At 38.5% G+C, this 72089-nt stretch overlaps 1 protein-coding gene across 1 annotated transcript; it reads left to right on the top strand.

Moving 5' to 3' along the window:
* Window positions 1-33941: 33941 nt before the first annotated feature.
* Window positions 33942-54016, top strand: PROK2 (prokineticin 2). The gene is made up of 3 exons (XM_045832467.1): window positions 33942-34146; window positions 37524-37649; window positions 53456-54016. Exons 1-3 carry the CDS (start codon window positions 34051-34053, stop codon window positions 53558-53560), a joined length of 327 nt encoding a protein of 108 aa, XP_045688423.1. The 5' UTR covers window positions 33942-34050; the 3' UTR covers window positions 53561-54016.
* Window positions 54017-72089: the final 18073 nt, after the last annotated feature.

The raw sequence follows: 72089 nt of genomic DNA, 5'->3' as shown, positions 1-72089 counted from the left end.
CCCTGCCTGGTCTCAGGAAGCTGTAACCCCCTGTGACTTAGGCTGAGTGAAAAACCTCTGGACCAGGAGCCACTAAGGAGACAAAACTTATTTCCCTAGCTTGAACGGCAGTCAATGACCGGTAACAATTCTCTTGGATAGAGAAAGAACCTAAGACAGATGCATTCACGAAAGAAAACAGGCTCATGGAGCTGTGGAAATGAAGGGGTGATAGACATCAACCCCTGCCCCCTTTGGCTTTGTCAAAGCCTGAGTCTTTGTTCTTGGATGTGAAAAATCCAAGTCTCCTGTCTGCCTTTGTCTTCTGAGACCTGCAGGAGCGAAACAGCCTAGGCCAGCGGACCCCCGGGGTAATCAGGCCTGGCACATAGAATATGCAAGATCCTGTGAGATCTGTTTGCTGAAGGATGTTATCTTGGAATTTAAAAACATGGGCAGGAAACTTTTGGAACCTGTATCTCTTTCATGTGTTAAAAACCCCTGACCTTCCCTGGATTCTCAGCAGGAGTGCTGCCCCCACCTTTGTAAGTTGTTTACATCTTTTGATCTTTTCTGCCAGACTGTGAATCCACAAACTAAGTCTGTTTTCTCAATAAAAAGCTGCTTGGGTATGGACACCAGGCTCTCCCCACATGAGGAGTGGCCATGGCGCCACCCTCCAGGAGACAGGGTGGCCTAGGTGTTCCCCACATGAGAAATGGCCATTCTGTCCCGATTCTCCCACAGAACCTGGTTGTCTCTGTGTATGTTTTTAGCATGTTTCAATGAGTATCTGCAGCCAAGATGGATACTGCAGGACGGTATCCTCCACACATTACAAAGGTGCAAAGTTTAAAGAAATGCTACTAAATTTGTTTATAATTAGAAGTAATGACTTTTAAAAAGACCTCATAATTTTAGAGACAGCCATTATTTATTATTGCATTTATATGGCTTTGGGTAATAAATGTTTAATCTTTTCTCACTGACTTTTGTTATTTATAGTTTGGATTTTGTAATAGAGCCACACAAAAAAAAATCTCCTGTAAAGAAACAAACTTTTCCCCCTACACACAGCAATGACATTCAGAAAAGAAATGGCAAAGCTTTCTTCCTGACCTATGTTAGGTTTTCAGTAAGGAAGTGGGATTGCAGGGCTTTCCCCTGGGCTCCATTTGGCAATATCTGGAGACATTTTTGGTTTTCACAATCGGGGGAGGCTCTGCTGGCATCTGGTAGGTAGACAGAGACCACGAATGCTGCTCAACATCCTGCCATACGCAGGGTGCCCTCACAACAAAATATCAACCAGCCCCAAATGTCAATGGCACCAAGAATGAGAACCCCTGACCTATGTGAATGTGTCTCATTCAAAGAATGGTCCACTTAATTCAAGGAATGTTTTAATAAATGAGATCACTATCCTGTCATGTAGATTTGGGGCAAAACCAATTAAAAGCATGAATCCACCCTGGCTGGTGTAGCTTGGTGGATTGAGTGTGGGCTGTGAACCAAAGCATCGCAGGTTCGATTCCCAGTCAGGGCACATGCCTAAGTTGCAGGCCACGGCCCCCAGCAACCTCACATTATGTTTCTCTCTCTCTCTTTCTCCTTCCCTTCCCTCTCTAAAAATAAATAAATAAAATCTTTAAAAAAAGATTTAAAAAAAATTAAAAAGCATGAATCCAGCTCAGATAATTTTTTCTCTAAATAGTTCAAGCAACAATGACATTGACATCTGTAATAAAGATAAGTGAATGCTAAAATGGAACCCTTAAATATGGATTAGAAAAATGACTTTAATTTGTCCAAACATTTATATTATTTTCAAGGAGATATCTTTCCCATTTTAAACCAAAGCATCTGATTATCTAATAAGTTTCAAGATGTTAGCATTTTGGTTCAAAGTGTTTGAAAGAAATCGGTTTAGGATTCTGATTTAGGTGAGAAGGGTCTATGCAGAGTCAAGAATGATGGCAAACAATGGGAACATCGAAAGGTCTGATTCACTGTACTTGTATTTGCCTAAAATATTATTTACAGTCAGCTTCAAGGTAGAAATTCCACAGTGTTGATAGAGATAGGTTTGATTTCAATATTGCTGAATTCCTTTTACTATTCTAGACTTGGCTCTTGCTTTAATCTGCCTCTCATATTTATGCATGAAGAATCTGGTTAATTCGGTTTAATTAGCTTGGTACTTTTATAGGTCTTACTTATTTAAAGGAAAATTTAATCATTATAAAGTGGCCCAATGAAGAAAAATAAAAGAATCTAAAATTTTTTCATCCAAAAGAAAATAACAATAAAATATCACAAAGCAAAAATATTATTATCCCAATTTATTAAACTTGAGAATTAGAGTGCTCTGAAGGAAAGCTGGTAAATATCTGACATATGTTAGTATATTCTTTGGTCTCATTAAGTAGAATGAATATAATTGAAGTATTCATAATTTACCAGTATTTCTTATAGTGAGGAAAATGGTTTATGCTAATGTGCTTATTATCATGTATTGTTTTGGAAAATAAATGTTACTAATATTCCACTATTACTGCTCTCAAAAACAATGAGGTGAGTCTTGGTGTTAGATTTAATTCAATTTGAAGACAAATATTAAGTAAATAATAGCACAGGTGACACTCAGATGTGGCAAACATTGTGACTGGTACCTAAATTAATGAAATCCTGGGGCAGTACCTCAAAGTAATCATCCTGAATTATTTCATTGTGTAGTATTTTGAGTGAAAAAAGTATAGGGATAGAGGCATACTGGCCTCAGCATATGTCATTACATTGGTTTTTATAATTAATAGTAATTGACATTTATTGGGCCCTTGTGATGATGCCCCCAAACACTTAAATAGTGCTTATTACATGCCAGGAAGTTGTAAGAATATTACTTGTTTGTTGATTTTAATTTATTTAATCCACATAACAACCCCATCCAATCAATCACAGCTAGTACATGGTGAAGCTGGGATTTGTACCAAAACATTTGCCTCTGCAGTCTGTATTCTTAACAACTGTTCAATACTGTGTCTCTTTTGATTAAAAAAAAAAAACAAAAAACAAAAAAACCTTTCATGTATCATCTCATTATACCTCCCAGTGGTCTTTCGCAGTGGTCTTCAGCTGATACTCATTATCGCACTGGTTGTGAGGTTCATTTCTCACTAAATTGTAGAGGAATAAATTTCCAACTACTCAAGATTCAGAGGAGCTGAAAACTGAAGTGGGAAGGACACAGCAAGAGCCACTGAGCTGTAAGAAGGAAAAGAAAGGGAGATTTTCAACTAACATTTATTTCTTATCTCATCCTTTTTAAAGTTCATGCTTTGTGTGTGGTTATAATGTACTTATACATCAATGCAATAGTGTGTGATATAATTTATAATTAAATACACATATATTGAGAGTACTTGAGCAAACAGTGTTGATGGATATATATTTTACAGTAATTCCATAGTTTTTTTCCTCCCTGGGCCATTCCTTTGGCATACACTGGTCAACTTGAAAATTTATATTGCCTCCTTAAAGTCTGTATATATGTAAGACTTCATTTACTACACACATCTAAATTCATTCATTCGGCATATTGTCACTAATTGCTGGGGAGTATCTCAGATATGAAAAGAATATGTTTTTCTGAGGTTTCATCCATGAGATAAAACCCAAAACAAAACAGCTAATCAATTGAGAGAAAATACCCCATTGCCTAAGGAACTGAAGAGGTTAGATGATTGGCCACTGAAGTAACCATTTAATAAAAATTCACACAGCCTTGTACCTGACTAAGTAGGAACCACACTCTTGTCGCTCTGTCCTTATGTTGCTGACAGTCTGCCCAGTGGTTAAGAGCACAAATCCCTGGATGTGTGAGTTTGGGTAGGTTATTTAGCCTCTCTGTGCTCAAGGTTTCTCATTCATATAGACATAATAACAGTACCTACTTCAAAGGGTTGTGGTGAAAGAGAAGATAAATTAATATATGTAAAGTTCTTAGCACAGTGACACCCACAAAGCACTATATTCTCATTACTGATACTTGTTTAAACATTCTACAGTTTCAGGGAAGCTATTTGTTAGGTGAGGTTAACATTTATACCAACAGACCTTGAGTAAAGCAGATTATTCATAATGTGTATGGGTCTCATCCAATAAATTGAAAGCCCTAAAGGAAAGGACTGAGCTTTCACAAAGAGCAGGGGATTTTGTCAGTAGACTCTGTTTGGACTTGAAACTCTTCCCTGGATCTCCAATCTGATTCCTTGCCCTGCAGATTTGGGGTTTGCCAGTTTTCACAATCATATAAGCTAATTCCTTAAAATAAATGTATTTATCTATCTATCTATCTATCATCTATCATTTTTGTCTCTATCTCTCTATCTATTTACATCACACACACACACACACACACTGTTGGCTATTTCTCTGGAAAGCCCTGACTAATAAACTGTGGGATAATGGTAGCTAGCATTTATTAGCCTTTCTCTTAGACACTATTTAACACTTCAGATATGATCTCACTTGCTCTTCATTAAAAGCCCTATTACCCCCAATTTACAAACCAAGCCTAAGAGAGGCAAGTGACTTGCCTCAAGGTCATTCACAAGTATGTGACAGAGGCAGGAGCCAATGCTCTACCAAGTAAATGCTGTCATTGTTTAATGTAGGGTTAAAAGTGTGGACTGCTGGTTCTGGGTAGAGTGCTTTGTCTTCTTCAGCATACCCACACTGCTGGGTGCCATAGAAATATTCATGTGGCTGTTCTAAAACCTTTCCCAAGCTGGTGAGAGATACTAAAAATGAAATGCTTTTTGCCTACCTCTAGTTGTATAATTTTTGCCTGGGATGAAATGCAGAACTACTTCAGTGAAGCTGTGCACAACATCATAGACAGAAGCCAGCTAGGTAGCAGAGAAGGTGCCAGTAACCGATCCCCTTATTATAAGGGCAATCTGGCAGAGGGCAGCAAGTTTAACATCCTATGTGAAATCAGCCAAAGTTTTGAGAAGACTACTGTGGTATTTTGAGGGAAACAAATGTCTTTTGAGTTAGGTGAGAGGATCAGGTGTTTGAGAATGAACTTTCAACAGTTCTCCATATCATCATAACATTTCACAGAATTAGCAAATCTAGTCTGTTCTCTTCCAGTGAATAACTGGTCTCACCAAAAGCATTTAAATAAGTCCTAGATCCACTGGGCAAAGACAAATTAGCTAGCATTCACAATTTCATTTTATGTGTAAATCTGTGTCTAAGAGAAAATATAAGAGTTCAAAAGAGCTGTAGGAGAATATTCTTACAGTCTGTTCCACTGGTAACAGATTGAATATAGCCTCAGCTGGGGATTTTTATATCCTTAATTATTAGCAAAAACAACACTTAATTGATTTGATGTTTTTAACTTTGTAAAAGATAGTCAAGTTCATTTATCAACTTATTTTATTTTTTTGTACTGTGCTATAATTTTTAACTGATAGTCCAAGACAGCAGGTTATCACATTATGAAGGATGTACTAAGAAGGATTGTTGATCTCTCTCTTTTTTTTTCTAAGCAGAATTTAGGTGATGATCACATTTTCTAAAGAAAATTTTGGTATCTGATATATCTTATTTAGTTCTTAGAGACATAAATATCTACATGAGGGTAAATGGATAGAGAACACTTGATAATGGACACAAAAACTTTTTTTAAATTTCACATGCACATTCTAAGTATAAAAAGGAAAACCAAAGCCAACCATAAATAATTGGGGAACTTTCTTTGTTGGCATTTCTCTCTACAAGTCTGGGTAGTTAAAAGTTTACTATATTCTGCTGTTCAGAAAAAATTACTGGAACATGATTCAGAGCAAAGGGCTTAGAAATGGCTTTTGAAATATACATGATGTACTTGTCTATAGAAGTGTCTTCTCTGGTTTATAAAAAAATTCATATACTCACCATAGTAAAAAAATGATAGTTAAGTTGGTGAACCTTCAACTGTAAGATTTGGTAAATGGTCTTTAAAAAAGTAGGAGAGCCTGACCTGTACATTTTGTATTACTGTTTTGAATTGTATGAGATAAGATTATATAGCTTGTTTTTAAATTATGTGATAAAGGAAGGCAAAACCCCTTAAAATATGAAGCTCTTAACTTATATTTAGATATTTTACTACACAAGGAGACAAGTTTGCAAAAATGAAATTAATAGAGACATTCTTATGCAATTTTGGAAGGTAAATCAAGAACTAAGGTTATATGCTGTGGAATTTCCATCCTGGGATGAAAATAAATTAGTCAATAAAAGTTAAATGTATACATAAAATAGGTACTGAGTAATATATTTTCATGCTCAAAGAGAGAAAGGAATCAACAGATAACTATAAGTGGTATGTTGCTACATCAGAATAAACTCCTAAGATACCTACTCCTTATAATAGTATTTTATGTTTATTTTATTATTTATTTTAAAATATTTGCTTCTCCTTCCTGTGAGTGGATTATAGTTTCCTGCCCCACTGATATCAGGCTTGGTCATGTGATATGCCTTAGCCAATGAAATGGTGGTGAAAATGATGGCTGTCACTTCTGAGCAGAACTCTAAGAGTCATCACCCATTTCTCCATTGTTCCTTGATGTGGACCCTGGCTCGTGGGGTCCACCACATTGTGGATGAGACACAATACATTCACACAGACTACCAAGTCCTGTGGAAGAAAAGGGACAACATGGCTTTTCTCTCAAGGGGAGCAAAAGCCACGGCCTCCACCATGACAGGCCTTTATTTCTTTTTTTCCACACATTACATGATGGTCCTCATTTACTATGCATAGGTTCACTTTAGGTGGTTACCTTTTACTGAAAACAAAGGAGCTGATGTGGCTAACCACACCACAGAAGAAGGATATTTGCAAATGAAAAGGGAAAAGTAGTTGAACCTGGTTACACTAGTCCTTGGAAGGTTTAGCATGGATTTTAGGAAGTTACAGTAAGCACTTGCTGTCTCAATTCAGGGTGAGGGAGTTTTAGCAAAAGCAAGTCTCAAAGTGGCCTAGGTACTTTGCAGGCCTGATTCCCCACAGGAGAACCTATCTGTGGGCTTGGGTCCTGTGCATCTCCAAGTGGGAGCTGGGCCCACGCCACACAGAACAGTCTCCTACAGTTCCTCTCCTTCTGCCATGACAAAAGCAATGTCTTAGGAAGTTTTTTCTGTAGCTTAGATCACACAGTGATGAGCTAGAATCATTGCTGTCTTTTGATGAGAGAGTTTATCCTCATATTCATTATAATTATCTATAGCCATTACAGGTATAGTTAATATTTATTATAATTATCAATATGATTTCATTTAGGTTACATCAAGAGCACAGTGCTTTTCTGCTGTTGAGCTTTCTCTTATTTCATTTTTTTTTCTGTTTTCCCCTCTGCCTTTCCCTCCCCTGTTTCCCCTTTCCTGCCTTCTTTCTGTTTAAGTTATAGAAAGTTTGACTGTTATATTCTTACAAAGAATGTGAATAGATTTGTTTTAGCAGACAACAAACTTAGACATACTCACAGAGTGAACTGCACTGTTCAGGAACCAGAAACCTAGGCAAAGTTTATGCACAGAATTGGAAACTTTTCTGCTCTGGCTCTATCTTTTCTTGGATTCCCTCCTCACTTTCCAGGAGCAGTGGCTGCCCCAGTGCCTTTGGTTATTCAGGTCAGAAAGACAGCAGACTTTCCTGGTGGAACTTTAACTCATCCATGCTCTTACTGCTACCTGGTCATGGACTGAAACCATAAAAATGGGAAATTCATGGCCCTGACTGGTGTGGCTCAGTTGATTGGGTATCATCCCACGGGGCGAAAGGTCTCTGGTTAGATTCTGGGTCAGGGCACATCCCTGGGTTATACATTCAGTACCCAGTTGGGGTGCATGTGGAAGGCAACCAATTGATGTTTCTCTCACATCAGTGTTTCTCCCCCTCTCTCCCTCCTTTCCTCACTCCTAAAAATAAAAAAATAATAAAATAAAATAAATTTTAAAATTTTAAAAAATTAAAAATGAGAAATGCATACTTGGATGATCCCTCTTCTATTTTGACTCCCTTCCAAAACCTGTTTGTTTTTCCTCATTCTTCAGAGCCTTTGGTTTTTTAAATGTATTTTGTTCAGGGTTCGGAGTTGCAATTTGTAGGAAAAGCAGTCAATTAGGAACCTTCTCTGCTATACCAGAGGCAGAACTTTCTACAGCCAGTTCTGAGATATGTGTAAAATGAGAATTAGAAATAAGCTTTTCTTATAGAAAGTCATGGAGATTTGAGGGTATATTCATTTCTGTAGCCTCACTTATCCCAAACAGACTAATTAGCCAGCTAGGACCAACTCAAATATTAACCATTTCACACCCATACTTGTAAAATCTATTCAAGGAAAAATGAATTTCTCAATATAATTCTTATTTTATGAGTTTTCCTCTCTGCATACACTGTTAAGATACTTGAAGTAGTACTCTTCCTTCTTAATTTCCACTGCATACATGAAGAATAATGTTGCTTAAATTTGAAAGACATTCTTTACTTCACATCTCCACATGTAACCCATCCAACTGAAATCACAATGTTTGGAGACCAGGATTTGTAGAGCTGAATTGAAGGCACATCCTTCATACTGAGTTACTGACAGAATTGTGACTGGCAAAATTATGGAACATTTTTAAAAAAAACATATAGTTAATGGATTTCTGCTAAAACATGCTGACATAAAGAAGCTACATACAGTAGAGATAAAAGCAGATCAGGAAAATGAGTATTTTTCTTGGGATTTCAGTGTTGTCTTCCCTAAAAATCAGTCAGTAAAAAATGTCTCTTTTCCTATGATATAGCCAAAAAGATCTTTGACATAGTGTTGTATGTTATGTATGACATTGTCTTTAATGAAAATGTAAGATTCTAAATATGCAAGCTTCAGTATTAGAGTGCATACTCTCTCTTAGTGGATTCAAATCATGATTTAAATCAGGAAATATATACACACACACATAGCTACACACACACACACACATACGTGGTGGGGGCTCTGCCCACAGGCCCCCCCCCCTCCCAACCACCACTGATGAGAATAAGTCTACCAAGTCACAATCTGCTTGGGGAGGAAAGGTGGCCAATCTCTCAAAGGAGAGGGGCCAGGAGTCTTTTCCTCAATGGGCTTTTATTGGGCTTATTTGCATAGGAATACAGGGCATATACATAAAGCTCATCAATCATTGTCAGGCAGTAATGGTCAAACAACAGATAACATTCAAAGAGGGCTTATTTTGAGTCAGGGTCAGATAGTTAAAGGTCCATAAAACTTTGGGGAAATAAACTCACTTCCTCCTTGGACCCTTATCATTTAAATTGAGGGTATTAGAAAAATAGGTTCCACAGGATTTTATGCATTCTTTCTTAGACCTCATTGCCCTGGGGAACCTGCCCTTTCCAGCTCAGGGCCACACCCACCTCCGGCATTGTTTCAGGCTTAAGTCAGGCAGGGGAAGTTAGGCAGCCAAGAGATTAGGAGACTTCTTGCAGACAGAATGGGGACTCAGGCTATGTCAAAGCCGAGGGGTGAGGCCCCTTTCTTCATAGCCTCCCAGTTCTTCCCTGAGGGCCCCTTCTCGACCATGCCTGTCTTAAGTTGTCCCTCACTTGAGGAATCTTACCCATCATTGGCTAACCAATCAGGCACTGGGGCCCAGGTAGGGTGAAGTAAAGTGAACGGAGGTGGTGCTCCTGCCAGAAGATAAGCTTTGTCTCCTTAGTGGCTTAGTCTCTTTAGTGGCTCCGAGGTCTCTCACTCGGCCTTAGCCATGAGGGGTTACGGTTTTGGAAACCAGGCAGGGCAGTCCCCAACACACATGAACACACATATATTTATATTTTTCCCCTAAGCTGATTCCTTTGTAGTTTAGGATCTAACTGGTAACAAAATTTCTTCATTAAAATCTATAGGAGAGTTGTGATTTAGAAAAGTCTTTTAAAAATGCATCACAGTCTTTAAGTATTGCTGATTTCCACTTAAATGACAAATAAGGTTTGGGAGGCTAACCACAAGAGATGTCTTATAGTCATTCTCACAACTTGCTCTTTCTTATTTGAACACTCATCTATAATTATTTTGTAAATATCCGGTACATATGTTTATATAGTTCACTTATTGTTTCTATTTTATTTTTTCTTTTCTTTACATATTTTATTAGATTTTTCCAATCCTTTATTCAACAAATGTTTATTGAATGACACCTTTGTGCCGAGCACTGAGGATGAAGGAGTGAACAAGGCAAAATTACAGCCTTCGTGGTGCTTAAATGCTAGAGGGGATACAGACAACACACAGCACATAAATCACATCATTTAAAGTTGTAGAAGATGCCAGAAGAAATACAAAGCAGCATAAGAGGCCAAAACCTACTGGAACTCTCTTTTGCTGTATAATTTCTCTACCTTTGTGTGATCAATAGTTATAGAGACTATAATGAAATGTAAATGCTGCACAAGAAATCAATGGTTTATCTATAATTTGTTTCTACACACCTGATAACATAAAAATAAAAGGCCAAAATGAGAGGCGACAAATATTTATTTGAGATTAAAAAAAAGAATAGCTACTTGGGAAGCACTGATTGAGGCAGAAATCCAAATAATGCTCCCATTAAGAGACAAAGGCAAGAGGGATTTTTGAGAAAGGGAAGGGAGTAATTACATCATTATTTGCTTTCTTGTTTTCCTTGCAAACAGTTCTTTGAGACTCAATGTTGCTTTAGACTCAGTCCAGTGGTTATTTAGCCCTGTTTTAATATTTCAAAGGTTTGAGGCACAAGACATGCAGGACAGTTCTTCTGGGTGGTGTTTATATTATTTTTTACACACCCCAAATCCAACCCATTCCACTGATGCTGCTTTCAATGAGGAAACCAACAACATTGATTTTAAATCCATTGCACATTTCTTACTCTTTTTCTGAGTTGACTCCTCTGTATCATCTAAAACTGCTCCTTTTGTTTCCTTGGAAAGTTCTCCTGTGCTGGGATACATCTCTACTCATGCTTTCTCAGCTTTCTCTGGAGCTCCTCTTCACTTGGCTGTCCAGTTGCCATGTCCAGTCATTAGATATTTGCCCTGTGGGCCTGCAAGGGCTGGGTCCTCAACTTTCTTTTATTCTTCTCTTCCATGTTCTCCTGGATCTATCTCTTGCACCCCACAACTGTTTCATTGTCCACATACTCACCAATGGCTCAAAAATCTGTGTCTCCAGCTGAGATACTGCTCCTAAACTCCAGGCTAGTGTCGCCAACTGCCTTAGAACATTTCTACACATGTCAGGCTTCTAAAATTCAATATTTTCAAAACTGAATTCACCATCTCTGCTCCCTCCCCACCCAAATCTACCTCCAACCTGCTCCTACCTATCTATTTCCCATCTCAGGAAATGATATCACCATCCTATCCTCAGCTGCCCAAACCAGAAAGGTGGGTTCCATCTTCTTTCTCACTTGACTCTTCACATCTACTTAATTACAAAGTACCATCAAATTGACTGCTTAGTATTACTCAAACTCATGCACCTGGCTTCCTGCTCACTCCCACCTACCAGGCTGCAGTGTGGTCTACACATTCTCAGACTTACCCTTTCCAGACCACTTGTCACTTTGCACTTGGATGGACTTTCTAAACTCTAATCTGATTGTGCCTGTCCTAGGCTTGAAGTTCTTTGTACCTTCTCTCAGGAGAAAACTGTATTAGACACAAACCTATGCAACTTCATGGAGCTGAGTTTGTTACCAGACTGAAGGGGTTCACTTGCTCTCATGCATCAAAACCCAATAAAACACAAATAGGGTTCACAGCTAAGAATGTAAGGATTTATTAAGGTGATGGCACCATGTCCAGAGTCACAGCTAACTCATGCTCAAAGACCTCCCTCTCCAATGGCTTCCAGGGGATGAATATATGGGGGAAAATTATTAATTACAGTGACTAATAGAGTTAGGGCTGTGGTCTTTGATAATTGGTTGAGTAGTTGATCATTGCATCTGGTCTTAATGTCAACTATGGAGTTGTTCTGTCCATTCTCACAAGAATTTGTTCTGTGGGATCACTCTGCTTTCTTCAGTCTGCAGCTAAAACACAACTGAGACAAAGATTTTTAAAGATTAGTTTTATTGAAAACTCTGGTTTCTATAGTCAACAGACTCAGGCCCTTGTTCCTAAAACTACGGAATACTGACCAGAATCTCATTGTCCTGAGTGCTTAATGATTAAGCAAGGGAGATGGAGGTGCATGAGTCAAGGTGCTAGGTGTGGCTAGGTTGAATCAAGGGGAAAAAATCAAAACAAAAGGCCAGATTAAAGAAATTAAAATTCCTATGCAATTACCAGTTCTGCTGTCTAGGGGCCAGGTTGAAGTGTTGGGACTACATGGCCTTCAAGTCTCACAATCAACCTCTGTTTTGAGCCATTTTTTACTTCCAGAATTGCATTAAATGACACGTGATGGGCATGAGGTCCAGCTTCCTGGAGACCATGAGGGCCAGGTGGTGCAACCAGGAATGTGGAGAAGTTAACTCCCAAGGGATGTTCTTCAAATAATGAGAAACAGGAGATGGAAGGGAGCTGCACAGCTCAATTTCCCCTTCTTTATATCTTTGTGGACAACTGAAAGAGGGGGTTTCTAACTATAGCCTTTCTGTATAAGTCCCTGTCCCAAGCAGTTTTGTCAGCTGATGTCGCGACCACCGACTGGCAATGACTGTGGAACACTGCGGATGGCTTGTCAAAACACAAGAAAAACATACACAGACACAACCAAGTCCTGTGGGGAAGTAGGAACAGAATGGCCACTCTCTCTAGTGGGGAGCACCATGGCCACCCTCCCTAGGGGAAAGCGCCCCTAAGGGAGAGAGCCTTGCTCTCCCACCTGAGCAGGCTTTTATTGGGTTCGTTTACATAAGAATTCAGGTAAAGCTCATTACTCATTGCCAGGAAGTAAGGATCAAACAATAGATAACAAGGAAGTCTGAGGGCCTATTTTGAATCAGGGTCAAAGAGCTATAAAACTTTAAGGAACAAACTTATTTCTTTCATGGACCCTTATCATTCAACTGAGAGCATTCTAAACAAAGCAGGTTTCACAGGATTTTATATATTCTTTCTTAGGCCTGATCACCCGAGGAACCCGCCCTTTCTAGCACAGGGCGGCACCACCCTGTCATTGTTTCAGGCTTAGGTGGAGCAAGGGAAGTAAGGCAGCCAAGAGATAAGGAGATTTTCTCCCAGACAATGAGGACTCAGGCTATGTCAAAGCTGAGGGGCGAGGGTCCATCACCCCCTTTTGCTGTAGCCCCCAAAGTCCTTCCTTGGGGGCTTCCCATGTGATCGTGCCTGTCTTAGATCGTTCTCCCCTTGGGAAATCTTAACCGTCATTGGCTAACTGACCAAGCATTGGGGGCCAGTTATGGATGAAGTAGCAGAAGCAGCACTCCTGCCAGAGAGATAAGCTTGTCTCCTTGGTGGTTTATGGTTCCAAGGTCATTCCCTCAGCCTTAGCCTCAGCAGGGGTTACAGCTTCTGATACCAGGCAGGGCGATTCCCAACAAGCTAAATTACTCAAGGTATCTCTTTCTAGCTTATTGTAACATGGGGGTCACCAAGGCGATGTGCTATGGTTTCCTCACATTACTTTCTCTCTTTATTTGCTTCACTTCCCTTTTGAACTCTCCCACACTACTCTGGAATTGCATCTCCCAAACTAAGTGTCAACACTTCAGAACTTGCCTGAGGCAACCTGGGCTTAAACAGAGACCAAACTTTCTGGCCATGGCCTCCCTCCAGAACTTCATCTTGTTCCTCATCTATCTGAACATTTTCTAGGTATCACACACTTTGCAGTTCCATGAACATGCATGTTCTCTCTCTGGCTGCTAGCCTTTGTAGGCCCTCTCATCTCCCTGAGAAGGCTTAGGTCCCATCTTGGAAGCATTTTTTTGTCACCACACTTGTACCAAACTACTTTATGTCCCAGATTTAGAGGTTTCCATGGCACAAGCACCGTTTTGCCCTATGAATGGGCTCCTCACTTGGCATGGGGATTGCCATTTGCTTGTCTGTCTTTACCACCAGATGGGAAGTTACTCACTATTTTACCTCTAGCACCTGACACAATGGCTGATGTAAAGCTCCAATCTCTTGAATGATTTAATAAATGAATACATTTTTTCCAAAGGAGACAAATTCCATGAAAAAGAGTATACCAGCAATAAAATTGTGCTAGTGTTGGTATAACAGTAGAAAAAATAGTAAAATCAACCACCAATACTTCTCACCCAGCTAACAGTGATCAATCATGGCTAATTTTGTCTCACCCATATTCTTATTTACTTCTTTTTCATATTTTGAAGAAAATTTTATAAATCATATCACTTTATCTGTAAATATTTCAGTGTGAATTATTTCCTTAAAAAGATTTAGTATACTCAAAAATTTCTGGGTTTTTTTTTCCCATTGTGGAACTTCATAGCAGTAAATATCATATAGTTTAATAGTTAGGTTTTATGGCTAGGTGTTAATTGTGGCTCCAGAGCCAGACTGCCTGTGTTTAAATCCCAGCTTTTCCACTGACATGTTTTTGGGTGTGTGAGTGTATACACACACCCCAAGCCCTGGCATACACCTGGACATAAATTTCCTCATCTGAAAAAATGAGTTTAATAATAGTTTCTACCTTATCGGATTGTTTAGAAAAGTAAATGTAAAAAGTAGCTACATTTCACATTTGACGCCTAGTGATGATTAAGTGTTAGATATATTTACTATTATTATTTGAAGAAGGCACTTTTAGAATTACATCCTAAATAATTTTTAAGCCTGTTAGGTTGGATATTTCTGTCTGAAAGGTACTAAAAATTCCGTCTTATGTGACTTAAAAGGAAATGGATTATCTGACATCACTGGAGGAAATGGGTCCATCAATAGCTCAAAGATGCCATCAAACACCTGTTTCCATCCATCTTTTGGCTGCATCTTTCTCATAATGTTTTAAGATATTCTGGAGAATCTCATGATTGCAAGAGGGGCTTCAATTACAGCTATATGCTTCACTGTTTTCAACTACCTGTAGAGAGAGGGGAAAACCACACCCTCAAGCAAGGAATGTAAATCTTTCCTTCATTCTCTTTAGACCATTTTTGTGAGCAATTGAAACCTTGGGGTGGAGCGAAGAGGAGGAATGGCATGTGATTGGCTCAGACTACTCAGGTCCACTCCTAACACCTAGCGTTGGGTTACATGCCCCTGAATTGTGGGCTATGTGAAACAGTGATGACTTCAACAGAATTTGGGTTGTGTTAGGAAAAAAACAGGAATGAATGGAGGCTTACTAGGCAAGCCGCAGTGTTCATCACATGTACTGTTATTGTCAGAAAATGTGGAGATGTCTCTATTCATAAAAAGGAGGAATTCTAACATGTTCCATTATGTTAAACTATGTTACCAGAAGTAAAATATAAAATGAAATTTTATATGTATATGATTACTTTATGTTTTTATAGCTAATATTCACTTAGAGATTGCTTTGTGCCAGACACTATGTTAAGTACTCTACATTCACCATTTCCTTCAACCTTCATAACCACCCTCATTCACCTGATCAGCAAATACTTACTGAGCAGCTACCATATTTCAGACACTATTTCCTCCCTAGGAATACAGTAATAGCTGAAAAAATACCAAAACCTTGCATTTTCATGGGTCTTATATGTTATAAATAGGATGCTGAGGCCAAGATCGATTAAATGGCCTGAGGTCACAGAACTTCAATGTCACAGAGTTGGGAGTTAAACTCAGGGAGTTCATCTCCAAGAGTAGGATGTGACAGGAAATGTTTATTTGGCTCTAAAGGAAATAATGTAGGTGTGAGGTAAGACATTAATTGAAATTCAGTCACAGTACTCAGCTAATTTCAAGTTCCCTTCTTACAAGCTTCTATTTTTTCCAGGTAAGGCTCTTTGTGGCTTTGAGGATGTACTGATACAGGAGTCCAGAGCCATCACCTGCAGTGGAGAGCTACTTGGGAGCACTCAGGAAGATGAAAGGCAGACAGCAGGCCAGGAGTGTCTTCTTGAACCAGGGGTGTCATAAGAAGACTCTATGAGCCCTGAGGTCCCAGAAGAACCCTGCATAAGGCACAGAGGCTCCTGGTAGGAATGCATCCTCCTTGTGTACCTCCAGCTCTCATTTGTAGTAATTTCAGGTAACACTACTCGTATCATTGCTTCTAAGACACCAGTGTAGTCACCTACTTGCAAAAAGAGGATTGTATAGTGTTTAGTGGGGAGACTCCCAGACTTCTGAGTGGAAACCTAAGCTAACTGAAGAATGATACACATTTTTAAAATCTAGTCCCTCCCATACAGAGTGTGGCAAAAGTAGGTGTACAGTTGTGATTATATAAAGCAGTTCAGTCTTACATTATTATTTATTAATTACTATATTATTTTTCATAAGAACAACTGTAAACCCACTTTCACCACACCCTGTTTTGATACATAACCTCAAATTTTAGTAAAAATTTAATATCCAACTTTGGCCAGCTGATTTTGAAATTGGGTTTCACGAGACTGAATCAGACTTATACGGAGAATTAGTTACTGAAGTTTTAGTGAATCATATAAACTTGACTAAATTTACCGTATTTTACCATGTATAACGTGCATCCACATTTTTGGCCCAACTCTCAGGAAAAAAAAATCTTTTGTTGTAATTTTTTAATTCAATTTTGTATTTATTTATATTTAGATACTTGTTTTTTTGTATTATAAAGGAATTTCAGCATTTAGTTTTGAACATATTATGGTATAAAAATTTTCTGTAACAAATAATTACAAAGCACAAGAACAGATACAAGGTATCTCAGGTACTACTCATGTATAATGCACACCTTTATTTTTCCCTCAAAAATCTGGGTAAAATATGTGCATTATGCACAGCAAAATATAGCAAATCTCTCTTTTCATTAAAACTGGTTATTTAGCCCTGGTTGGTATGGCTAAGTTGGTTTGAACGTCTTCCTTGAAACCAAAAATTTGTGGGTTCAATTCCTGGTCAGGGTTCATACCTAGGTTGTAGGTTCTGTCACAGGTCTGGACATGTATGATCCCTGGTCTAGGTGCATATGGGAGGCAGCACATCAATGCTTCTTGCTCCCATTGATGTTTCTCTCTCTCTATTCTTCTCTACCATCCTCTTTCCCTTCCTCTCTCTCTCTAAAAGTGACAGGGGAACTCAAAAGTTGAAAAATTTTAGTTTTAGGTGATAGTAATAAGCTTAGTAATGAATGCATGTAAAAAGCTATTGGTTCAGGAACTGAAGGTGCGGCCCACCCTGGCTCCAGGAGACCACAAGCAATTCTACAATTGTACCCCATGGGGACTGCAAGCAATCAAGATGGTATGTGAGCCATTGTGTTTCAGGGAGAAACATTCCACTATCCCAGACACAGGTAAAGAATAGCCCAGGACACAGATAAAGAATCAGTGGTTAATGTTCAAAAGGATGGGAGGATAATAGGGAAATCGCCAGATTGTAGCTTTTATCTGATTAACCTTTTCCTGAGTTACAAAATAACCTTTATGCCATGTTCCAAATCTCTTCCCTACACTTTTTTTTTTCTGAATTCCAAACCACTTACTTATACTTTTTCCTCCTTATAAAAAAGGCTGGCTTAGAATGAAATGTAAGATGGTCTTTTAGGGTACATAACCCACCATCTTCTCAGATCTCCAGCCATCTGAATAAAGCACCAAGAAGGATTCAATCCCTGTCTCTATTTATTGGTTCTGGTGCTGACAGGCAAAATGAATGCCAGCTTTTCCGTTTTCAAAAGAAGTGATGAAAAAATGTCCTTGGGTAAAGATTAAAAAAAAATTTTAAACCTGGTTATTTGATCAAGTTTAACATTGTATTTTTTAAACCAATTTTGCAGAGGTTTTCAAGCCCCACTGTGTGTCAGGCAGACACTATACTAAGCCCTGAGTGAATAAAAACAACTTAGTTTGTATGAACTATGAAACTGTGAAACAAAGATTCTCATGCAAATAATTTCTTAATGTAGGTTTGCAGGAGACTCTGGTATGTAGGTGGGGGTTTCAGGTAAACAAGGGAAGAAGGCAAGCCAGGTGGTGCTCTCAGGAAATGCCCTGGCCTTAGCCTTCCTCTTCAGGGAAATTTGAGTTGTAAACTACACCTACGGGTTTTTTCCTGACTCAAGATAAGGATGATGGGCTTTCCTACTCCTGGGTTAGCAGGTTGCTGGCCACAGGCCATGCCATGGGGATGGAAACTCATGCATGCCTCGTTCCCTAAACAAACAAAGCAAAGAACCTGTAGAGGCCTGTGAGCAGTCCCACCACAGGTTCCACTGTTGGCAGTGACAGAGCAGGCAGCTACAGGAGGAGAGCACAGAGGCAGTGAGAAGGTGCCAGTGCAGGTGGGAAGAGCACCCACAGATCTTCCACCTTCTCTTAACAAACTTTACAATCTAGAGGGCAGTGGAGAGGGACTATTAGCAGACCAGTTCCCAGCCAGAGGCTGGCCCTGGCCAAGCACAGTCTTAGACCTGCAGGCTCTTAACTCACTCTGGAAAGGATTCAAGAGCAAGTCAGAGTGAGGACAAAAGCAAGTTTTCCTCAGGTAGAGAGAAGAAAGAGGCCAGGACATTGGTTCCAAGAGACAAGATCAGAGGTTGAGCTGCAGATCTCATAGGCACTACTGTTGAAGAAGTAAAAGCGCACATCCAAGTGGACCCAGTCAACTCACCAGGAACTCATTGGTGTTGACTTCTGTGACCTCTACAGGGATTTCCTGCCATTAACTGTTTCACTTTGATCATTGGTGGAGGTAGGGGCTCTGGTGAGAGCCTATCAGCCTATGATATCCACTTCTTCCTCATTCCATTTGTTGGGATTTTGCCCTAATGTATTTCTACCCTGCCTAAAGTGCAGTAGCCAGAAAACAGATGAATATGTCATTATGAACTATGATAAGTGAACACAGGCAAAGAACAGAGTGTGATTTTAGAGACTAACAGGTGAATATCTAGTGAGAATGGTCACCAGAAGCAGGCATTCTCAGCCTGCCTCCCCCTACCTTAACTCCACACTGCCAATGGAGCAACCATCATGCCACCAGGAGGCAACATACATGAGGGTGAAAGTTTAAGGATGACTGGATTGAAAGGTGAAAGAAGTCCCCATCTCTGATGGCCTCATTGAGCCAGTGCACCAGCCCTGGTCAGCCACTTCTGGACTTCCTCTACACAAGGAAAACAAAATCCTGGTTGGTAAAGTCAGAGGAAGTTGGGTTTTTTGTTACATGCAACTGAATTTCATCCTAAGTAGCTCCCAAGCCTTAGAAGAGAAGTTCAGGTTGATAGGAAAGAGGGAGCAGAGGGTAAGCGCAAAAGTAAATAGGAAAGCTTCTCAAACTAGCTTCTTAATAGAGGTACAGGGTTATCATGACACTTTAATATAGCAGTACTCAACAGAATACCTAAAAGAACAGGATGTCTTATCTTTTTGAGAGTCTTCACCAGAGTAACAGGTTCATTTAACCCAGGGTTCCTCAATGTTGGCACTACTGCCATATGCACTTTGATGGTTCTTTTGTTGGGCACTGTAGGATGTTTACCCCAACAGGAACCCCCTGCCCCTAACTGTGACATTCAAAAATATCTTCAGACATTGCCAAATGTCCTAGGGACACGGGGCAAAATCTCCCCAAGTTGCAAACCACTGGTTTAACCTGTGACCTTTGTCTTTCAGAAGACTATTTTAAACTTGTAAGTTTCATCTTAATTACCTAAAAACTTTACAATTAATGATAAATCACATTCAAACTGCAAGAGAACTGTGAAGAAAGTAATCTTCTTTTGGTCCTATAGGCCTGACTTCTTTGAAGTAAACATTAAAAACACAATCTGCAATTTTTTGGAAAAAGGTATTAATACAAACCATAAAAGAAACTCACTGGAAGTGTACTTAGGGTGAATTATTTCTCACTATGATTTCAGTCCCCATATCTATAAATGGTGAAACTTACATAAGATAGCTCCAAAGTATTTTTCTCCTTTAAAATTATTTTCTGATTCACTGAAAAAATGTTTTAGTTACCTTGGACTTTAAATGATGGTTCAGTTTACAAAAAGAATAGGTCTGTAGAATGAGGCATACTGTTTTTCCTTCCAAAACTCTTGTTGAGAAATATAATTATTTTAAGGTAGAACAATTGTCATCACTATATATGAAGTCTGTCCAGAAAGTATACAGCCATGTACTATGAAAAAGAGACATTTATTGAAGAAGATACAAAATACAAGAAATATTGTACATAAAACAATGATGCCTCAGTCCCTTTCAAAGTAGACACCTTGGGACCTCACACATTTCTCCCAACCAGCATCAGCTGCCCCATTGTATTTTCCAGAATCTCATCAACAGTCTGAAGTCTTTTTCCTTTCAAAGGTGATTTTAGTTTTGGGAAAAGCCAGAAGTTGCAGGGCACCAAATCTGGGCTGTAGTACAGCTGAATCACCTGGGTGATTTGATGTTTCACCGAAACAAAAACTGCACGAGACATGATGCATGAGCAGGCACCTTGTCATGATGATCTGCCAGGCACCAGTTGCCCATAGCAGCAGCCTTCTGAATCATCTGAATGGTTTCTGTGGAGGAGTGTTCAAGCTTAACACAAAGTTTGATGGAGATTTGTTGGTCTGCCTGCTCAGTCATTTTGAATGTCACAGCCATACAGTACACATGCTCGCTCAACAGCTTCTACTGCCCCCACTGACTAGTACAGTGAAGTCATCATTGTTCATACATGCAAATTCCAGTCCATTCTCTTTGGCTGCCAGGCTACATAGATACTGCACAAATTGTTCTTGTTATATTATAGTGGCTGGACTCTTTCCAGACAGGCTATATTGCGCGTGTGTGTGTGTGTGTGTGTGTGTATTCTACAAAGTAATTGTAACATTGATTAAAGTTCAGATTTTCACATAGTTATCTTCAGAAAGCATTCATTATTGGGTTCTTTGCATTCTTTTACAACTGACATGGCTACAGTCAAAAGGAATATGCCATAAAAACATCAATAAATGCTGAGGTAAATCAATTTGCACAGGAAAAAGGGGAGGAAGCTGTTTCCATGGCTGCTGATAGAAGCAAGGAGAGAAATGTGAAGAATGGAAACTAGTTGGCAGAAACAAACAAAATGAACTGGTCTATAAATACTTCATAATTTTAGCTCCATAAAGCCTCATTGTTTGGTGGTTATCTTTAATATGAGTAATCATAGGTTGCTTTTTTGTTTGTTTCTGACTTTTTATGCTTATCTCTGTGCTACACATGTCTGAAATAGAACCCACTAATTTCTTTTTCATTTACCTCATTCTGGTTTAGAGAAAAATATATGTAGTCATCAAGTAGGAAATTCGAGCCATAATGACCCAATTTAAACATATAAAGTACATTTTTAGAATCAAAGAGTATGGTGTATGAAGATAAAAACCCATAGGTAAAGTCCTCAGTAGTGTTTTCCTTGTGAAGTAAAATAGATAATTTTTGAAATGTCCTCTGTTTTCCTAAGAGATTAGAAAGATCCTTGTAGGTGTTCTGTTCCTCTTTGCATGCAGGGAGCATGTATGCTGCTCATCATGGCTGAGATGTGACCAGTGTCAAAGGGGAACACACCTCTTGCCTCTGTGCTATCCTTCCTCTCTTCCTTTCTTAAAAGATCCTCAGTTCCCTTAGGAGAATCATCCCCTTCATCCTCAGTCCCAGTGGCCTGGGTAGGATGACCCCCATATGTATCTCCTTGTCACAGCCCCAAATCACAAGCCTGTCCAACAACACAGTCTATCCCTGTGGCCATAGGGACTGGTTCAGAGATGAACACCTACCCCACAATGGTTTACTAAGATTAGTCCTGGGGTATCTGCTGGAATTATGGAGGAGGTGAAAGGAAGCTCCCTTTCATGAATGAGAAGTAGAATGTGAACCTGGAGCTCCTGAAGCCACCTCACTCAGAGGGCCTGGTAGAAGGAGGCCAGCCAACCCAAAATGCAATTGAGACCACCCTGCACTTAATGCCAGCCTCTCAGTTTCTAGAGGACAAGAATTCTTTCTTTGTTTAAGTCAATTTCAATTAGATTTCACCACTTGGCAACTGAAAGATTCCTGAGGACTTTGGCTCAGATTTCTGCTTGTGGAATGGAGTAGAAGTTTGTGTGGGAATGTTTGCGTAGAATCTATGCATAGCTGCTAAAACTACAAAACACGGTTAGAAAATGCTTAACCAACAAAACAATCAGGATATCACTTGGGAAGGGACAGTCAGGGTTTCGAAACTACTGGATGTTTAGAAGCTGCATTGGCCACACAGGCACTTATTTTATTATTTTTTAAGTTTACACATATGTATTTTTAAAGATATTATTTATTTATTTTTAGAGAGAGAGGAAGGAAAAGAGAGAGAGAGGGAGAGAAATATCAGTGTGTGGTTGCCTCTCATGAGCCTCCTGCTGGGCATCTGGCCTGCAACCCAGACATGTACCCTGACTAGGAATTGAACCAGCGACCCTTTGGTTTGCAGCCTATGCTCAATTCACTGAGCTACACCAGCTAGGCCCATTGTGAAATATTCTATCACACACTTGATGCCTATTGCTATTACTCATATTACATTTTTCTTATTTTAAGAATACTTCATTCGGTATAAAGGTATTCAGTGTTTTTGTTATCCTCACCTCCTCACAAAGCATTATCATTACAGACTTCAAAAAGTAATTGTTTTTTTTTAATATTTTTGTACTGTTGTTCAAGTACAGTGGTCTCCATCTTCTCCCCACCATTACCCCCACCACAGCCATCCCCACTCCCCACCCTTGATCCTACCCCTCTTTGTTTTTGCCCATGTGTCCTTTATACACATTCCTGAAAATCCTTCCCTTTTTTCCCCCAATATACCCCTCCCAACCTCCGCTCTGGTTACTGTCAGTTTGTTCTTTATTTCAATGTCCCTAGTTATATTTTGCTTGCTTGTTTGTTTTATTGATTAGGTTCCACTTATAGGTAAAATCATATGGTATTTGTCTCTCACCACCTGGCTTATTTCACTTAGCATAATGATCTCCAGATCCATCCATGCTGTCACAAAGGGTAGGAGCTCCTTCTTTCTGCTACATAGAATTCCATCGTGTAAATGTACCATAGTTTTTTGATTTATTCATTTAATGATGGGCACTTAGGTTTTTTAAAAGATTGTATTTCAATATTTCTGTCTAAACACACAAAAATCTGAACATTACACATTACCATAGAAAGCTTTACAAAATGCCTATTTTAATCAAGTTGGATTATTCATAAACATTCTATTATTTTAAGGGTGAAAAGTGGGAGATGATTTTAATATCCAACAAATGGGGCTTGGTTATTTTAAATCATAATAATTTTATATGACAGAATGCTATGCATTAAGTACCATTAATGGCTAGCTATAAACAGTGTAGATCTATATTTGTTGACATAGAGATAAGTTATATGATATTCCTAAGGGGAAAAAGAAGCAGATTATTAAAACTATATGTATAGTATAACTCAAACTTTATAATAACAAAGCCAAATATATTATGTAGACATGCACATAAGAAAAAATAAAATTCAACACAGTAGAATATTAGACATATTTAGAGTATTTCTGGGTAATGAAATAAAAAAAGAAATTGATGGTACTTTTTATTCTTTATTCTTTACTGTATTTTTCAAAGTGTCACATACAGTATGTGTAGCTTTTATAACCTGAATAAAATTATAAACATCATATGAATGATGATTTTTTTAAAAAAAAATCTGCTAAAGGCATTGAAGAGAAAACATTAAGAAAAAGCAATACTTTGGGATCTTGGGAGCTTGTATCATTCTTTGCCAAACTTGCCTATGTTCTTAGTTGTAATAAATTTTTGATAGTGGAGAAAAGAAAGGAAAAGAAAAGAAACTGTTGCTGTGAAAATAACCATTTGGTAGCCACCTGCAGTGTAGACAGCACTTTTCAACTAGTACCTACAGTCACACAGAGCACTCTAAAGTACTAGAGTCTCTGGTGCTCTTTTTTCATAGCATTCCCTGTCCTACCTTTATATTAAAGAATTGGGGGTGGGGGTGGGGGAAGAAAAGAAAATCAGGCAAAATTTTATCCGATAAGATTATCAAACTTGGGTAATCCACTGGGGGGAAAAAAACATTTGAAATCTATTGGTTTACACAAACTGAATGTATGAGATATCAACTTATACATTAGACTGGCAATTATTTAATTTTAAAATAACTGAATACTGAAATCATTTGGATAGGATTTGAGGGATTTTATCAACTTTAAGGAAGACCATGAGCTCCTTAGTCAAGATAGGATTCTGGAGCCCCATCCACTATGTAAGGAAAACACTTGTGCTCTAAGCACCCCAGTAAACTCATGTCCTGACCCTCCTCCCTTTCCTTACTTCTCCATCTCTAGCTATTGTGATGGAGATCTATTATTAAACAGACAACCATAAGAGAAAATGGAGGAGAGAATGCTATAAAAAGATTTTAAAAAATCACAATTACTATGGATTGCATCATTGGCTAGGGCTTAGAAATATTTGCATTACAGTGAATTACATTTATCAGCTTGAAAATATTTTAGAAGTAAACAAACCAATTGTTAGCAATTTACCAATTAGTCTCAAAAGTGAGAGTTTATCCCACCAAAAGTAATTTGGTACCCCTTCCCCTCAAGCCTATGCTATCCTTTTTGTTACTCCATGGCCCAAAGTTTGATAATACTCCTATATACATTTAACAAACCCAAATTCTGCCAAACTACATGAAGGGCAAATGACACCAGTGGATAGCAACCCATAGTACTTTAACATCAAAAGCACAAGTTGGTGGCCATCTCTCACCACAATAGCAGCAGAACCAGCAATTGCAATGACTCAACCTGTAGGGCAGGATCTCCATGAACTACTCTCCTGTTTTTGGAAATGTATTTATAACTGTTTTGTAAATAGTAACCATACCTCAAAGAGGTACACATATAGGGGGTAAAAAAACCTTAACCTAGGCGGCAAAGAGACCCATGACTTTCTCCCAGCTCTGTCTCCTACTACCTATTGAAATAAAATCTTTTGAATTCTCAATTTCCTCATCTGTAAAGCAAGTTTGATAAATTAGAATGTCTCAGTGTTCCCTGTATTAATTAATGAGCTCATCCAAGTCTGCCTACTACATATTCAAAATACAATCTAAATTTAGTGGAATTTTTGTTCAGGCTTGCATGCAGTCTAGATAAGGGATTCTGATTAGCCTAAAATTTTATCCCTGACACATGCAAAAAGAGCTCTGTGACCAAATATTTTAGAAAATCTCAGTTGCACCAAGTTGGCTGGTTTCTTCTTGCAGCACTTCTCAGGGCCTTTACTGTGTTATACAAATTATGATTCCTTAAATGGTCTTCAAAATTATTTGGTCATAAATTCAATATTTTCTAAGGAGAAACACTCTTTAGCAGATGTTGTGCTGGAGTCATCAACCTCCTGCTGACCCTTCTGCCTAAATGGGCAAGCGGGGTGCCTTTGAGAGGCTACTTATCAGTCAGTTTTCTCTTAGAACTCTGACAAACTAACCTGCAGAACAGTAATGTTCATTGCCTGTTTCCTTTACAAAAAATATAATAGCTCCTCTGAACCTGTTATTCAGAGAATCTCTCTAGAAAAAAAAATGTCTTCCTAAACAAAAAGGCACATGGGTAGAATTGTACATATTTGCCATTTTAAGTCTTGATCTCTGCATTAGTAAGATGGAGATAGGTAGATATATGAGAGAGAAAGAGAGAGAGGAGTTTTAAGATGAGTTTGAGGAAAATCTGCATCACAGTCATTGTTTTTTGCTTCTGGTTATTGACTACCTAAATTTCTTATAGCAATATTTAAGTAAAGCATATAAATAAGAAAGAAGCTGTACACTTAAGTATTTGGCATCAGACTGACCCAGGGTGAAACCCAGCTCTGCTACATAGAAGTTATTATGATCCATAGTTACATAATTCATATTGTGTAACATAGTTAATCTCTCAAAATATCATTTTTCTCATCTGTAAAATGAGGATTGTGATAGTCATTACCCTCTAGGGTAACTGGGGGTATTATACAAGAAATATTGAATTCCAGCCAAGATGGAGGCATAGGTAGAAACCCTTCACTTCCTTGCACAACCAAAAAGAGGATAATGACCAATCTAAAATCAATAAACAACCAAAAGTGCCAAAAAATCAAACAGCATGGAATTCCAACAACCAAGGAACTAAAGAAAAAATCAACCAGAACAACCAGATCGGTAAGGCTGCAGACTGTGTAAGTCGACTCAGAAAAACCCTGGGGTGGTGGCAGACCAGGCAGGCAGGGCCTGGTGCTGCGAGGCAGCAGGCTGCATAGGCAGGGTTGACTGAAGGCAAAACTGAGACTCAGAGGTGGCTGTGGACTATGACAGTTGCTACAGTGAGAGAAACTCCCAGTCTCACAGGAGTCCCTTGGAAAGTGCGCTAGAGATGAGCAGGCAGGCTGTACTGTTCTCTCTGATCCCTCCCCCAAGAGGCAGTGCCACAGTGCAGCAAAGAGGATTGCCCTGCCCAGGTGAATACCTAAGGCCCTGCCCCCTTACAACTTATCATCTGTGCCAAGACAAAGAAATATGGCCAAAATGAAAGAACAGAGCAAAACCTCAGAAAGAGAACTAAGGGAGGAGGAGATTGCTAACCTATCTGATGAAGAATTTAAAGCCCTGGTAATCAAAATGCTCACAGATCTAATTGAGCTTGGTCAAAAAATGAAAAAAAAATGAATGAAGGATACGCAAAGTGAAATAAAGCAAAATATCAGGGAACTAACAGGGACAGGAAGGAAACCAGGACTCAAATAAACAATTTGGAACAAAAGGAAAAAAATAAACATCCATCCAGAACAAAATGAAGAAACAAGATTTCAAAAAAGTGAAGAGAATCTTACAAATCGCTGGGACAACCAGAAACATTCCAATATCCAAATTATAGGGGTGCCAGAAGGAGTAGAACAACAGCAAGAAATTGAAAACTTCTTTGAACAAATAATGAAGGAAAACTTCCCCAATCTGGCAAAGGAAATAGACTTCCATGAAGTCCAGGAAGCCCAGAGAGTCCCAAAGAAGTTGGACCCAAAGAGAAACACACCAAGGCACATCATCTTTAAGTTACCCAAGATTAAATATAAGGAGAGAACCCTAAAAGAAGTCAGAGAAAGGGAGACAGTTACCTACAAAGGAGTTCCCATAAGGCTATCTGCTGATTTCCCAAAAGAAATCTTGCAGACAGGAAGGGGCTGGAAAGAAGTGTTCCAAGTCATGAAAGGCAAGAACCTACATCCAAGATTACTCTATTCAACAAAGCTTTCATTTAGAATGGAAGGGCAGATAAATTGCTTCCCAGATAAGGTCAAGTTAAAGAAGTTTGTCATCACCAAGCCCTTATTACATGAAATGTTAAAGGGACTTATATAAGAAAAATATAAAAAATACGAACAGTAAAATGACAACAAATTCACAGATATCAACAATGAACCTAAAAGAAAAGAAAAACAATGAAAACAACAACTAAGCAAACAACCAGAACAGAATCAGAGAAATGGACATCACATGGAGGGATTCAGTGGGGAGGGGGAAGGGAGGAATAGGGGGATAAAGATACAGGGAAAAAGAAGCACAATTAGTAGGCATAAAACAGGCAGGGAGAGATAAAAATGGTATAGGAAACAGGACTCAAAGCACTTATATGTACAACCTGTGGCCATGAAATAAGGGAGGAGGGAATGCTGGAGGGTTGAGGGTGCAGGTTGGAGGGGGGACAAAGGGGGAAAATTAGAAAAACTGTAATAGTGTAATCAATAAAAATACTTAGAAAGGATTCAGTGTCTCTAAGAGATACCAGAGTTGTAAACATATACTAATAATCACTCTATAGCTATAAATAAGTTTGAACACTCTACTGGATATGTTATAATTTAATAAATAACTATGAACCTCTCAAAAAAGAAAGAAAAGAAAAACAAAAACTAAGCCAACAACTAGAAAAGGAACAGAATCAGAAGAATGGACATCACATGAAGGGATTTCAGTGGGGTGGGGGGGAGGGAGGAATGGGGGGGGAGGTACAGGGAAGAAGAAGCATAAGTAGCAGGCATAAAATAAACAAGGAGAGATAAAAAAAATTGTATAGGAAAGAGAGACTCAAAGAACTTATATGCACAACCCATGGACATGAACTAAGGGGGCTGGAATGCTGGAAGGTTGTGGGGGCAGGGTGGAGGGGGGATAAAGGAAGAAAATTGGAAAAACTGCATAATCAACAAAAATACTTAAAAAGAATATTTAAAAATGAAACATTGAGATTTATTCAGCACTTGCCATGTACAAGGCACACAGAGAACCAGCCTTTCCATTTAGAAATTGAGGCTCTGTTAAGTGATTTGTGCCTATAAATTCTATACCCATATGCCTTTTATTATTTCAAGTCCTTTCCCTTTGTAGAAAAACAAATATGATCCAAATTTAGGAGCTAAAAACAAATTGCTGAATGAAATTTACTTGTAGGGGATAGCTAATAAATGTCCTAAAGGAATAAAACAACATACCCCTAGTTTTTAGTTTAAGAAAATTCTTTACTTTATTAGACTTTCTCTCTAGAAAGTTACCAAATATGCTACAGATTTGCATAAAATTTTTTCTTTTTGTGAAGTACACAATATACTAAGCCTTAGCTGTAAGGCCCATTTGCAATGCGAAAAATAAATATAAATACATTCAGCATTACAATCAATAAAACCTAAATCTTTTAGAACCCAGTGTTCATCCCAACCCCTCATATTATTTCAAATGCATGTTATACTCTTTTAAGAAAATTCTTTTTCCTGGATTAATGTTTCAACTATTAAAAATAGGTAAACTTTATTGTGCATTATCACTTGAATAGACCAAATAATTTTAGTGCTTTTATAGATAATTGGCTTTCAAATTGAAGCATGATGATTTATTTTTAAAAAGAAAAAGAAATCATCAGCATTGAAATAGATTAAAATAGATGTCTTATTTAGAGTTACAAAAGCAATTTCATTTTTTCTATGTCACATTTAAAGCATGATTATTTTAAAAATGTATTTCAAACTGATATTATGGGTTTGGTAAGAAGAAAAGCCACTATGTAATAGTACAGTGATAAAAATGAAAGGTAAAAAAAAATCAGAGTATCTATTTTACTTTTTTTGAACTCATCTAAATGAAAATCATTTCCACAGACAAATGGGACCCAGGTATAAGATTACCAGGCCCAGATATTATGCAATAATAGTTAGAAGTCCTATGAAGATACACACATAAAAAAGTAATCCTCAAGCAAGCTGGAATCACTTTTAAAACTAGACAAGAACAATACAACATTAATACAAGACAAGACAAGAACAATACAATACTAATACAAGAAAAATAAAAGTTCTCTTCATTTATATAGTTTATAGAGAAAATGTTTTAGGCTTCCAGCAAAGATGACAGATCAAACATGCAGGTATTGCCCTTCTTCCTCAAATTCCACTGACATATATTTGTTGAGCCATTACTATGTAACAGGCAATTGAAAAGAAAGCAGGTATAACAAAATGAACATGCTAGGGGTCCATCAGGTAGCAGGTGAGTTACACTGGTAAACAAGAGAGGACATCAAAAGTACATCCCATAATATATTTGGTGGTAACAAATTTGACCTGAAGAGCAGTAGAGAAACTCTAGACTCCTCTTCTTTATCAGAAGTCCTATAATTATATAATTGTATGATTAATTGATTCATGCCCACTTCCAGGGGACTGGCTTCATGTCTGTTTGCTCACCATTGTACCCCCCTCCAGTACCTCCTACAACATTTGGTCATAGGAAGTACTTAGTTAAATGAATGAATGAATGAATGAATGATGGTTTACTACTCACCTAAGAAATATATATCAGTTTAAATATTTACTGTATTTCAGAGTCTTTGGATAATTTTAATATAAGGAATACTAAAATAAAAAAAACACAAAGGAAATACTACATTATTATTTATAATAATTACTAATATCATAAAAAGTTCATTATGCTCATTAAGGAGTCTAATCCATAACTGATCACTTTCCTATAAAATGTGGCACTGTTCACATTTCTTGTTCTCAGAAATCAGAGTGTACTGCAGACTTGCAAAGTCCATCCCCTTAAAGATAGATTAGCCATGTGCTTCTTTGGCCACTACAGTGTGAACAGGAGTGATGTGCATCAGTTCCAGGCAGAGGCCTTTGAAGGCTGGTGTGCAACCCTCCAGCTCCACCCTGTGTTATTGTCCTGTGGCTGCCATAAAAAATTAGCACAATGTAATTTTGTGGTTTAAAACAACAGACATGCATTCTCCCATGGTTCTAGAGGGTAGAAGTTTGAGGTCAAGGTGTCAACAAGGCTATGTTTCCATTGAAGGCTCTAGAGGAGGATCTACCTTGCCTCTTCCAACTCTGGTAGTTGCTGGCAGTCCTTGGCATTCCTTGGCATGTAGACACATTACTCCAATCTCTGCCTCCATCTGCACATGGTGCTCTCCTGTGTGTGTATCTCCTTTGTGTCTCTGTGTCCAAATCTCCCTCTTCTTTCTTTTATAACTATGCCAGTCATTATAGTTAGGGCCCATCCTGATCTGGTACGCATCATCTAAAACTGATTATATCTTCAAAGATGCTTCTACCAAATAAGGTCACATTTACATGTACTTGGGGTTGGGACTTAAAAATAACTTTCGGGGGGATACAATTTAATCCACTACACCACCCTATGCAGGCAACCACAAAGCACATGTTGAGATGGATCCTTCACCAACCTGGGTCCCAGTGTGTCTCATTGCAGTGGCAATAAGACAGGTTTGTGTCTCCCAATTCATGTTATTTCAGTCCCATGTCCATTGAGTAGAATGACAGGCTAAATCACCTGCACCAGATAAAGAATCTATCCCTCTAGCTTTTTGATGACTACATTTAATCAATTCACATAAATTAAATGTGTCTACGTGGTATGTCATTTGCTTGTGACCTGTCTCTTGACTGTCCTCTAAAGGATATCTTCCTGCTGATCATCGTTTACTGAGAGTGCCTGCTAATATGCCTATCATTGTGCTATGTGCCAAGAGGGATGTGTGGGAAGCTAAACACAGAGACTCTAAGGAGTATATCATCAGATTAGGTGGGGAAGACAAAAATAACTATATCAGTATTGGCTGAACTTGTAGAGGACACCAAATAATTAGACTGGATAAGAGGTCACCCTATTAGGTCTCCCAGTCTGTCCTAGGCACTATGCTGACTATTTTACAGGTATTGCACTCTTTAAAGTCTATGGAAGTTGTAACCCATGAGGTTGGATTTTATGTTCATGTTATAGGTGAGAAAACAGAGGCTTAACAAGGTTAAGTAACTCGTCCAATGGCCACTCAGAATTCCAATTCAGGTCAGTCAGATTCACAAATGTGGGATCCTATGGACTTTTCTTGTCCTGCCCCTTCCATTCAGCTGAACCCTGATGGTCTGCTAGAAAATAGGTGTCTGCTCTGAACTAAATAAACAAAGATGGGTTCTCCTCACATAGTCATTCTGGGCTGAATTGATCATGTGGCCATATGAACAGGCTGCAGTAAGGAATAGAACAGGACAGGAAAGTTACTCTTTAATTTTGTTGTCAATGTTGGTAGGCTGATCTTCAGACATCACTTATTTTTGTGAACTAATCCAAATTCAACCCTTCATGTTTCCTTTATAAAATGGAGCTAACTTTTAGACTTCATTTTCTAACTTGGCCATGGATGCAAAGATTTGTCATATCAGGTGCCTTCATTTCTCCTCTAGAGCATTAAAACAATTAAAAGAAACAACATGATCAAAAAGAAACATGAAACCAAACCAACCCTGTTTTTAAGTGTTTCCGACCTTGTTTCAAAACAGCCTTCAGAGGATTATTTTACAAACTGCCATGTATGAAGCCATCCACTTATGAAATCTGATTTTCCTATGTAGACATATCCTGTTTTCTATGCTTAGAGAAGCAAGGAATACCCAGGCTGGCATTCCATAGTGGCAAATATGAAATAGACCAATTTTTTAAAAAGTTGTAGGAATGTTAAAATCCATATTGACTGGTTTCCACATTTACCCAGCAGCATTCCCATGCTAGCGTTGGCATGGAGATTGGAAAAGAAAATTTTCCACCAATCTGTCACTTGCTACTGTTTCCACTTATTTTACTGACTCCAATTCTAACCATTTTTTAAACTTAAGTTTGATTCTTTTGTTTCAGATTCTTGTGTTTCATTCAGAAGGAGCACATTCTGAAACATAAAAACAGGGGTGAAAAGGTTTTAAAAATCAGTCAAAGATTTAGTTTTCCAAATAGTCAGCCATTTAACATTCAGATAATTGCCTGCTTCCCCCTCCACACACACCACCACCACCCCCCCCCCCCCCGCCACCCACCCACCCACACACATTTAGTCTAAATGCTTTGGCATAAGAGAGCCCCGCAGTCTGAAAGTAACTGCCCTGACTCTCCTCACTGTATTTATTAAAGAAGCTGAAAGACACATCTGCTTTTCAATAGTTTGTGGTCCTTAAGGGACCAGGGAAAGCCTGTGGTTCTGAAGATTTAGAAAGAAAATTGGATTTCCCAAAATTTCGGCGCAAGCAAGTTTGGTGTGGTCACACGTTCTTAAAGTCATATTCCTTAAGGGAAAACAGACTGGGATTCTTAGCTGGGCTTGGGTCGAAGATGGAGGGCAAATTTGTCACTCTTCCTACAATGGGTGGCCTAAAGCCCAGGAGGCCCGAATGAAGGAATGACATACAGCAACGCTGGGTGGCATTTTGTAAGGCTGAAGGATGGTTTTCCTGGGCTGGAAAGTAACAGAAGACAGAGCTGCCTCGCTGGGCTCCAGGGGCTGGCACACCAAGCCAGGAGCACTCATTTCCTTTTGGCAGTATCCAGAACTGCTCTGCCCGACTCTGGAAAGATCTAAAGAGAGAGAAAATGCCCGTGAGAAAAGTCGGAGAGAGAAGGTCTGAACAGATGTGAACATAAAGGGAAAGCATTTGAAATGAAAGAAATACATTGGACTCGCACAGCTGGAAGGACAAACCCCTAATGGCATCAAGGCTGTGGTATTAGGGGTGATTTTGCTCTCCCTTTGTTCTTTCCCCCGTCTTCCAAGTTTCCCGTTTTGTTTTGTTTTGTTTGTTTGTTTGTTTGTTTGTTTGTTTGTTTGATGTTGGCCTTTTCTGTAGTTGGACCACGAGGAAAGACCCGGGTAGTACCTGGCACACAATGTGAGCTCTATGCAGACCTGCTGAAACACATTTAGAGGTTCCTGTCCCCTTACACCCAACTCCATCCCCTAATTTGTCCACAGCGCCTGGCACGTAGCAGGCGCTCCCTAAACATCTGTAGAACAAACGAGCTGCAAGAAGTTGGTGCTGAGCAGTGTCACTTTAGAAACGAGGACTCCAGAGAGTCTCAGCCCACAACAGCGATTCGGTGCGTGCGAAAGACCACGGCAGGCAGTCTCACGCGGAGACAGCCGCCCAGCCTAGGGGCACCACAGTGGGAGGGGGGGCCTGCCTGCGTGGCGTCCTAGGCGGGGCGCAGGGCGCCTGCACGTGTCGTCTCGGGCACATGCTGGTGGGTGCGTGTGTGAGCTGGGGCGGGGTGGGCCCCAGGAGCGCCCGCGGGCTGCCGGTCGGGCGCAGGCTGAGTCACGGCCGCGCTAGCCTTTTATAAACGCTGGGAGACTCACGGAAGCCGCTGGGCAGCCCGCTAGCCCGCAGCTCCACGCTCCAATAAGAGCGCCCGGCCCCTCGCTCCCAAAGGCCGCCAAACGCCTCCAGTCCCGAGGGCGCCATGAGGAACGGATGCTGCGTCCCGCTGCTGCTCTTGCTGCTGCTGTCGCCGCAGCTGTTCACGCCCCCTGCGGGGGATGCCGCCGTCATCACCGGGGTAAGCAGCCCAGTGCACCTGTCTGCCGGAGGTGCCCAAGGGGGCTGGGGAAGGGGACAGAGATGGGGAGGCGAGGGGCACAGGGAAGGTTGCCCGAGACTGAACACCTGCCCCGGACGCCCCGTGGCGCACTTAGAAAAAGTGCCCAGCTCAGGAAGCAGCTGACGGCGCGGGACATTGGGTGCGCCCTGGAAGAAAAAGTCACCAAAGTACCACTCTCCTACCTTTATCACCACTTTTTTTCGCGCCTGCTTCTTCTTTATCCGCACAACCTCTCTCCTCCAGTTCGGTCTGTTTTTCTGTTCAGGTAAAAGATATTTTTCAAAGTCTTCTCAAGCACTTTTTCAAGACGTTCCAACCTGTAATCTTGAAATTTGAGGGCCCTTCCTGAAATGTAAAGGGGCAGGGTGAACACCCCACATCCCGAGTCTTAATCCTATTGTAGTCGAGGACTTTATTCCCCATGCGTCCTCCACAGAAACCCTTTGAAATAACTGGGTCCCAGGCCGTATGTGCTTTTTGAAAAAGCAACGTGGACGCTTTCTTCTGGGTCCCAAGGCTCTTTTTTTTTTTTTCACCGTATTGAGGTTCTCCGTATAAAGTTTCCATTTCCAATTCCTGATAAAGCATCTCCAGTGCTCGGGAATAATTATGGAGTAGGTGGTCATGTGAATGATTTAGCTTAGAAAAGACGTCTTCATTTGGAAGCAGGAGCTAATTCACTTTTTTACCCACTTTTTTTCCCGGATCCGAAGGGTGCATTTACAGTACAGAATTAAAAAGTCTAATCTACTTTACATCAATAACACAAAACTGCTATCATTTCCTAGTTCAACTGCTTTACTCCCTTTTCTCAAGTCTAAAATTATTTTACATCTCCATTAAATTTCCTCAAATATCTAAGTGCACATTATAGGATTTAAATATAACCTCTGTGTTTAAATGATGATACATAGATAATAAAATAAAATTTAAATTTAAGGGAAATGTCAATATCTTGAGAACATAAAGCTCTATTTTACCTGTGTTAATTAGTAGCCTTAGAGCATATGTTAAGCCCAACAGTATTTGGTTCTACCCAGGAGATACGTAGTTATCAGCATTGTGATATTTATTAGAGTAGTTTAGAGTTTGGGATTTGTTTTTGTTTTTGTTTTTTTTACAAAATGTGTTTGAATAGTTTTGTCAGTAGCCAGCTGATGTGGTTGGAAAAAAGTTTTTATGGGTCTTTCTAATACATGAGGATTGAAACATGATGGTTTTCTTCCCCTCTTCTCCTGCTGGCTCGTTTTAAATTTCTCCTAATCCTCTGAGCCCAAAATTCTTTTGCAATGTAAGTATCTTTTTGTTCCATTCACAGGACAACAGAGTTTGAATAGATGTGCAATGGGTTAAGGATGAAGGGCATTAGGAAGCAGTTGTCTAATTAAAAATATATAAACCTATGCAATTCTTTGTAAATATTTCCAAGAACTGACGCTTCTTGTTACAAAATGAAATTTTTATCACATTGGATGTTTATCTATAGAGATTTAAGCTTGTTATATAGTTACAGGGGCTGTTTTGTTGCTGTCATTTTAACTCAGTGTTACAAAAAGAATTCCTTTAAAAGTCTCTGAAGCTACATGATAACAAAGAAACACACTTATGTCTCCATGACAGGAAGCATCTGGAGTCAAATGAAAATCTTAAGTAATTTATCTAGACAATATATTTATCTATATATTGTCTATAGTATGTTAAAATCCAAGTGATTGATTGAATTTTAAAAGATTTTTGGCTGGATTTTGACTGTCTTATAAAAAGAGTTGGTGGAGTTTCAGAATTCAAGGTCTTGAGCATCTGTTGAAATAAATTACTGCCTGAAACCTCCACTTTAAATATTTATTTGGTAATATGTGTAGTCTTTTTAAAAATGATTTATATGTTACATCAACTCATTAAAACATATTTGAAAAGATCACGTACTGAACATTTCATTTACGGAATGGACTGGCCATGTATATATGATACCTGGCATACAGATAAACGTTGGAAAATGAGAATGCTAAATATTTTCCTATAAATGTCCAAACACCCCAATGTGGAAATTATAGGTTTTTGTCCATCCAAATACTTATTTTAAGTAGGCTGAGAGAAAACTCTAGTGGAGGAAATAAATCAACTGTAAAGCAAGATCACTTTTAGTGAAAAGTAATGAATAAGAGTGTGCCCATATACGTATATTTATATTTTAAGAAGTTATGGCTGTCCTCAAAACTATGAACTTTGAAGGCATGTTTTAGTTGTTCCCAATAATTGTACATTTAAACTTGTGCTTATATGATAAACTTTTTAGTCTCTTACATACTGTGTAATTCATAATATCTTTATCTTATTGTTAGCAAAACAAATTACTGCACACCGTTCAAACAAAGCCTCCTAATTTTTATTGATTCTAAGAAAGAACAATAGTTCTTCAGGTCTATTTTCATGCATATAAATTTAGACTTTTTTATTTATTTCTATTTAGTAGAGTATAGAAATTCCCCCATAGCTGATTCTTTAATTATATGTATTTCACAATTTTTATATTGGGAACAGGTGCCTTGAGTAATCACTGCAGTAGATAATTGTATTTCCTCATCTGATGGCTCTGACAGTATAGTTCAGTTGATTTTGTATGTACACATATGTATATCCTAAGCCAATAATTTTCTTTTTTCAGGTTACTCACTGGGGATATGTGTGAAAAAAGAGTATCATAAGGGAAAGTCTTGGTCTGTCCATTCTCAACCTATGAGATTTCTTTCTTTGAAAGGAAAATGGTAACAATGAAGTCAGTGGTATGAGAAATATCAAGTCTCATGAACTAGGATGCAAATATTTGAAAGGGAAAATGAGCACTTGTAAAATTTACATCAGTGCCTTTCTGGGTCTGGAGCAGTTCATGGCAGATTTAGAGGCCATTTAAACCCCTTTTGGAAATGGGGCCCAATGTATTCTGCAGTTAATAGTCATAAAATCTTACGACTTGATTTATGTGTTTCCTAATGGACATGTATGCTATAAGACTAATATATATTCATTTTGTTCAAGTTCAAAGCAAATTCAATAAAACACTAGAAAAAAGAGAGCTTTTTTTAAAAAATTGTTTTTAAGATTTTCATAATGTCTGAGCCATTTTTAGGCTATTTTTAAAAAACTGGGAAAATCTCTTCTGATAATATTTTATGGTAAATCTGTACAAATATATGAATATTACAGTTTTTGTATATATGATTATTAATAGAGTAGCAGTTGGATATTTACAGTGAATTTTTATTGCTAATTTTAGATTTTCTTAGCTTGAGTCTTTTCTGCTATCTGTATTTATCTATTTGCTTATTTCATTTCAGGCTTGTGACAAGGACCCCCAGTGTGGTGGAGGCATGTGCTGTGCTGTTAGTATCTGGGTTAAGAGCATAAGGATTTGCACACCTATGGGCAAAGTGGGAGACAGCTGCCATCCACTGACTCGTAAAGTTAGTATATATGTTTGCATTCATGGTAGTTCTCTTATGTTGCAGTACCCTTACCTTTGAGCAAAGTCTGTGTGACATGAAGCCCAAGGTAAAGTACTTGAAACTGGAAGTTAGAGATGATGATAATGGAAAACCACCTGCTCTTCCCTCTCCTCTTCTATTTGAAAGAATTGTGTCTACTAACATTCTTATTCTAGTGATCATTTGCATATCATTATGCTTATGACATTAGAGACATTTCATCATTTCAAACACATGAATTTGCTTAAAATCATTTAGGAATGCATACAGGTATAGGTTATTACATATACATATACATTACATATATGTATACATTATACTATTGTATGCTTCTTTGCAGAAATCAGAGTATGGAAGTTCTTGAAAAGACTTTTAATATCAGGCCTACTGATAAGGCAGAAGTAAAGAAGTTGTGTGTTGTGGTGGAGGCATGCACTGTGTTGTTAGTTTCTGGGTTAATAACTTAAGGATTTGGATTCCAATGAGCAAAGGTGGGAGACAGTTTTGTTTTTCAGAAAATTATCAATAATACAACTAGTTTTGTATCTTAATTCAAGATACAAAAGTAATTGACTCTATCTACAGAATAAATTGTTCACAATCCTAGAGGTGAATGATAGTTAATTTTCTAATGTATCTTATCTAATAGTTTAATATCAGAGTGACCTAAAACACACTTTCAAAGAGTTATTGGCAGTAAGTGGTATGATCATATGATAGCAGGGTTGGATAGGACTCTGGAGGTTGTGTTGCAGATTCTTACATCTACAGGTGCCAAACAGGTTTACACTGCTTCTGGAAGGGGTAGATGGGAGGCAAGAGGGAACTGTGAAGGTGGGGAGCTTGGAAAGTTTTTGCACTTCAGATTAAAAACTTTTGAAGCACAGTATGATCTCAGCAAAATTCTCCAGGGATGCCAGGTTGCAGTGACTTGCTCTCCTAGTCCCATGTCCTCTTCTTACCCAGAGTAAGGTGAAATCCAAAGGCACAGCAAGACATGCCCCAGGCCAGGTAGTTTATTGGAGGCAGAGTTCAGTCTCTGCAGTATTCTCTCTATACTTTATTGAAGCAAACTGAATTCCTCCTCTACTTTTTATCACATGTGCATGGAGTTTGAAACTAGTAAAATCAAACATCTTCCCTGTACTCCACAGTTGAGGGTTAACTTAATATTTTGCCTTCCTTGGACTAAATGTAATGGGATAAATTGGCTTAGGTTTATTTCTGTGAGCTGTATGTAACAGGGACTCCGGTTGTTTGGACCAATCTGAAGACTGAGTGTGGCTTTCCTGTGGTTTCCTTGAGAAATACTTCCTGTTACATTTAGGCCGTTCCTCCCAAGGGGTTTGATCACTTGAGTCTGTACTGTCATTTTAAAACTTATTATGCACATTTTACTCTTGGCTATTTTAGAACAGGAAAAGTTTTAAACCGTTAGTCATCTGTCTCGATGCCAAACTCCCCATGAGGAGGTGAAGTTGGCCCAGCCACCTTTGGCATTGATCTCAGTTTGGTCCCGTTCCTCAATGAATGTCAGTCATCTTTTGTACACTTGAGCTGCTGTCACTGAAAAGCTTACTCCTAACTCAGTCTTCACCTTTAAGAACTATGTTGTTTTTATACAGTGTTAGCATTACCTCACATGCCCTAGGTAAGGGTCACTGTTTGCTGAAACAAGTGAAGAGTGACATATGCTGTGGAATCATTTTTGTATTAACAGCAATAATAGTTGCCACTTACTGAATGCTATGATGTGCCAGATATCCTATAGTAAATGTTGCATACATGTTTCTTAATTAATGCTCACAAGTCTATTGAGGGTTATTTTGTCAGTCTCCACACAGCAACGTTAAACCTCTGATGGCTTCAGTCACTAGTAGGTGTCACAAGGTAATAGGTCAGAGGTCAGACACCACATTTCATTTCTTGTCTGTGGTCTTGACCACTGTACTCTTCTTTCTCTGTGAAAGCTGTTGTTGTGTTTAATTTCAACATTTTTTAGTCCAATTAACCCAAACTGGTTTGTGTGGGTCAGAGGTTCACTGGGATGAGGGTTAACAGTCCAAAGTGGGAATTTGTCTCATACTATAGTTCTGATGCATTTTCCAAATCTGAGATAGTTTAAAAAGAGAACCTAATTGTTTCTCTGGTTCCCATATAGCTTCTGGTTCAAGTTTCATATAAGGTCAATTCTGAAAGTAAACAAAATTATTCTCCCATAAACCTGGGTATATTTCTATGCCTTTGTTTTTATCACAGTTTTAACAATGAAGTCTTTAATAATAGATTATGGCTTTCATAGTAGAATTAAGGGACAAGAAACGAAGTATTTTTAAAAATAAGATTTTATGTCACATCTGAACATTTGTCCCATTCAGATGCCCACTTGAAATTTGTTTCTAGAACTCAATGTTACACTTTTTCATATTGGTTATTTTTCTGTCTTAAAAAAACATTTTTGGTCACTTCAATAACCTATTTTTAGTCCCACAGTTGTTACTTCTTCTGGTTGAAATTAACCTAATTATCTTACTAAAAGTCAAGATTTTTCCAGAATATCTCTCAATTATATCCTATTCAAAACAACTCAGAAAAATTAATAAATATATTCTGGTGAAGCTCTACTCTGAAGTTTAGTGGCTCATTAGTAGATGGTAAAGAATGGAGACACAGTATAGAAAATTCTGTTTTAATGTGATGTGCTCATTATGCCCCCCATTTTTTAAAAAAAATGGGTTAACTGGTTGTGGTCACAGGAATTGGTGATCTAAAAACACAATGCTCTGAATAGGTGACGACTACCTCTGTTTAAATTTAAAGTTCCCATTCTGATTTGGCCTAGTCATTAGCCACAAATGTCTGTTCATTTTGATAAAGTGAATAATAGTTGATGAATGAAATTGAGAACTGTAGATAGGAAATGATAGCGCCTGAATTCATTTTACTATTTTATTTCACGTGCATCACCTAACTGGTAGAGTTTGCAGTCACTAATTGCTAGTCTATACTTTTATAATTATATAAATTTTAACTTTACATTTGATAATTCAAAAGTAGGGTAAAATACAACTCCATCTAAGGAGAACATATTTTCTAACCACATTTTCAGCAAGTAAATAATAGTTTTAACATGACTTCATTTTTAACAGTAAATTTTTTAACAATTAAGAATAAGTTACTGAATCATATGACTACAGGGAATACTTTGCTATTTTTTAAAGGTCCTTATTTTAATGACTGCTAATACCTATACTTTTCAGAGTTTACAAAGGGAAGTGAATTCTATTCCATTCTGTTTACCTGTTAGCTTTGGAGTTTATAATTATATGATTAATACTTTGTATTGCTTATTATTTTATGAAATTTTCAAGTTAACCATATTTCCTCTCAAAATTTAATCTTTTTATATTTTGCTCCATTTTTCCTGTCAACGTTTAAAAATTTTAAATGTTGCTTTTTTCTTTTTTAAAACTATTTTATTGTTGTTCAATTACAGTTGTCTACATTTCCCCCCCAGGATTGCCCCTGACCCCAGCCAAATGCACCTCCCTCCCTAGGTTCCATGACCTCTTGCTTTTGTCCATGCATCCTTTATATTTATTCCTAAAAACCCTTCCCCTCATTATCCCCTCCCACCTCCCCTCCAGTTACTGTAAAACTGTTCTTGATTTCAATGTCTCTGGTTATATTTTGCCTGTTTTGTTCTTTTGTTGATTATGTCCCAGCTAAAGGTGAGATCATATAGTATTTGTCCCTCAACACCTGGTTTATTTCACTTAGCATAATGCTCTCCAGTTCCATCTATGCTGTCACAAAGGGTAGGAGCTCCTTCTTTCTCTCAGTTTCATAGTATTCCATTGTGTAAATATACCATAGTTTTTTGATCCACTCATATACTGATGGGCACTTAGGTTGCTTCCAGCACTTGACTATTATAAATTGTGCTGCTATGAACATTGGGGTACATGCATTTATTTGGATTGGTGTTTCAGAGTTCTTAGGATATAATCCTAGTAGTGGAATTGCCAGGTTAAAAGGCAGTTCCATTTTTAGTTTCCTAAGGAAATTCTATACTGTTTTCCACAGTGGTTGCACCAGTCTGCATTCCAACCAACAGTGTACTAGGGTTCCCTTTTCTCCACAGTCTTTCCAACACTTTGTTTATGATGGCCATTCTGACTACTGTGAAGTGGTATCCCATTGGGGTTTTAATTTGCATCTCCCTGATGGCTAGTGATGCTGAGTATATTTTCATATGTCTATGGGCCCTCTGTATGTTCTCCTTGGAGGAGTGTCTGTTCAAGTCTTTTGCCCATTTTTCATTGGGTTTTTTGTCTTCCTGGAGTGGAGTTGTGTGAGTTCTTTATATATTTTGGACATCAAACCCTTGTCTGAGGTATCATTGGCAAATATGTTTTCCCATATAGTTGGTTCTCTTTTCATTTTAATGCTGTTTTCTTTAGCCATACAGAAGCTTTTTAATTTGATGAGGTCCCATTTGTTCATTCTTTCCTTTATGGCCCTTGCTTTAAGGGATATATCAGTGAAGATGTTGCTGCATGAAGTATCTGAGATTTTCTTTCTGATGTTTTCCTCCAGGACTTTTATAGTGTCACAACTTATATTTAAGTCTTTTATCCATCTCGAATTTATTTTTGTGTATGGTGTAAGTTGGTGATCAAGTTTAAATTTTTTGCATGTAGCTGTCCAGGTCTCCCAACACCATTTGTTGAAGAGGCTATTTATGCTTCTGCCCCCTTTGTCAAATATTAATTGACCATAGACATTTAAGTTTATTTCTGGGTTCTCTGTTCTGTTCCATTGGTCCATGTTTCTGTTCTTGTGCCTGTACCAGGCTGTTTAGATAACAATGACCTTGTAATACAGTTTGATATCAGGTATTGTGATCCCTCCTACTTTGGTCTTCTTTCTCAAACTTGCTGCAGCTACTCAGGGCCACTTATGGTTCCATATAAATTTCCGAAATGTTTTGTTCTATTTCTGTGAAATATATCATTGGCATTTTAATGGGGATTTCCTTAAATCTATACATCGCTTTGGGTAGTATGGACATTTTGATGATGTTAATTTTTCCAATCCATAAGCATGGTATATGCTTGAATTTGTTTGTATCTTCCCTAATTTCTTTCTTCAGTGTTGTGTAGTTTTCTGAGTACAGGTCTTTTACCTCCTTGGTTAGGTTTATTCCTAGGTGCTTTATCTTTCTTGTTGCTAGATCAAATGGGATCTTTTCCCTGATTTCTGTTTCTGATATTTTATTGTTTGTGTACAAAAATGCCTTTGATTTCTGAATATTGACTTTGTATCCTGCTGTTTTGCCAAATTCTCTTATTAGGTCTAGTAGTTTTTTGGTGGAGTCTATAGGATTTTCTGTGTACACTATCATGTCATCTGCAAACAATGACAGTTTTACTTCCTCCTTTCCAATTTTGTTGCCTTTTATTTCCTTTTCTTGTCTAATTGCTGTGCCTAGGACTTCCAATACTATGTTGAACAGGAGTGGTGAAACCTGGCATCCTTGTCTTGTTCCTGAACTTAGTGGGAAAGCTCTAAATTTTTGCCCATTGAGTATGATTTTGGCTGTAGTGCTCTGATATATGGCCTTTATTATGTTGATGAATGCTTCCTCTATTCCCACTCTGCTAAATTTTTATCATAAATAGGTGTTGTACCTTACCACATGCTTTTTCTGCATCTATTGATATGATCGTGTGATTTCTTTCTTTTGTTTGTTTATTTGATATATTACATTTATTGATTTGCAAATATTGTACTATCCTTGCATCCCTTGCATGAATCCCACTTGAACATGTTGTGTATGATCTTTTTAATGTATTGCTGGATGTGATTTGCCAATATTTTGTTGAGGATTTTAGCATCTATGTTCATCAGAGATATTGGCATGAAGCCTTCTTTCTTTGCTATGTCTTTATGTGCTTTTCAGATTAGGATGATATGGCTTCATAAAAACAGTGGTGTCTTCCATCTTCTTGAATTTTTTGGAATAGTCTGTGAAGGATAGATGTTAGTTCATCCTTAGATGCTTTGTAAAATTCTCCTGTGAAATCTTCTGGTCCAGGGCTTTTGTGTGTAAGGAGCTTTTTAATTACTCCTTCAGTTTTGTCAGCTATTACTGGTCTGTTCAGGCTTTCTGCTTCTTCTTCATTGAATTTTGAAAAATTATATTTTTCTAGAAATTTGTCCATTTGCCCTAGATTTTCAAATTTCTTGGCATATTGTTCTTTGTAGTAATTTTTTACAAGCCTTTGTATTTCTGTGGTATTGGTTGTAATCTGTCCTATTCCATTTCTGATTGTGTTTATTTGAGTCCTTTATTTTTTTTCTTGATGAATCTGCTTAGATGCTTGTTGATTTTGTTTATCTTCTCAAACAACCAGCTCCTGTATTTATTGATCTTCAGAATTGTGCTTTTAGTCTCTATGCCATTTAATTCTGCTGTGATCTTGGCTATTTCCTTTTTTCTACTTGCTCTGGGTTGCCTTTGTTGTTGTTCCTTGAGTTCTTGTAGGTATAGGGTTAGGTCATTTACTTGAAATGTTTCTGTCTTTTTTAGGTAGGTCTGTATCACTATGAACTTCCCTCTCATAACTGCCTTTGCTGTGACCCATAAGTTTGGGGTTATTATGAGTTCATTTTAATTTGTGTCCAGAAACTTTTTGATTTCCTCTTTAGTCTCATTCTTGACCCATTCACTGTTTAATAGCATGCTATTCTATCTCCGTGAGTTTGAGTGTTTGGAGTTTTTTTCCTTGAAGTTTATTTCTAGTTATAGCCCCTTGTGGTCTGAGAAAATGCTTGATGTGATTTCAATTTTCTTGAATTTGTTGAGGCTTGTTTTGTGTCCTGTCATGTGGTCTATCTTTGAAAATGTTCCATGTGCGTTTGAAAAGAATGTGTATTTAGCTTCTTTGGGATGAATGACTCTCTCTATATATACCAGTTAAGTCCATTTGATCTAGGACATTGTTAAATGGCACAATATCTATGTTGTCCATTTTTGGCAGTGGGCTGTTAAAATCTACTACTATAATTGTATTGCTGTCAATATCTTTCTTGAAGTCCTCCAATATTTTCTTTATGTATTCGAGTGCTACTATGTTGGGTGCATATATATTTACAATGTTTATGTCTTCTTGATGGATTCTTCCCTTGAGTATTATGAAGTGACCTTTTGGGTCTCTTTTTATGGCTCTTGTTCTGAAGTTTATTTTACCTAATATGAATATTGCTACCCCAGCTTTTTTTCCCCCTGTTTGTTTGCTTGGAATACTTTTCCAGCCCTTCACTTTCAGTCCATGTACATCTTTTTTTCTGACGTGGGTCTCTGGTAGGTGGCATATGTGTGGGTTGTGACTTCTTATCCAGTCAGCTATTCTATGTTTTTTGATTGGAGCATTTAATCCATTTACATTTATGGATATTATTGACAAATACTTATTCATTGCCATTTTTTTGTACATGTGTTCTTCTCTCTCTCACTTCTTCCTGTTTTAAAGCAGACCCTTTAGTATCTCTTGCAGAGCTTGTTCGGAGGAGTTATATTCTTTCAAGCTTATTTTGTCCAGGAAAATCCTTATTTGGCCTTCCATTTTAATTGAGAGCCTTGCTGGATAAAGTAGTCTTGGTTACAGGCTTTTGGTTTTCATTACTTGGAATATTTCTTGCCATTCTCGTCTGGCTTAGAGCGTTTCCATTGAGAAGTCAGCTGCTACTCTTATTGGTGCTCCCTTGTATGTTACTTCCTGTTTCTCCCTTGCTGGCTTGAAGATTCTCTCTTTGTCTTGGAATGTTGCCAGTTTAATTATGATGTGTCTTGAAGTGGACCTCTTTGGGTTCCTCTTGATTGAGACTCTGTGTTTCCTGGATTTGTGTGACTTTTTCTCTCATCAAATTAGGGAAGTTTTCCATCATTGCTTTTTCAAACAGGTTTTCTATCCCTTGCTCTTCTTCTCATTCTAGTATCCCTATTATACAGATATTACTATGTTTCATGTTGTTGTGCATCTCTTTTACTATCTCTTCATTCTTTCTGAGTCTGTTTTCTCTTTCTTGATCTTTCTGGGTGCTTATTTCTACCTTTCCTCCAGCTAGCTGATCCAATCCTCTGCTTCATCTAGCCTACTTTTGATTCCTTCTACTGTGTTCTTCAATTCAGAAATTGTATTCTTCATTTTCTCTTGGCCCTTGTTGATAGGTTCTATTTCCTTTTTCATGTTGATATAGTTTGCAGTAAGTCATCATAGTTTCCCTGTAGTTTTTGGTAATTCTCAGTGAGCTCATTGAGCTTCCTTATAACAATTGCTTTGAACTCAATATCTGCTAGTTGACTTGCCTGTATTTCATTTAGCATTCTTTCTGAGGCTTCCTCCTTTCCTTTTATCTGGGGATTATTTCTTTGCCTTCCCCTTGTTTGTGAGACTCTTCTTGTTAGCCTCTGCTTCTTAAATTGACCTGTTCTGACTCCCTGGGTTTATGGTGTGAACTTCTGTGGTAGAAGGCCTGTGAGATTCAGTAGTGCAGTCTCCTTGATCTCCTGAGCTCAGTTTTCTTGGGCTGTCATTTATGTTGGCTCTCTCTATGTCTTTGGGTTTTGATTGTTTTGGGGTCTTTCTTTGGTGGGTCCTTCCCTCCAGCTGGTCAACTGAGGGTCACTCTATCCACCACATCTTGTATTCTGATTTGCTTGTGTAGGCAGGTTGTGTTGAAGCTGGTTCTTCTGTGTGTACTAGGTTTTGAATCTTCTCTCTCTCTCTTGTTCAGTTGTTTGTTCTGGGTAATTTCTTCACCATTTAGTTGTATTTCCAGATCGGTCCTGGGTGGAGGTTAGTGTGGTTTCCACTCCCTCCTTCACCTTGTTCCATTGTTATCTGTTGGTGGTTCCTTTGTTGTTGGGTTTCCTCTTCCAGCAGATATCCTGGTGTTCACAGCTTCCACCTACTCTTTTTTGTGATCAGTTGGAGGGGGGAGGCAAAATGGATTAAGACAGTGGGAGTGTATTCTATGGGATTTATAGTACCAACCCAAAGACAAGAGATAAGAATTTCTTTGAATATATGTAGTGTTAACCGTGATATTTCACCCAACCAGCCACTTTTTGGAAAGGGTGGAAAAAAGATAAGACTTCTGTTGGGGAGGGAGGGATTTTGAGTTGGATCTAGAAAGCAGTGACCTTGTTGGAGGTCACATTATGAGGTAAATTGAGAGTAAAAGATAGAAAATAGGTGTAGATGTGAGAGAATAAAGATAACCACAACAGTAATAAAGTTCCAGAAACAGTGAAGTGAACCAAGATCCAGGAGGGGTGCTGTGTAGTATTTACAATTGTATGGAACAACAATTATTTACAGTAGTAATGGAGCAACAATCATATGATAGAATCTGTGTGATCTGAATAACAAGAATAGTAAGTACACAACCCAGAGTAGTATGCTATTGAGACACCAGTGAAGTGAAAGATGGAAAATTAAAAATACACTATGAAGGAGGGAACAAGAAAAACCAGTCAAACAATGCAATTTAACAAACAAAGCAAAGAAGACTAAACAGAAAGAAGAGAGGTAAAAACACACTAATACAATAAAAGATGTAAAAATAATGAAAATAACAATAATATAAATATACAATAACTTGCAAGTTCTGTGGAATAACAAAGTAAAATTTGTCTCACTGTCTCAGTTATTGGGATGACCCCTCTTTGGGTCTAACTCTGGTCCTTTCACAGCTTCAGGTTTTATTGTCTCACTTGCAGAAATTTAAAAAAAGAAAGAAGGAATGCTAAAAAGAAGAATTTTTTAAAAGCCTCCTGCTGGCTTTAAACTGCCCAAACCAGTTCTGCTGGTCTTCCTGACAGCAGCAGGCTGACAGAGATTGGTTTGGCTTTTCTTGCTTCCTGTGGTTTTGTGGGGATGGGGGCCAGGTCTGAGCTACGTTCTTTGCAGCTGCCCAGTTCCTCAGTTTGCTGCCAGGCCTCCAGTGCCCTTCTGCTCCTGGCTTATGCCTTCAGTCCACCAGCTGTGCTGACCCTTGAGGTGCAGCAATTAGGGCCACTCACATACCACCTTCTCATTCTTTGCTATCCTAGATGCTAGGGACTCTCAGAGTCTCTTCAGGGTAGTTCAGCTCCCCCACTGAGTTAAGTATTTCTGGGGATTGCTGACTTCCTGAGCCTTGCTGCTCTCTTCTGTGTGGGAGTCTCCACCTTCTTCTTAGGAGCAGTCACCCTGTTGGGTGGGGGCGCCCCCATGGCTGCAGTGGCTGATGCAGGTGAGCACCTCCTCTGCCGCTGCAGCCAGGGCAGTGGGGTTGGGTGTGCACTGGCCTTCACTGCTGTGGTGGCAGCCATGGAGGGTGGGGGGAGGCAGCTGGATCAGTACCGCACCACTGTGGTTGTGGGCGCAGTTGGGCACCCTGTGCTGCTGAGGCTAGGGGTAGGGTAGGGGTGCAGCCATGGTCCTGGCAGCAGAGGCTGGCCCAGGACAAGGCTGTGGGTACCCAGCTGGGGGAAGTGGGGGTGATGCTGCAGGAGAATTCCCTCAACAGCCACTGAGTGACTCTTTTTTTTCCTTTTTGAAAAAGTTCCTGCTGTTCAAGCCTGCTGCTCCAAATAAGCACCTGGCCTCTCTCTCTCTCACACAGCCCAACTGTTCAACCAGACCAGAAACTCCCAGGTCAGGGTTCATCACTGCCCAGCTCTCCCCAGCTGTCCATATTCTCAGCAGGTGCACACTGCCCCTGTTGTTTGCCTTTGTCCTTATTCCCCCCAGTGACTTTAAGCATCCAGGTCTGTTCTGGTGCTGCTCAAACCTCCCAGTTTGTCAGGGGAGAAAGTCGTTGACCTGGCTCTCTCCCAAGAATCCTGCGGCAGACCTAGCTGGTGCTGGGCCTAGGGCTGCAGCAACCCTGGTCCCCACACTGGTCTCAGGGACCTTATTATCCCAAAGTAGTCTCCTTACCATCTGATTTTTCAATGTCCCTACAATTTTTGGCCTCCAACCTTCATATATGGGCAGATACCATTGGCTGTTCACTCTGTTCCTCCCAAGATCGGCTAGGTGTTCCACCTGTGCACAGGGGGAAGTGGACTCCACTCCTACCTATCTTACCACCATCTTCCTCATTCTTAAAGGTTTGCTTTTTGTGTTTAGCTGTACTGTAAAACTTGACAAATACATTTTTCATTTCTGAAGGAAAAATTCAAATTAAATCATGGGCCTTTTGTTTATGTAAAAAGAAAATGGAAGATTTAAAAAATTATTAACTGTTTCTGTTATAGACTCAACCTGTGACAAAACATTGTAAGCATGGTTGTACTTTCAGGGTGGAGTATAAAATTTTTGAATTGGCAACTAAAATGTAACTTACATCACTACAAAATGTAGTGAAAGACAGGTGGAAGAAAGTATAATATGCTAATTGTCTCATCTTTCATATCATGGATATCAAGAACTCCTGTCTACTTTTGATTCTTGGGGAAGGATTATAGCTGTGATTACAGGTTGATTGGCCATTGGAAGAGAGATACTCAAAAAATAAATGTTTTGGTCTAATACAGAGTTTTTCAACCTGGACACTACCAATATCTGGGTCAGATAATTACATTTTGTAGAGAGCTGTCATGTGCATTGTGAGATATTTAATAGCATCCCTGGCCACTATCCACTATCTAGTTGTGACAACTAAAATGTCTCCAGACTATGACAATAGTCCCCTGGCAGGTTTGGGGCCATTTGGAGGGTGGGGTTGGGTATTAGAATCACCCTCGTTGAGCACCACTTTTCTAATAATCCATCTAGCTACAGGACACAGTATAAAAGATAAAGCACCCTCATTTCATTGGGAGCTTCAACAGCTACCCAAGCACACAGCTTCTTTTGACCTCTCACCCACATTGAGTGCCTGTGGCTGCCAAAGATGAGAGCTAAGTTATGTGGAGGATCCCCTTGATCCACAGAAACTACTATCCTTCTTTTTTTTGCAAATCTTTTATGACCCCATAGCCTAAGAGGCCCAAGGCCCGCATATCAACAGCTCCCCAACCCAAGTTCCACACCACCAGTGAGGCCAATGCACCATTTCTGTTTTTAGTCACACTTTCTGAGGGGACAGTGCAGTGGAAGGCCAAGGTCAGGGAGGCCTCCAGGGTCCCAGGCCCATGTTAACTCTTTACTCACAAGAGAGAGAGAGAAAAATGATTGTATTATTTAGTCTTATATGAATGCATACGTATTCAAAAGAATTGAAGAAACAATGTAAAACTTTACAAAATTAAGATACATAGTGATCTTCATAATTATTAGAAGCAGAAATTGTGGGAGCTGAGACTTTCAATTTTCATTTTATACACTATTCTGCCATTTGATTTTTTAAAGCTATGTACCTTTATTAAAAAATATTGTAACAAAAATGGTTTTATTTTAAATAAAATTACAATAGGACCAGTTTTTTAAATGTCACATGACTAGACTTTTCTTTCTATGTTCCATTATACTTTCTTCTGTAACAAAATTGTCTCTGTTTTGAGAAATCACACAAAAAAACTTTGTTTTGTCTCAGTGCTACTTCATTTTTTAAAAGGTGCTGCAAATGAATAAAGATCATGCCTTCACCAATGAGCTGCATGTTCTCCCTTGGTGTCTTCTAAAATTTGCTGTTTAGAGTTCCATTAGAAACATTGGATTGAGTACATAGTTGATTATAAAGTATACCATCAAGTGTGGGCTGAATGATTAGCCCTTGACTATATTTGTGCACCTGAATATGCATCTTTTGTAAGCACTTGCTTATATATTGGTGACCATCAGACACCTACTAGATTTGTCACACAATGTACACATATATAGATCTAGAAGTGAAGGGGCCAGTCAAGAAATTGGCAAGGATCTCTGAGTGTGTCAAGTTGGAAATTGTGGTCTTTGTTGCATTGAGCCTGTTCCATTCAGGAGTTGGTGTGTGGGGTGAGGATAGGTCATAGGACCTGAGATAGTTGTCCCTTTGCTTTCAGGGAAGTCACAGACTGATGGTGGCTGGGGTGCAGGAGGGAGACAGGCATTTAACAAATATTTTCTTAAGTGTCTTCTATGTACCAGACTAAGTGCTATGTGCTCATAAATAATATAGACTTGTCCCTTCTTCAAAGAGCCTAAGTCCAGGCATGGTGGTATTTGAGGAGAGGGCAAAATCTGGAAGAAAGTGGGACTGGATTTGACTATGACACTTTCCTTTTCTAGCTGGGTGTGACCTCAGTCAGGGACATTACTTCACCTCACGAGGAAGCCTTTTAGCTCATGTCAAAATGAGGACTGGCATGTGGGCCTTATTTGACATACACAATGCCTTACAAGGCCTGGCCCATGTCAGGCTGACACTGTTATTTTTCTTCTCTGTTTGCTATTGGTGCTGACAGCCCATGTTGCAAGCCAAAGAGTGATCATAGTGTTGTAATGCACAAGACCATAAGCACTGTGAGGGTACTTATTAGTAGCCTAAACTATCTTACTTATCTTTCATCATTAAAATGTGATCTCTGTGATGAGCAAGGGCTTTCCTGGTTTTGTTCATTGCTGTATCTGCAGCACCTGAAGTAGAACCTGACATGTTGGTGACACCAAGTAAATGTCTATTGAATGAATGAATGAATGAATGAATGAATAAAAGAAATATGCTTAGTATTTTCTAGGTACAAGAGTTTGACTTGCTCACTATAACTTTATTTCACTTATTTCAGGCTGCTTTTCCTTGCAGATTGCTGCCTATGTTAATTTTTCTCATCCTTAGCACTATTGACATTTTGGACTGGATGATTCTTTGCTGTGAGGACTGTCCAGTGGACTGTATGATGTTTGTCAACATCCTTGGCCTCTACCCACTAAATGTCAATAGTACTGCCCTCTCGATTTGTGAGAAACAAAAATGTTCTGTGGACCTTGCCTACATCCTCCAGGGCTGGGAGCATTGGGGGAAGCATCACCCTCAACAGAGAAACCACTAGTCTAAGCAGTAGCTTTAGTCTTGACAAAAAAGAAGCTCTCAAAGTCTCAGAAGGGATCATGAAGTTCATGGAGTATAACTCATACTATCCAGTAATTGTCCACACTAATCTATCTGTGCCCACATTCTCTGACATATTCTCAGTGGCAACAGATGAGCTAACCATCTGTGTATCTTTTTACACACAGTGACAGAACCATTCTGAGCATAAATCTGCATGGTGTTGATGGCCATGGTACCCATGTGTATGCAATGCCGTTAGAGCCCTGAAAGCAATGCCCTTTCAAAAAGACAGAGGCACGTGAATGTCTCTACCTGTCCATCACATTCATACCCTGCCCTCTTCTTGATTCCCTTTGTATATATTGATCTCAGTCATCTCCCTGGCCCTTCCAGAACCATTTTGGAAATGGGAGGCAGGAAAGAAGAAACAAGAAGAGAAGAAAAAGGAAAACAGAGGTAAGAAGACCAGGAGCATAGTACAACTCAGAGTTAACACTCAGCATAATTAGTCTTGACCCTTGTTGGATCTGTTCTATCAGTTCAACCCAAAAATAAAGTTAGAATGGTTCTGCCACTGTCTACAGACAGTTGTTCTTTCTTTTCTTTTTATGTATAAAATTATTTAGAAGGCATCGGAAGATGCATCTCAGATTTCTCATAAGGACATATAATTGGTGTGAGATGGCACCAATTCTATTTTGGTGAAATAGAATAAAAAATACACTAGCATTACACCAAATAAAGCATTTGAGTTGGAAAACAGGAAGGATGCATTTTCCTGCCATGTGTAAACTATAGAACGACCTGAGGCATGAGTCTCTACTAGCTTGCCTCTCTCACTTTAGCCTGAATCTGAGTAATTTGCTATCCCAATTCATTGATTCACCTGTTCTAAGCCTGGTGTTAAGTTTTCTTTAGCTTGCAAAGCAGGCAGTTTCCCATGAGGCACCATTCCTAAGGGAGTAAGGATAATTTTTGCACTCTGCCTCTAGAAAGCATACATATTTGGAGTGTTCCTAGCACTTGTTCCTAGCACAGAAAACCATCACACCAGTTGCTGGTTGACCCTTCTCAACCAGCTTCACTGGTGACATGGACAGGGCTCTTAGAACATTAGTTGAATGACTCTTGGGTTGAAGCTGGCCTTTCACTGCAGGCTCTCCCTAGGCAGGGTTTAGTTAGTTCCATTTCAGCAAATGGAGCTTGCCTACTTCTCTAACTTTCCTCTTGTTCCTCCTCCTTTCCCCCACCCCCAGAATTTTGATTCCTCTGACATCTGTGTGCAAACATGTGAAGCATGTTTATATATTGCTCATTGTCAGTGAATTTATATTTGCTTATTATATAGATGTAGTCATGCTATAGTGTAATGTTCTTCTGAAGGAGCTTCAGTAACAGAACACTATAAAAAGAATTAAAATGAGAAAAAGTAAAAGGCAGTATAGCTTGGTGGTTAAAAGCTTAGCCTCTGGTCCAGCTGCCAGCAAAGCTTCAAGTTCTGGATATATGACCTTAGGCAAGTTACTAATGTCTCCATGTCTCAGTCTCTCATCTATAAATGGGTATAATTAGTTGCCATCTTCAGAGTGGTTGTAAGGATGGAAAAGGATAATACATAAAAGTGCTAAGCATATTACCTGATGAATCATTAGCACTCAATAAATGCTAGCTATTAGTAAAAGAGATTTCTCAAGAATAGTTTGGTATGTTTTTTAATGTTTTCTGCTCTGACTCGGTTTTCTTTTTTATTTTAGGTTCCATATTTTGGGCGAAGAATGCATCACATGTGCCCATGTATGCCTGGCTTAGCCTGTTTACGGGCTTCATTCAACCGATTTGTCTGTTTAGCCCGAAAGTAATCACTTTAGACTAGAAACTTTAAATGTGAACAGCCACATGATTTCTGTAAAGTCTATTTTTTTTTGTGATTGTACCAAAAAATAGTATACCAGAAAGAAATGCTATTACTTCCTCAACTTTTCAAGTAACCTCTCTAGCTTTGATTTTAAATGACCTCTTTTTATTGAAAGGATTTTAACTTTGGATAGAAATGTAACGTGCAAGGTGTTACAGAATTAGTTCTCATTTCCCTGTTTGTTTTGATTTGGTTTTGCTTTTTAAAATGCCAGTAACCTATTTTCACAAAAATGAGGAGAATAAGAATTTGATATCTTGTCACAGAAACATTTTGTAAAAAACTCTCCTTCTCCCATCCCTGCCCCCTACACATACACACATCCTTGTTCACTCTTTGGTCTTTTGTCTCTCAATCATCAAAGAATTTTAAGGACCTCAGTTTATTCTTTGCCATTTCTCTCTCTGCCCCTCTGGCATTTAAAAATGTATACATGTCCTGGCTGGCGTAGCTCAGTGGATTGAGCACGGGCTGCGAACCAAAGTGTTGCAGGTTCGATTCCCAGTCAGGGCACATGTCTGGGTTGCAGGCCACGGCCCCCAGCAACCTCACATTGATGTTTCTCTCTCTCTCTCTCTCTCTCTCTCTCTCTCTCTCTCTCTCTCTCTCTCTCTCTCTCTTTCTCCCTCCCTTACCTCTCTAAAAATAAATAAATAAAATCTTAAAAAAAACATTTAAAAAATGTATACATGAGAAGGGGTGAGGGTGTTGTCCATATCCTTTAACTTGCTGGCAGAATCACTGATGGGAATCAAGCTTTTTTACTGATACTTAAACAGTGAAGAGTGTATAGTTGAACTAGACACTACAAAATTACATGGGGTGGAAGTTGGGGTGCTGCTAGACTCCACTGAACCTGTCTATGCAAAGGGGACCTCAGGTCTGCTGTATGACTATATGAGGACAGAAGGAATGGAAAGTCAAATTAATTTAGTCCAGATTTGTAGACTTGGTTTCTCTTTTAAGAGTTTCCAGTACAGTAGCAATTTTCAACCAGTGTGCTGTAAGAATTTTAAAAATATGCAATACCTAACTATTGAGTCAGGGACACTGACCTCTTTTCCCTTAGATTGTCAAATAAAAAATGACAACAGCCAATACAACAATAGCCATCTTGTGTGAATGAATCAAAATTATATCTATTTTTGTCAGATCAGCAAAAAATAATATATTTTTGGCATGCTGCAGAATTTTAGTAATTAGTTTATGTGTGCCATGAGATAAAAAATGTTGAAAATCTTCACAATACAGTTCTACATTTATTTCTTTTTATGAAATTAATTTTGTTAGAAAAATCTCAGAGTTAGAGATGTTCCCTAAAATGTCCCTTGGAGAGGAAGTATTGATTTTAACCTGGCATAACACTAGTTATCACTTTTAAATTGGTATTAAGTTGAATTTAAACTTCATTTGTAACCAAACGTTCTATTATAATGGATTGCCTAACATCCTGTCATTTGTACCTATGTAAAAATTCTGTATTAGAATAATGACAGTATTGTATATCATTTGATTTTAATATTATATTTTTATTTTTGTCACTGTTGTCTTCAGTTTTTATTACAAGCATATTTTTATATAGCCCACAATTGGCAGAGACTCTTCAGTTGGTAAAATAGCACTAGTAGTATGGTGCATTTTTATTTTACATATAGGAAAGTTCTGTTTGCATGAATTTTAAGGTAGTACAAAAAACTATATAAATCAGTAAAGTTTGGGAACATGAAGGGAAATTATGACATGCAAAACTGATTACAATCAGAAATGGACTCATGAGATTTCACTGTTTGATTCAGCCAACAGTGATGGAGTGTTCATCATGTGTGCGTAGGCAGGGTGCTGGGCGCGAGCCATACAGTGATGCCAATGTAGCCTAACCTTGAATAACCCACCAAGTATTGTAAATGGAGTCAGCATCACAAATAAACAACTTATGAACTCTGTTTCACTGACTAACTATGACCATGCCAATCTATAAACTGTTTTTTAAAAAGTGTTCATGTTGTATTTATTTACTTAGCCAGGGCTTACAGTTGTACATTGTGTGTAACTTCACCCCTGAAGCTAACATGCTCATAAATGTATGGGATTTTGCTGTACTAATTGCCATACTTGGTCACAGATGTATTATTTTTGGTTGTTTAGTCTGTGTTCAAGAAGCATTCCTTAGCAGGGGTGTCCAACTCACAGCCCATGGGCTGCATGAGGCACAGAATGGCTATGAATGTGGCCCAATGCAAAATCATAAATTTACTTAAAACCTTTAAATATTTTTCTTGCTCATCAGTTTTCATTAATGTGTGTGTATTTAAAATGTGGCCCAAGACAACTCTTCTTCTTCCACTGTGGCCCTGAGGCACTAAAAGTCTGGACACCCCTGCTACGTTGTTAGAAAAATTATTAGACTTCAGCAGGTGGAATTATCTGTAAAGAATCAGGTACGTCAGCAATTTTGCTAAATGTTGTTTTCACATAATGTTCAATACATCCTTTTTAATAAGTGGTCAAAACTTAATTTGATCAATCGTCCTTTTTCATCTAACTAAAAAAACATGTATTCACCTTTTTTAAAAACTTTACTTTTACAAATACCAACTCAATTTTTTAAAGTGGTAGACAGAATGTACACAGTTAAAAGAATGAGGTGAAGTTTGTGTAGAAAATTTAGCACTGGTACCTACTGACTCACTACCATTCAAAGAAAAACAGAACTTTGTCATTTGTTACCTCTCCTCTTGGTTATTATTTTTATTAAAGAATAATGTTCCTTTTTTATTGTATAGTTCTGTTTGGCCATTATTTTAACCTGTCACCAGAGTTAGCACCTTTCAAATGTTTCCAAAAATACTTGTATTCAGCCCTTACCAGTGTGTCTCAATAGATTGGGTGTCATCCCAGAAACAGAAAAGTCACTTGTTCAATTTCTGGTCAGGGCACATGCCTAGGTTGTAGGTTCTGTCCCCAGTCTGGGTACATATAGGAGGCAACTGATCCATGTTTCTCTCTCACATTGATGTTTCTCCCCCTGCCTTTCCTCCCTCCCTCTTCTTCTCTCTAAAAATAAATAAAATCTTTTAAAAAAATTATAATTGTGCTTCATGGAGATTCTTTAAAATAATTCTATGCCAAGCTCTTTCTCCTAGACCCTAGGATGATCTCTCACTGAAGCTGGGACTTCATAGGCCAGAATTTCTACAAGATAAGGCAAAATGAGAATTTACACAAGAAAAACTAAGGCAACAATGTACTTTGATGTGGTATTATGAAAGGATAGAATCCATTTTAATATAAAAATGAATCTTATGCCAGAAGCTACTGACCAAACTCAATTCCACCTTTAGATTTCATTGCAAACATTGACTTTCATGAAAACTGTAATTTCTGACTTTGACTTTCTTTTTTTATTTTATTTTAATCATTGTTCAAGTACAGTTTTCTCCCTTTTACTCCCAATCAACTTTCTTTAAAAATTAAAAAAAAAAACATTTAAGCCATAGAAAAGTTTTTGCCTCTCTAACTGAAGACCTTCACCCTTCCCAAAATTTCAATATAGTTGTCTTATTGGAACATGACAAAGTCCAGTGATAGATCAAACACACAAACTAGTTTTCTTCATTGGTTTTAATATCAGAAATCTCATCCACTTGTTTCTAACTTTATTTCTTAGAAGATTGAAGTTTGATTTTAAAAAGGACATTTTTGGTATTCAGTGACATAACCAAAAGCAGGTCCATCTGCTTGCTGCTACAAAAGCCAGTATTCAAGAGACAGGTGCTGGACTAAAGGAAAGTTGTTTATTCATATGCCAACATCTGGAAGATAGTAGGGGGTTCATGTCTCAAAGCCCATCTTCTATGAAGATGGGAGGGACTCACATCTCAAAGCCCCATCTCCTGGGAAGAGGGGGTACTCTTGTCACAAAGTCCAACTCCACCTCTCAGTGGAGGCAGAGGTTTTTATAAGGAGGGAGAGGGGAACAGAACAAGGAAGAGAGAGATCAAGGAAGGGGGTTGAAAAGTTCTCAATGTACAGACGAGTACAGTCTATTCCAATAAGGCAAATGATGTGTATCATCATCCAGTGTGCATCATCCTGGTTTAGTCATCTTGGATTCATGTCATCTTTGTTTTATGTCATCCTGACTCCACCATTGAAGGTCAGCAAATCTCCTGGAGTTGGGATGCCTGATGGTCAGACTTTGTATCTTTCCAAGTTAGTTCCTAGGATTCTTATACAAACGTGTTTACCTACAAGCTACATATTAGAGTCAGCACTTATCTGAATTAAAAAAAAAATAAAGAAACAAACAGTGTCAAAAGAATGGTGGAGTGGGTTACAATTTCCCATGGTTACAATTTTCCACTGTTATAATGAGGGTCACTGCCTAAAATTCCCTGGCAATATTTTATGATCTTTCTGTTTCAACATGATACCATGTATTTTAGGTAATATCCTCAGAATAAGTGTTTCTTTTACATTCCCATATCTTCTCCCTAATTTGTTAATCCTCAGTACTCCCTACATTAAAGAGAACTGTATTCTAGTATTTTTAACATAACCCAGAGATGACAATCCTTAACAACATAATCCTTAAATAAAGTTTTGTATCCCATACTGCCCACCCCCAAAGAAAGTCAGGGTACTTTCAGTGTACACACTTCCCAAGTTTAGAGATACCATGAATACGCTGTTCTTAAATCTTGTTGCCATTTCTCCATCATCTCCTGCCCTCAAAGATTCTGACATGACATGCCTGTGGTGAAGCCTGGGTGTTGGAGATTTTTAAAGTCACAAGGTGCACCCACAGCTGAGAGCCACTGACAGGCTACTGTTTTCTTGTGAAATTAGAAAACACCTTTCTGATTTAATTAGAAGTCAAGAGAACAGTTAAATGTTTTTCTTTTCTTGCCGATCTCAAAAGTTCCTATGACCCTCAAGCATAAATGAATGCTTTCTCATTGTCCCACCACTATTCCTAGGTGGAAGCTCACAGAAGGGTCCCACTTGAGAATTTTAGTGGCAGTTACATGCTCACGTGAGGAGCCTATTCAAGGATGAGTGGGTCCTTGTTCCATGACCTCTCACTTCTTCTAGGTGCCTCTAGCCAGGTGACTCATCTTCCAAACATCCAGGTAAATGCTCCCCTCTCCCAATCCCTCTTTCCCCTACACCTCAGAATTGCATTCTGCTTTACTGGGCTCACAAATCATCAGAATACTTCAGAAAACCCAATACAGCAGATTGTAACTGAATAACTCAGAGTGGCAAGCATTTCAATAAAACATGTATATGTCACAAAAGATGGAAAGCAAGAAAGAAGAATATCGAGGTGGAGCATGATTTCTGTCAGTAAAATGCACAGGCTAACTTCTATTATGTACATCCTGAGTGGACATCCTGGTGTCCATGTGAGCTTTCCTCACTAGTGTGGCTGTGCAGGCTAAGCAAGGAAATGGATGGCCTGCTCCATGGAGTGGTAACTGTGGCGACTACCTCCAGGCAGTCTCTCACTTTGGTCCAGGCTTTCTTAATCTCAACACTGCTGGTTTTCTGGATAATTTTGTTGGGAGTGGGGTACTACATTATACATTGGAGGATGTTTACCAAAATAGCTGCTGACCTTATCCAGTAGATGCAAGAATTTCCCCCAAGTTATGACAACTAGAAATGTCTCTAGAAACTGCCAAATGTCCCTTGGGGGTACAAATGAGGGTAAATTATACCCCTGTGAGAACCATTGGTTTATTCTAAAGATATTTTGTGCCTGCTTGACATTATTTAATGATATCTTTTTTTCAGTATGAAACAACATTTGAAATGACAGGATTTAAAAAAGAATCCACCCTGGCTGGCGTAGCTCAGTGGATTGAGCTCGGGCTGCGAACCAAAGTGTCACAGGTTTGACTCCCAGTCAGGGGACATGCCTGGGTTGCAGGCCATGACCCCCAGCAACCGCACATTGATGTTTCTCTCTCTCTCTCTTTCTCCCTCCCTTCCCTCTCTAAAAATAAATAAATAAAATCTTTAAAAAAAAAGAATCCAAATGAGATTTTACAAAATCAGTATCCTAAAAATGAAAAAAAAAAAAAACTATCATTTTGCATCTGAAGTACTTGCCAGGTAAACATTTGATGGTAAACCTTGCATGGTCAATCAAAGAAATATGAGCTATATGTCAGCTCTGTAGTTTACTGTCTTTCAAGGAAAAAAATTATATTAAGTCACTCTTTAAAACTTGAGATAAAAAGGCTCATATAAAATAACTTCAATCATAAGTGAAAGATTCAAACATTTTTAGAGTGTATTTCTGGGCAAATTTTTACATTATTTAAATCCAAATTTTCATCATGTTGATTAAAATATGATAAATGAAAAATAATTTTTGTTGCAGTAACTCAAATGCTTTAAAGGAAAAGCTGGAGATAATGTGTTTCATTAAGTTGGATTTTAATAACTGTTGAGAATTTTCACAAATTGAGTTTTGTCAGTGTGTCTGAGAATAGACCTATTCCCTATAGACAAGCTTGATGCTAGCATGAGCCTATTTGGTTCATTCTTCTATAAAGCAAAACAATAAAACTTTTATAATGGAAATTTTTAAACATAAAAGTGAAGTAGTATAAGAAACCTCATATACTCATAATCCAGTATCTTATCAACAGTTATTGACTCAGTGCCAGTCTTACTGTACCTATCCTCCCCTCTCCTTATTGTCTTTTTAAATTTTATTTAATTTATTGGGATGGCATTGGTTAATAAAATTTTCTATTTTCAGATGTACAATTCTATGATACATCATTGGTATATTTTGTTATTGTCTTGAAGCAAATCAGTTTGGTCTCTTCTAGATAGGCTCCACTAATCACTATCCACTCTGAGAAAGACAACTACATTCTTGTTTGTGAGCAATGACGTCAACCCCCTTTTTCTTTCAATGATGGCTTCCTGCTTAGATGTTACCATGGTCCTTTCACTGATCAACCTGAATTCTTAAACATTTATTCTTAAGATATATTTTTGATATCTCAAGTTGGATTTGAATGGAGAAGCAAAGTATTGCAGGCCCTGAATGTTCGTTCATATGACTGAATGTTTGCTCCTGTATAAATTTTTAAAAGAAAATATTTGCTACTCAAAATAAAATACTTACAGAAAAATGTATTTAACTATGATATTGTGATTGGTTTCTGGGAAGCTGAATGTTGTCTGCAACCACCAGACCTTTGGGCAACAAATATTAATATTCTCTATTGATTTTGCTGGATTCAGTTAGGAGAGAGAAAATCATTGAAGGGAAGACATGGCTAGTGGACTTCAATTGTTTTTCACAATTCATTCACTCACATTCTCATATTCTATCCCCCACCATTCTTCTTTCTCCACCTCTCTCAGTAGTTTAGCAGGGCACATGGCCACCCATGTAGACATCTAGACACTGCATTTGCCAGAAGCTCTTGGCTATGTATGGCCAAGCAACTAACTTTTTAGCAATGGAATGTGATCAGAAGCGATCTGCCCCACTTGCTGAAAAGAAAATTGCACTCCAAGGAACAACTGTAAAGGACACATGGACAAAACCAAGGAGGGTAGAAGCAAGGGAGGGAGATGGGTTTGGCTGTGCTTGGCAGGGGGATTGGTGGGAGGTAAATGCAGACAACTGTAACTGACAGCAATAAAATAATTTATATAAAAAAAGAAAATTGCATTCCGCTTCCTCTCCAATGGGGAGATGCAACAACAAATCTGGCTACTTTACACCCATAGCATAAAGGCATTTGGAAAAGATTATGGAGCTGATTCACCAGCTGAGCTGCTCTCGAAGACCCCCTGAAGCAGTACCTAAACCCTAGAGAAACAAGCCGCTCTCATTTTGGGTCTCTGTTAAAGCACTTCCAACTCTATCCTAACCAATGAAAATGAAATCCTTATTTTCAAAAGTACATCATTTTGTTATACTTTGTACTTCATTCTTACATCTTTAAAATGTTGTTTTTGTGTTCTTGTCCTGCAAAGGGTGAGATCAAATCCCCACCTGAAATTTGTTTGGATATTGGAACTGACGATACCACACACACCAAGAGGATATGACAAAAATGATCAGTCACATCATGGGATTTTTTTCTTGCAAGAACAGAGCAGATACAAATAAGTCTAAGTGGCAATAGTAAGACATTTTGATTGGTTTTAGCTTTTTTGTGGCCAGGAAGCAGGGCCTTGGTTGGGAATTCCTAGCTGCTGGGGCTGGCTAGCCCAGATGTGGGGCAAAAAGGAAAGGGGAAGTGAGGCTTGAGAGCTATCAGTGTTCCAACATCCAAAGTGCAGTTTTCCTTTTTGTCACAGTCCTGAAGTAAGATCTTAATGAGAAACTGATAACAAAATGGAGGAAAATATAATCTTGAAAAAAAATGGTTCAACTTTGATCACGAGAGCATTAGTGTTCCAAACACTGAGAAAATATGTAAATCCATTTCTTGCTGCCAGTGTTTCAAAATCTGAAATATGTCACCTACTCATCGATTAAGAAGTTTTGGAGACAGAAGGTCACTGAGACCCATTACAATGGTAAATTTTTCTTATGATGTTTATGATGATTCAATGAATTTTTTATTTATTTTTAAGTATATTTTATTGATTATGCTATTACAGTTTTCACAATCCCCCCCCTTTATCCTCCCTCTGCCCTGCACCACTCAACCCTCCAGTATCCCCTCCCTTAGTTCCTGTCCATGGGTTGTACATATAAGTTCTACGAATTCTCTGTTTCCTATACCATTCTCAATCTCTCCCTGTCTATTTTATCCCTGTCAATTATGCTTCTTATTCCCTGTAGCTTTCCCCTCCCATTCTTCCTCTCCCCCTCCCCACTGAAAAATCTCCATGTGATGTCCACTTTTCTGATTCTGTTCCTGTTCTAGTTGTTTGCTTAGTTTCTGGGGTTTTTGGGGGGTTCAGTTGTTAATAGCTGTGAGTTTGTTGTCATTTTACTGTTCATAGTTTTTGATCTTCTATTCCTTAGATAAGTCCCTTTAACATTTCATATAATAAAGGCTTGGTGATGATGAACTACTTTAACTTGACCTTATCTGGGAAGCACTTTATCTGCCTGTTCATTCTAAATGACAGCTTTGCAGAGTAATCTTGGATATAGGTCCTTCCTTACCTTTCATGACTTCAAATACTTCTTTCCAGAATCTTCTTGCCTGCAAGATTTCTTCTGAAAAATCAGATGATTTTCTTATGGGCACTCCTTTGTAGGTAAATCTCTTCTTTCCTCTTTCTGCTTTTAAGATTATCTCTTTATCTTTAATCTTGGGTAACTTAATGATGATATGCCTTGGTATGTTCCTCTTTGGGTCCCACTTCTTTGGGACTCTCTGGGCCTCCTGGACTTCCTAGAAATCTATTTCCATGGCCAGATTGGGGAATTTTTCCTTCATTGTTTGTTCAGATAAGTTTTCAACTTCTTGCTCTTGTTCTTCTTCTTCTGGCACCCTTATAATTTTGATGTTAGAGCATTTAAAATTGTCCCAGAGTTTCCTAAGCCTCTCCTTATTTTTTAAAATTCTTGTTTCTTCATTCTTTTCTGGTTAGATATTTATTTCTTCCTTTTGCTCCAAATCATTGATTTGAGTCCCAGTTTCCTTTCCTTCACTGTTGGTTCCCTGTATATTTTTCTTTATTTCACTTTGGGTACACTTCATTTGTTCCTTCATTTTGGGACTGAGCTCAATCACTTCTGTAAGCATCATGATTACCAGTGTTTGAACTCTGCATCAGATAGGTTGGCTAGCTCCTTGTTGCTTAGCTCTTTTTCTGGAGTTTTGAACTGTTCTTTTATTTGGGCCATGTTTCTTTGTCTCAGCACACCCATTATGTTGTAGGGGTGCAAGGCCTTAGGTATTAACCCAGAGGAGGCAACCCTATTTGCTTCACTGTGGCACTCTATGGAGGAGGGTTCAGAGAGGGAAAAATATGTCTTGCTTGCTCCTCTCTAGCCTCACTTTCCAACGAACTCTCTTGTGTGAGACTGGGAGTTTCTCCCACTGTGGCAACCTCCACAGTAGTTTACAGCTAGCTTGAGTCTTTAGTTTCCTGTTCAGCCAGCCCCCACCTACCCTCTCCCCCAAAGTCTGCAGCCTTTCCGTGTGCCCTTTGCACTTGGCTGCTCACCTCCACCCCCCACCCTCCTATGAGTCTGGATGAATGTTTCTTTAATGCCTTGGTTGTCAGAGCTCCATGCAGTTTGTTTTTTTGGCACTTCTGGTTGTTTATTGTTTTTAGATTAGTTGTATCCTTCTTTTGGTTGTTCAAGGAAGTGAAGTGTTTCTACCTATGCCCCCATCTTGGCCAGAACCTAATTAAATGAATTTTAATCTCACCAAGAGAAACTAGAAAACAAAAAACTTTCAATGACAAACTTTCAGTGAACAAAGGTGCTTTTCAAACTAGCAAAAAGTAAAGTATTATGCCATTACCAGAAGACAAATCATGCCTTTGTATAATTGTGTTCCTTTCAATAGACAAGTTTTAAGTATATTTCCAAAGGTGTTTAATTCTAACATTCTTATAAAACTTACAAGGTAACTTACAAATTAAAAAAAAATCTTTTGTTAGACCACCTGTCACCATACTCATAAAGGATTAGAATAGTTATGCAAATCAAATTCTAGAAATAGCTCAGTATATCCCATAATTCCTTAAGACAAATATGCAAAGTAAATTGATCAAGAGTATGGGTTAAAAGAATTACACACTGTACAGTTATACTCTTTATGTCACTCTGCAGAATGAATACCTATGACAAAGGTTCTCCCCTCTCTCTTCTCCATCTTGTTCTATCAAGCACATTGCCACACAAATTGACCAATACTCTAGAAATATATCAAGAAAATATGTGAAGAAATAAAAGGAAAAATATGTTAAATGAAAAAGGCAAGGGAAATTTTCCTCTTGTGCATTTTAAATTTTGTGATCTCTAAAGAATATTTTGATAAGGCATGTATTAAGTCAGCATTTGAATGTTAATAAATTTTCAAAGCCTTTTGAAATTACCGCACAAAATGAAACTATTATACTCTCCTGGTTCCAATATAAGTTCTAACCAAAAACAATGAATGCTTCTCAGATATCACATCCTGGGAGAAAAGATTTCCATCTTTGAAACCTACTCAGATTGGCATAATTCAGATAACATAAATGCATTGGGGAAGCTTTTAAATATATACAACAATTTACATGGGCTCCATGTAGAGAAGGCTGACCACTTAAAAGTTAATTCAGAAGTGACTAAATTATTCCTCCTAGAAGCCAATTATTGTAGTAATAACTTTAATTTACCTGTTATTTTAATGCTACTGAAAAATAAGCGTATTGCTCTTATGCCTTGACATTGCAATTTAAACATTTTTTCATGTTCTCTCTGTGTAATTGGAAGTAACTTGAAGACTTTAGGCTTTTGGATATAAATTTCAAGCTGTTTATTTATCTTAAATGCCTACAATCAAGGATACAGGGTGGGTTGAGTACCTATTAAGACTTTCCTTCCTCTTTTCCCTTCACCTAAAGCACAAAATACCATTTTCTGCAGTGTCAGAAAATGACAGTCTTCCTTTGGGAGGGTAAAGGAGGGGAGTGCTTTTCTTGAGGGCTACCTGTTTGATTTCTATGAAGTTCTGACATTTCTAATCAACAGCATCCTTGCTGGCTCTCCTTGAACAAGATTTTGTATAACAAATTTCCTCCATTAAAATGAACACATTCATTGCTAACACTTGAACACTCAGATAGACCTGGAACAGAAAACTTTGGATAGAAAAATATGAGCTTTTATTGCACTTAGAGCAATCCATTTGAAAAACAGACTCTAGACTGAGGAGAACAGGGGAGTCAGAAAGAGAAATGAGAAGCAAGAGGGAGACCGGGTTTAGTCTTCTGGTTTCTCCTGCTTCTCTCAAGTCAGGTGGGTCAGCAGAGCGAATATGCGGCACTTTTCAGACTATCTGTTGTGATGTCTGATCTCACTGTTCCCAGCTGTTCATGTAGCTCCTTCTCCTATCACTTGCCATGTCTGCCTCTCTTTATAGTTTGGGGCACATTTGCCAAGTTTCTCCAAGTTAGCTTGCTAACTTATTAGCAAGATAACTGGATCTTCCTTATTGCGGTGTCTCCCTACACTGCTCAATAGAGACACTGGCTGCTCCTTTGCTTATAATACCTATTGATTGGATGGATTCATTCAAGTAATTTTCCAGATTACTATAACTAGATTTATGATATCAGAAGTTTTATAAAGTGTAATTAATTAAACAGTACTGGCCTAGTAATGGGTATCTTTTTAATCTTCTAGATTTAGTTCAGTCTAAGAAATCAAGTCATATCTATCCTATATTTTTAGAGGTAGGTTAATGTAATGGTTAATAGCAGGCTGAATGATCTGACAGCTGGAAAAAGTAAATTAAGTCTAATTTTTAAAAATCTGTGAGTACAGTTCTGGAATATCAAGCATACCTATCAAAGGAGTCGAGGGGATAGAATAGTTTTAAGTAGTGTTGTGGTTAATTGTTGCTTCAAATGACAGGTTCCCTGAATATTAGTTCCTGAAGCAATAGTTTTTATTTTAAAACCAGAAGTCTAAAGATATGGGTTTGCCTGCTTGATTAAACAGTTGAATAATGTTAATTAAAATAGATGTCTGTTCTTTCATCTTTCTGGTCCACTATCTTTACTCTATTGACAGTATCTCTTCTCATAGTTGCAAGACAGCTGCTGTGGTTCCAAGTACCACATCCTTACCAAAAACATCCCCAAAGGAAGAAAGAGGCAAGGCAAAAGGGCTTTCTTTATGGACTGGGTTAGGCCCCAAAAATCTTGTCCAGGTTGGGGAAAAAAGCATAAAGAACCCATTGGACTCAGAACAAGTTTGCTTTTACTTTTGTTTACTCTACAAGCAGCTAATTAACCATGCAAAGGATGTTGATATGGATCTAAAAGGTGGGTAGGTTACCTACTTTGCCCCTCACAGAGGGAGTCCTGAAGGCCACTGGTCTTGAGGCAGGTAACATAGAGTAACATGTGTTCATGGTGAATAAAGAACATTATTTTGGATCCACTGCATGATAACCCCAGACACATCAGTGCACAGACCACTTAAAAAACCACTAAAACAGCAAATCTGCTACTCAGTCCACCATGGCACTCAAACTTAACGACTAAATTTGAAGCCTTAAAAATTTTGCAGGGAGTAGCCCTGGAAAAATCTTCATCTGTAGGGGCTAGTTCACCCTTTTTGTCTAGGAGTTCACTCTCTGAAAGCTTAACTCAAGTTGAGCTGGGAAAAAGGGAGTGAAGACTTGGGGCACATGAAACAATAAATGCAAAGGTATGTTTGGGTTCCACAGTATAACCTGTTCAGGGAACTTCCAGTGACTGGGAGTGGCTAGAGTACAGGGTTAAGAAGGGAGTGGGAGAAAGTAAGATTAGAGAGGGGGCCAGGAGCCCACGGCATGCACCAAGATTCATCACTTTTACTTCTTTTTTATTTAAGAGAAAAAAAGGGAGTGGGGAAGAAATGAAGAAAGGACAATGAAGAAGGGAGAGAATAGGAGAGGGAGCTAAGAAAAAAAAAAGTAAAAATTAGAAAGGGAAAAAGTATAAACCAACATGGCAAAGTGACAAGATTTGGCAGGACTGAATAGTGGGTAGAGCTCTTACTTATCACTATGGTTACTGATTTGTTATATGCTTCCCCACTTAGCTTGAGCTATTTCATTTTCTAAAAAATAAACATGGTCAGGTGGAAATGTATACAGATATGATCTTTTTGAAAGGGTATTTAATGTAAGGTATCAAAAGACCCCAACATGCTCATTTTAGACCCAATAGTTTCATTGCAGGACACGCATGGATTGATATTCAAGAAATCTATTGTAATTGCCTCAAGTATAGTGACTTTTTTCACCCTGGTTAGAGGTGGAAGAATGTGAATTAACTCCTTTAATAAACAAAAAACTCTTTTAATGGAAATCTTCCCCATGAAAATTATATTTGTCCTGGTACAATGGATAGAGTATTCTGAAACACAACTAACCTTTTCTTGATGGTTTTTTATCAATATAATTAACAATCAAAGTACATGTTAATAGATTCATTGATCCAAGAAGCTGTTAAGATGTGAGGGTTGCTTTCCCCCTGGATAGCTTGTTTCCTCTGCCTCTCATGGTTCTTCTTCTTTCACAGTTGACTGTCATTTCTCATTACTCTTCAACTCAACCCTCTAATCACAATAAAACAAAACAAAACCAGATAACCAAGAGTATTCACATGTTGTCTGAATTGTGTGAACAAAGGCCTGGAGGTACACCTCCAACCATCTGGGGAGCCTGTTAAAAATGCTCTTTCCTGGGTTCCACTATAATCCTTCCTAATAAGAATCTCTCAACCTCATGAGCACATAAGGTAATACTTACTGTTAAAATTGGAGACTCACTGGCTTATGGAGTCCCCTCTAAAAATATACCCATGAACTTAAGGCCATATACAGCCAACAGGCTGTCTCTGGGCTACCAAGCTGCTGCTTAAGGCTGGAGTTGTCAGAACTAGGTAGGCCCTGGTGGCTTGTTTCCTGCCAGGTACTAAATATCCTGCATACCACATGGGCTGACTGACTTCTAGTTTTTGAACTTGGTTCACTTGGGTAGAGTTATGTATGTGGGGGGGGGAGGGTTAGATGATGAGAGATTTACTTCCTGGGCCTCTCTGTGTCTAGATTAGCTGAGACTTCTGATGAATGACTCTTGAATAATTAACATCTACCTGTCCTATAACCTTGGGAGAAATAGGGTAATTAATAGTTATTCATATTTTCCAAATATGAGACTATCTGAACGGACTGACTGACTTTTAAAAAATAAAATAATGCTCACCATTTACCAGAGATAAATTAAGTTAGCTAAGAGGCAAAATAGGAGAAGAGTAAATGGAAGTCACATTAACCTCCCCCCAGGACCAATCTGGAATTACAACTAAATTGTGGAGGAATCACCCAGAACAAACAACTGAACAATAGCAAAAGAGAGCCCTATAACCTCGGGCAGACAGAAGAATCATCTCCAGTACTAACTGACTGATGAATAGTGCAGTGGAGACTCAAGAGGGCTGGCTGAGTGCCTATCAGCGGCAGTGCCAGAGGGATAATTAAGCAAGTGGTTGGATCCCCCTGAGAAGTGTGGTGTCTAAACTCTATCCCCAGCCTAGAGCACCAGACTCCAAACAGTACACTGACAACAGGCAGCAAAAAGTGGCAGGGTTTCTTTCTGCCAAAGACAGCTGCAGATGCAAAGAGCCATTTAAAGGGCCAACACACAGATTTTTATTTGCAGCCATTTACCCAGGGCACCAGCAAAGGCAGGGGCAGAGTGGGCTGGAGAAGGAAGCTATGGGGAAAGAGCTGAGATAGCAGCAGCTGGGATACAGGTGCTGAATCTTCCCCTATACAGCAGCAGCTATCCAGCTCAGGCAGACCACTTCCCTACAAGAAGCATCAGCCTGAAGAGAAACAATAGCCCCAACCCCAGGAGTGATTCTGCCCCACCCTATCTGCTAAGCCTATTAAGCCTAACTGCTGAGTGAAGAGTGCCTAGATTAATAACTAAAGGTGATAGCCATAGAGAGCAGATCCCTGGCAGCCAGGGAGCTGGCAGCCTAAGGTCAGATGAGGTCAACATCTGACATCAATCAGAGACAAATCCAGAAAGGAAAAACAGTGGTAAATACTAGAGGCTACTGAGATGAAATCCACTGTGGTCTTCTCCATGATTAGTGATATTTTCTTTTCTGCATAGTTTTTTAACATTCATTTCTTGTCCATCAAGTTTGTACATATTAAGTTACTAGAATTTACACTATAGTTTATTTCCCTCCTTTCTTAAAATAGTTTTAATCTCTTTACACCCTTACTAATACTGGTTAATTTGATGATGATAGCGGGATTATAGGGGTAGAGATATTTTTGTGGATGTGGGCTTGTTTTTTGGACTTTGTGGTTTTGTTCTTGCAGCACCTGCACAACAGCATACAAGATGTGATGGGTGGAGTGACCCTCAGTCAACCAGTTGGATGGAAGGACCCACCAAAGAAGGACCCAACAACAATCAAAACCCAAAGACATCCAGAGAGCCAATATAAATGACAGCCCAAGAGCAACAAGTTCAGGAGATTAAGGAGACTGCACCACTGAATCTCACAGGTCTCCTACTATAGTAGTTCACACCATAAAACCATAGAGTCAGAACATATCAATTTAAGAAGCAGAGGAGGAATCCTCAGAAACAATGGTAAATGAAATAGAGGCAAGTTAACTATCAGATATTGAGTTCAAAGCAATGGTTATAAGGAAGCTCAATGAGCTTACTGAGAATTACCAAAAACTACAGGGAAGCTACAAGAACTTACTGCGAATTACACCAGCATGAAAAACGACAGAAACAAACAAGAAGAGACAAGAGGAAATAAAAAATACAATTTCTGAGTTGAAGAACACAGTAGAAGGAATCAAAAGCAGGCTAGATGAAGCAGAGGATTGGATCAGCTAGCTGGAGGGCAAGGAAGATAAAAAACCTCCCAGAAAGAGCAAGAAAAGAAAAAGAGACTCAGAAAGAACAAAGAGGTGTTAAGGGAACTACAGGACAACATGAAACATAATAGTATCCATATAATAGGGGTACCAGAAGGAGAAGAAGAGCAAGGGATAGAAAACCTGCTTGAAAAAGTAATGATAGAATACTTCCCTAATTTGATGAGAGACAAAGTCACACTAATCCAGGAAACACAGAGAGTCCCAATCAAGAGGAACCCAAAGAGGCCCACTTCAAGACACATCATAATTAAAATGGCAAAATTCCAAGAAAAAGAGAGAATAAAAGGCAGCAAGAGAGAAACAGGAAGTAACATACAAGGGGACCCCGATAAGACTAGCAGCTGACTTCTCAATGGAAACACTACAAGCCAGAAGGAAATGGCAAAGGATATTGCAAATAATGAAAATCAAAGGCCTGCAAACAGGACTACTCTACCAGCAAGGCTCTCAATTAAAATGGAAGGCAAAGTAAGGAGCTTCCTAGAAAAAAGAAGCCTCGAAGAACATACCTCCTCCAAACCAGTGGTACAAGAGATGCTAAAGGGTCTGCCTTAAGAAAAGGAAGAAAAAGAGTGAGAGAGAAAAACACAGGTATGAAGAAAGTAATATGGCAATGAATAAGTACCTGTCAATAATAACCTTAAATATAAGTGGATTAATTGTTCCAATCAAAAGACATAGCATAGGCCAATGGATAAGGAATCATGACCCATACACATGTTGCCTATGAGAGACCCACCTCAGAACGAAAGACCTACACAGACTGAAAGTGAAGGGCTAGAAACAAATATTCCAAGTGAAAGGACAGGGGGGAAAAAAAGCCAGGGTAGCAATATGTATATCACATAAAACAGATTTCAAAACAAAGGCCATAAAAAGAGACCCAGAAGGATACTTCATAATACTCAAGGGAAGAATCTATCATGAAAACATAAACATTATAAACATATATGCACACAACATAGGAGCACCCAAATATATAACTAAAATCTTGGAGGACTTCAAGAAAGATATAGACATCAACATACTTAAGCTAGAGGATTTTAACACCCCACTGTCACAAATGGATAGATCTTGCAAACAGAATATCAACAAGGATATTGCAGCATTGAACAATATCCTAGATCAAATGGACTTAACTGATACATATATAGAGCCTTTCATCCCAAAGAATCAAAATACACATTCTTTTCAAAAGCACATGGAACACTTTCAAAGATAGACCACATGACAAGATACAAAACAAACCTCAACAAATTCAAGAAAATTGAAATCTAATTAAGCATTTTCTTGGACCACAAGGGCCTGAAGCTAGAAACCAACCTCAACCTCAAGGGAAAAACTCAAAAATACTCAAATTCATGGGGACTGAATAGCATGCTATTAAATAATGAATGAGTTAAAAATGAGATCAAGGAAGAAATCAAAGAGTTTCTGGAAACAAATGAAGATGAACTTACAAAAGTCCCAAACTTATGGGACACAGTGAAGGCAGTACTGGGATAGGAGTTATAGTGATACAGGCCTGCTTAAAAAAGACAAATATTTCAAATGAACAACCTTATCCTACATCTAGAAGAACTGGTGGAACAACAACAAACAAAGCCCAGAGTGAGTAGATGGAAGGAGATAACCAAGATCAGAGCAGAATTAAACTACGTAGAAAGTAAAAGAACAATTCTAGTGATTAATAAATCCAGGAGCTGGCTCTCTGAAAAGATAAACACAATCAGAAATGAAAGAGGAGAGATTACAACTGACACCACTGAAACACAAAGGATTGTAAGAAATTACTGCAAACAATGATATACTAAGAAATTTGAAAACCTGAGTGAAATCG

Source organism: Phyllostomus hastatus, unplaced genomic scaffold, assembly GCF_019186645.2.
Source record: "Phyllostomus hastatus isolate PE091 unplaced genomic scaffold, TTU_PhHast_1.1 phas_contig_16, whole genome shotgun sequence".
NCBI classification, from domain to species: Eukaryota; Metazoa; Chordata; class Mammalia; order Chiroptera; family Phyllostomidae; genus Phyllostomus; species Phyllostomus hastatus.
This window is presented reverse-complemented; position numbering and strand designations above follow the sequence as displayed.

Bases quoted from the DNA above. Each gene is read 5' to 3' on its own strand.
- PROK2 (XM_045832467.1), top strand. From the start codon at position 34,051: ATGAGGAACGGATGCTGCGTCCCGCTGCTGCTCTTGCTGCTGCTGTCG. The intron at 34,147-37,523 runs GTAAGCAGCCCA...ATTTCATTTCAG, and splicing joins ATGCCGCCGTCATCACCGGG to GCTTGTGACAAGGACCCCCA. The intron at 37,650-53,455 runs GTTAGTATATAT...TTTTTATTTTAG, and splicing joins GCCATCCACTGACTCGTAAA to GTTCCATATTTTGGGCGAAG.